Below are 72089 nucleotides of genomic sequence, written 5' to 3'. Positions count from 1 at the left end.
ATGTCCCCATAAAGGCATTTTCCATCAGGGGGGCCTCAAGCTTGTTGAGATTTATTAGCATGCGGAGGTGGGCAGCACCTTGAGCAGTGGAGAGGCAGCAGACACCAGATGACTGAAGTCCTCAGCAAGTCACTTCACATCTCATAGGCACTAACCACCTACTCTATGTGCTTGCTACAGTGAGGGATGGAAATGTTCCAGCCCTTGAGGATCAGGATTCAACCTATCTAAAACATCAACAGAAAATTTTCCCTTTCTTCCTCCACTCACCTTCCTTTCCTTATGAATTCACCGCAGTTCTCCCTCCCTACATCTCTTCATGTCTCATTTCAACAGTGATAAAAAACCTTTCTTGCCTTTTGCTTTAGGGTCTTCTTTTTTAATAAAAGTGTGCCCTTTCATTCAGATGTCTTCAGTTCTATCATTTGTTTGGCTATATCTCTTTTGTTGTCCTAATTACTGCTCCTTGCCACATAATTTTCCACTTCCCTTACATATATGTAATATTTTTGTTTCATAGCTTTCTGTCTCTGCAGTCTTTGTTCCATTTAGTGTTTTCATTTTCTTCTGTAGACCCACTCAAAGTTGTTTAGATAATAAACTCAGAAGAACATGTTACACTGTGGTGACACATTAGTCTGACTAGTCATAGCCACAATACACTTTGTCCTTTGAAGGAGTCCAAGGTTTCAAATAGTTTTGACCCCAAAGGGAACAAAAAGTCAACCATTTAAAATTACTTTCTGAGAATTACGTACTATATATCCACAGTTTTTATGGGAAGAAACATATGGTGACCTGGTTTGGAATCAGGAGATTCAAGAAGGTGTTCAGGAAATACTTGCTCAAGCAAGTACAAAATGAAACATCATAACAGTTTTAATGAAAATTTTAGATCTCATTTAAGGTGACATTTTGGAGGAAAACTCATACAGTGAATGTTACCACCTCCAATCGTGAGCTTTCTAGATGAGCTACTCAAACAGAAAAAGGTGCATATTGCCATTTTTATGGTCGTTGGGTAAATATAAATTGGCTAATGTCGAGTTTGACACCAGAAGAGAATGGCTTTATCTCGGTACACACATCTGTGAAGGTCATTAGTGCTAGACCTGAGATGCAAATGGCACCACGGACTCACCTCTGGCAGAGCCCTGCTGTGTCCCCTGCAGCACCCATGCTTCCAGCGGGCCCTGGGCTAGGCTCACCAGGGCTGTGCCACTTCAGGCCCCCATGGGAAGGCCAAACTGTCCCCACAGAGCACACATAAGGCAAAAGTCAGGGCTGTGTCCCCACAGTGGCTCAGGAAGAGGTGGCAGTGTTGAATGCTCAGTGGATTATATGGGCTAAGTAAGGTACCAGTGCTGATGCAAGCCCTGGGCAGGCACTGGGGACCTGCCCCCCATGCTGCCAGTGATCAGCTATTAGATCAGTTATTAACTCCAGATGCAGGATTTCATCTCTGACTTGCCTCCCTGGGCACCCACTGTTTGCCCTTCTACCTTTGTGCCTGAATAGACAGCGCAGTGAGTCTTCCACAACCTTAATGTGTTCGTATGCAACGGGGAATTCCTTGAGATAGGGCTCTTTTTATCTAGACATTTTTGGCTCTAGATACAAAGGAAAATATCCACCCAAGCATTAGAATTACTATTAAACAAATAAGCAACATCAAAACCTAGGCAATACGTAAGGTCTCACTATCCTACTTGTACCCCAAACTTCCCAGGAGTAGATGACAACAAAAGAAAAGTAATTCCTAGAAAAAGTTTAAGACAAAATTTTAAGTTTTGCGAGCCATTGGAACGGAACGGAACAAATGACAAATACGCAGCTAGAACCCGTTTGTATTTCTGTTTAGCCTTACTTTGTTGGAGCGTTAATTCTTACAGGCAAAAATCTTTCCTTGTAGTTTAAGACCAAACCCTTGAATTTTACAGAAGAGAAGTGTCATGAAGTAGATTCTTTCACACGGCTGTTCCTGAAACATCATCTTTGCTGCAAGATCTGCCTGAGCTTCAAACCTGAAGAAAGAGATACAAAGTAAAAAAGCCTACCAAAAATGTGCCTTTTTTTTTTACCTACACACATTTTTTAGGATAATGAAACAGTTTCAAAAATTGAACTATATCATTAGTTTTTTTCTAGTCAATATGCAAAGATTCAAGACCCGCACTATTAGTTGTAAAAAAATTGTAGATCACAAAATCTTCAATCGGGAGATCAGTTTCTGGTCCTACATATATTTTGTTGTGAAATATTAAATTCTTTTAGCTGTGGAAATTGCCACCAATTGTCCATTTGATTTTCTTAACCAGAAAAATCAGTTACTAACACCAAATTATTTAGTACAGAAAAAAGAAGCAACAAAGTCTTCTTTCAGTTCACTTGCTGAGTGAACAAGAATCTGCAATGAACTCTTACAATAAAATAAGAAGTGGCCTAAATTAAGCATAGAGCAAATGATGCTTTTTTCCTGGCAGGTTTTGCCAGATAACTGCGACAAACTTAGAAAGTTTTCAGACTGGCGTATCTCCACACTTCCCCACCCTTGTATGAAAAACAGAGGGTATGTGATAGTCAAAACCAGGTATAAATAAATAATTATATAAGGGCTGTTCCATCGTAAGTTATTCAGTATTTTTGAACATATTTCCCTTCACAATGAAATAAAAAGAGCCAGTACTTTCCTCAGCTTGATGCATTTTCATGCTAGATGAAGGTATTTAGGCCCTAGTCCCTCACTGATGCATGACTGCTGGGCACATTACATGAGAGGAGTCTCCTTTTCCCCTGTGCCCTGATCCCAAAGACCTCACTGTCCTTCTGCAGCTGTCACCTCTGTACTTTGTTGTTTTCTACTACACATGGGTACCAAGCCTATGGTACCTATGTGTAGTAGAGGGTTTTGGAGAGGACAGTGGAGATTATTGGCACTCACAAAACTGCCATCAAAACACTGGGATATTATTCTTGTCCAAACATTTAGAACCTGATGTGCCACAAACAACAATTTCTGCTGCCTATTCTGTAGGGAAGCTCTGCTCGGGTGTCCTGTGCTCCCTCTCCCGGATTGCCTTAGGCACTACTGTTTGCAAACAAGCATTAGCTGGCATTTTCTTGTTCAGAAAGAGACCACCAAATGCTCTCCGTGGCAATGAAAGACATTATTTGCTATGACACATCTCAAGCCTGTATTCAAAGTGTCACATTTAAATATGTGTAAGGTGCCAGAAGTGTCATTTGGTATAAGCCTATGATGCATCAATGTCTTATATATTTCATTTGCTCATTTTTGTTTATATCTCGGAGCAATGTAAGGCAGTAGCTTGATCCAAGTCTTACATTCCTCTGACGTTAGGAAGAACATGTTCAGAAGAGTTGAATGGTTCAGTGGTTTACTTGTCCCTTTCCCTCCTAGGAAATGAGATGCTACTATGGTTCCAGATATGGTTTTTTATTCAGTTCAGAGGTAATGGACACAAGCAGGTAAAAAGATTCTTTCCCCTCTCTGTAATCATCTGCACTAAACAAAACGCACCCAATTGTTCAGCTTCTGGGAAAAAAAGGTAAGAAGACATCAGCTGATTAACAGATGGAAAAAAAAAAAAAAAACCAACAAACTAAAACCAACTCCAAGCTGGTAGCTTGGAAGATCTGAAGATCACTTTTGCGGTTTTCTCACCAAACAGAATTACTACTTCTAAGATTCTGTCTCCCTTGTTAATATTCTGACTTTATTAAATCTGTTCATATCTACTAGATTTTACAAAACTTAGAAATGCAGAATGCTCAGAATCTTCAAATTTCTAACTGCAACAGTTTCTTTATCTATAATTTTAAAACTTACTGGCTGATGGCTGGGAAGGGGTGGCCCAAGACATGAGCTGTACCCTAGGCTCCAGTGAATAAGCTGTGTACTTGCAAATATACTGTTCCAGTAGGAAAAGATGCTATAATTTCTATGAAATGGATGTAGATGAGGGAGAAAACGCACAGACAGAGCAAAAATTAGTTACGTGCTAATAAAAAGCCTCACAAATGAGGGCTTCACTTAGAAATTGAATATGATCATATAAAAACATATTTTTGTATTAGTGACCTCTGGAACATCTCAGCACTAAGTGGTGCTGGTGTATAACAAAAGAGGGAGCCTTGTGCTTCTGTAAAAAAGGAAGCAAAGCTATGGTCCCTCTTCATACATCATCAGGCAATAACAGGATAGAAAGACATCTGAGACACAGATATCTGTGCAGGTCTAATAGTTCCTGTCAGAGCTCCCTTAAGGCAAACTTAAATTAACTAACTTGAGATTCTGAATGGTGCAACTTCATGCCCAATCTAACACTGAAAAAGAGGCCCTGAAGATGGAGCACTAGTCAGTGATGAGGAAACAAGATTAAATATAGTTAGTCCTCCCTAGCAGAGAGGGGCAGGTCAGGCTGACTGAGATCCAGAGGAACAAAAAGTGCATTTCATTTTAAGATGGTTTCTCAGGTGAACACAGCATGGTCTGCCTAGGAGCTGACAGCAACAGGACCGTCATAATCCACTCCCATGCACAACAAACCATGACAGTGTCAAGTGCATGCAGGTTGTGGAATGTTCCAAGCATGGACACGTAAAGCTGTCAGGTGAGGTTGTCACAAATCACTCAGCTCTCAGCTAGGAAGCTGAGGGGAGTTGGCGCTGGAAAGAGACCACTTTGGCAGTTGGCACTGGAAGAGGCGATCTGTGGCAGCTCAACATGCTTTTCTAAGCTGATACTGAAAGCAACTGCCATGGCAATAAGGATTAGGCAGGCAGATGATATATTTGGCATGCATATCTATGCATATCAAGGGTGCTAACGAGGCCCCTTCTTTGCCGGGATTGCTGAGGTTCAGAACAGACCATGTACAAACAAACCCTCTTCTCTATCAGCACCATTAGGAAGGGGAGTCAATAGTTAAAATATCTTGCTAGTGACAATCAAAATCCACATTAAAGTCTGCATTCAGAAAGCCACCAACAACTTGTCTAAGGAGAAGAAAAGAAAAAAAAAATGGCTTTGTATACAAATGGTTCATTTTCTTTTGCATCAGTAGATGGTGCTCTTCATATTCTCTCAGAGGTTATTTCTAAGCACAGTGTTTTTATGCCTGGGGCTGAAATCTCTAAGTGCTTTTTCCACACACCCTTCTTCATCTCCTTAAATTGCCAGATCTTCTTCCCTCTAAGGTGGCTGGACAATAATCATATTAGTGCTCAATGGGTTCAGTCAGGAGCTTTAGGAGTATCTGTCATGGTAAATAACCAAAGGAGGGAACATGTGGGATTTCTGTGCCTTTCTGGAAGGTTACCACTTGGTAAATACTAATGTGATCCTTCTTTTGTAAGTGCTTCTGAAGGCGCCTCACCATGCTTCTGTCCATGGCTGTCCTGAGCAGCACAGTGACACCACCTCTCACAAGTGCTTGTGGGTGCACAGTGTTTACAGCCAGCATACAAGTTTAACACATTGGAGGCACCTGAAAACCACCCTGCACACTTCTGTAACACCACTTACTCCTATCAGGCTTTCCAGAATCATAAACACTGCAAACAGTCACATTCAGATAAAATTTCCAAGTGCAGAATGAGGGAGGACACATCCTAAGAAAGGAGCACAAACACCATCCCATTTTCTGATACCCAAAACAGAGACCTGCATGATCTATCCAGCAGCAAAACCAGCTGTCCTCATCTCCACAGGCAGGCACAAATGCCCTTTCAATACTCTGGAAATGGAGCATCTGGGCATTTGTTTCACTGTATTCACTGTAATTCAGGCAGGTGATGGAATATCATGCGGGCTGTAAATAGGCTCAGAGGCATGACGAAAGAGAATCAAATTCTGGAATAGGAAGAAAATAACTTCAAATATACATACACATAAATCAAGGAAGATGGCACTCTTGCATGAAACTGCCATAAATGACACACTCTGAAAAAGAACTCTGTCGTTTCTCAGTTGCCTTTAAAGTCTGTAGACTTCTATTCTCTCTTCATGGTTTCCTTCTGAGTCTGGCTCTAGAAATTGCTCTAAAGACAATGTGTTGTATGAAGTGATGTAAAATTATCAAGAGTTTTGGAAAATGCAGCTAGTCCACAACAACAGTGGTAAGACCACAAACCACAAAAAGCAGCACCACTGCTGACACCACTGAGGTAGCAATAACACTGTGGTACTTGTCCATTAGTTTTCCCACAAGAATGGAAACTAACTAATAAACAACATGAGCCAAAATTTCACCCCCACCCAAAAAAAATGTCCAAATCTCAGGGTGGTATCTGTAATCTGTACTGCTGCCCTAATTCCATAGCAACATGGTCAGGAGGTGTTATTCCTCAGAGGCCTGAGATTGAGTCTTTAAATCTGTGGCACTGAAGGTGACTGACAGCAATTAACTCCTCCTCAGCTGCTCCCTTTTTAAACCCAGAAAAGCCCCTGGGATTATTTGTTTGTTTTGTTTTGTTTGATTGTTTTTTTGGTTGTTGGTTTTTGTTTGTTTGTTATTCCCTTTTGCCTTTGTTTAGAACCTGCTCTGTGTCCTTGGCAGGAGGCACAGTACTTCCTTAGAGTAGGTGAGGGGAAGAAGGATGTAGTGGCAAGATTCAACACTCCCTCAGACTGTCTTCACATAAATGGATAAGGTTGATATCTCCATTACCTATTGCCCCGGACCTGGCACAGTCCTTATGTAAGGGCTCAGTTTTGCTCTTGCAGCAGGGCTCCCAAAGATTTCCAGAAGTGTGCTGTCCAAGAGCTCCACCACAGAGCTTAGCATCATCATCTGAGGCTCAATACCTCTGGCTACTTTAATGAAGTGTGGCTCACATCATGAGACCTTTGTTATCTATCCTTTATTGAAATCATTAGAGTTCTGCTCTGTATTTTCCACCCACATATTTTTCTTTATTTTTTACCTCTTCCTCATCTTGAATCTTGCCCTTCTTTTCCCTGCAGTATTGCCCAGTTGTTCTTTCCAGTAGGACTCATGATGCAATTCAACCTTTGATGTAACAGTCATTGTTAAACTCAAGTATCCATAACCTGAGGAATTTCCTGGGAGCAAAGGAATTCAGCTTCAAAATATGCTGCTGAAAAGCATGCACAGAGACTTTAGAACTTGCTGTCTCAGTCTGCATTTTCATTATTTCTTTCTGTGCTAGAATATTTGCCTTGAGAAAGCGCTGAATATGGCATGTAGATAAATACAGCTTTGGCACTCAGTGCACTCTGCTTTTTCATTTCTTATTTTAATGAAGCAACACAAGCCCCAGTATTTTTTCCCAACAGAAGCCATGTATCTGATAGCCCAAAAAATCCTTTTCTGCATCTTAAATATCTCTCTCAGAAATGCCACCCTGCTGTGGTGAACTGAATTATGTATCTTGACCTGATGTTTACTGAACATATAAATTGGTTTGTTTTTGCTCCATGTTCTGCGCTCTCTAGATAAGACACACTTTGAACAGAGAAGGGAAGAGGAAATGGTAACAAAGAGTATGAGAATTTACTGGCACTGGGAGGATTCTAGCTCCTACTGAGGGCATGAGACAGGTTCTAAAAGGTAGAAAGATGAGTACGGAGCTGAGAACAGAGCTGACCTGAAAGAAAGGAGCTTGACAAGCTCTCCAAATTTAGACAGATGTCTGTTGGTAGGATCTGATGCTCTGGCTGCTCAGCTTATTATCATAAGAAAGTCTTTGCACAGGACAGATGGATGTATTTACCATTTTAAAATCCTCTAATTAAATCTTAGTTAGGGTTAAGCTAGCAGAAAAGTCATTATGCTTGCCAGAAATCACAGGCATTGGATATAAAGCAACACAGGTATTGATTTCACTCCAGGATAACAAACATCTTCATCTGAGCTGCAGCAAGGCAGCTGCCAATTAATCGGCAGCCTCAGTGTGCTGGTGAGGGAAGGGAAGGATATGGCCGATCTGTACAAAATAACCCTGAAGTGAGATAGGATCTCTTTGACCACTCAAGAAACTAGTTGGCTCTAAGAAATGCCAGTTTCACAGGTGACACCTCACAACCTGGTCAGCATTCTCAGAGTTTAAAATATTTGCTTGCAGTCCTCTCTGCTTTCTATTAGGAGACATCAGCGACAGGCTGCGAAAGGCTCATGCATGCAGCCAAGCCTCTGTTCCTTTCCCTATTAAGGTTGTCAGGTCTCTCATCTGAGGTAAGACAACCTCAGACAACCCAATTGTCTCCCATCACATGCTTCACTGTCATCAGAGCTCTCCTTTGGGCATCAGTGCAGGAGAGACACTCCAGCTCTGCTGTACAGCTAGGGAAGCAAGTCATGTCAGGAAAGACAGTGCTCAAAATGTACACTTCCCATAGCAAACTGCCAGCTGTTCAGCCCAGGGGGAGTCCCTCACCCACCACAGGACCAGGATGCTCAAAACAGCAGGTGTCCCAGCAGAAAAGCGGAGACATAAAAGAATGGTACTCTAAGTACTGTCAGCCACACATTAGCGAGATGCCTGATAGTGCTCTGCTCCCTCCTTTGCCTCTCCAAAGCTGAAATGTAACCATTTAAATCATCTATATGACATCTTTAAAAACACTAGCATCAAAGTGAGAAGTACAGATAGTATTTCATAATTACTTTGTCAGGCTCTCTACAGCCACAGGGAAACATTGCTGAGTTGATACAGTAAGTCATGTTATAAGACACAAGTCTGTTAGGTAGCGTAGGAACTGCCTCACTCCAGGAATTTAGAAATACTAGCACAATGCCCTTCCTGAAAACCTGCACACATTTGTCTATAAATGCGTTAAATCTTCAGATGTCTCTAGTGCTAAATTAGACATGAATTAATGCTCTCGGCAAATCACTGGAGACATGAACTTGCAAATACAGCGATGCTCAAAGGAAATGCCGAGCCAAGACTCTCCATATATACCATAGATCAGTTTGCAAAGAGAAAAAAGTTACTCCAGTGTGTGAAGGATACTGTAATTACCTGCACTCAGCAAATGCCAATCTGCATTCCTCACTGGGTATTACCCTTCCATCACGGCTGTGAACAACCTCACAGAGCTGCTGCTGGGTGAGCTGTGCATTCTAACTCAAGATTGGGTGAATGATCATGCTCTGTATGGTGCACAGTATTTATTGGTTTCACTTTATGAAGAGTTTTGATATGTTTCAAAGACAGACAGTCCTGTAATAATACCAGGTTTTTAAAAGAACCTCGGTACAGATTCTTTTTGGTATGGCTTGTCTCTGGGTTTCATTGCCTAAAATAAGCAGGCACATTAAAATACAGAACTCCATTATATAATAGCAGGGAAAATAATTAGCTTCAAGTCACAGCATTAGCCTAAGAATCATCCACCCAATTACACATTTAACCAGTGACAGAGAAAACTTAGTGAGGTCTCAGAGCTTTTCCCTCCCAGGTGAAAAAAAGAGAAGCTATCAACAGTTTCTTTAAAAGAACCTCCTTAGCCTCCAGTTATGGAGAAAGAAACTCTGGGTTTTGATGCCAAAATTGCATGTTTGTTCAGCAGTTTTATCAGTGCAAACTTTTGATGTATACTGGAAGTTTACAATGGTTAAAAGAAAACCAGTCATGTACATATGGAGAAGAATCCAGCTTTTCTTTTTGTGCCACAGTTTTGCTCTTGGTACTGAGCTGAGCACAACTCCAGGAAAACTAGTGCAAAGCACATCAGAACCTGACATCTCTGTGTGATCCAGTGACCCTCTGTAGACTGTCTGTCCCATGATGTAAAGACATGACGTGCATGGTTTCAAACACAGAATAAAAGCATTCAGTAGGAGAAAGCCACAAACCAGAATAGTCAGCCTTTACCACTTTTTTTTTCTCCCCAAGTAGCTAGAAAACCCAGCCTGTGACTGTTCATCTAAAATGGATGACTGTTTTCAAAACTGACAGAAAATAATTTACACTCCTCTCAATTTTAGTATGGTGCTCTAACTCCTAAAAATTTTTCACTTGAAGTAAAGGGCAGAGCAATGTTTGAAACCGATGCTTTATCCAGGATGCTTGAGTCACAGCAAAGATGAAGAGTTTTAAGCATGCATTTATTTATGTACTGAGAAGAAAATAAAGCTCAGTGCACAAAGAAAAAATACTAACACTAAGACTATTCTCTTGCTTGTTTCCCTTTGCTTTCAAGCTTCAGGCATGCTGGTACTTTTTTTGTTCCCTTACTGAGATGTGGGTACAGCATTTTTTCCATCTCTTTTTTCCTCTCTATCCCCCTATAGTACTTAAAACCATGCTACCTCTTTATTAGGGAGGTGTAGGAAAGGTTGGAAAATGGCTTGATCTACCTGCCTCCTCTGCTTGAAGGGATTGCCATCAAGTTCCCGAGCTCTACAGAGAAGAACCTTCCTTTTCAGCAGCTGCAGAGCATGGCCTAAGGAGTATTCTATGAACTACATAGCTGTGGCACACTTTCTGATAAATGACAGCCTGTTTTCAAGATGGAAATGCCATCTATTTCTGTAGTGCTAACACAGAGGGACAGCACTGCTGGCTGCTTTGAAGTCATTCAACTCCCATCTCAGCCACAATGTCTTTCTTCCCCTGGCCGTACCTGACATGAACAACTGAACCTACACACACAATAGCCAAAAACTGTTGCAAGGCATAAGGCATTAGACTTGCTTACGAAATCAATTACTAAAGTAGGAAAGGGCAAGGCCATACCGCAAGGCCATGAGACAATATTTCAAAATCAGGCTTTGCTTGCAAAATTGTAGTGTTGCTATAGCTTGCAAAAATCTTGTAATAAATAAACCATATATGGTGAGGTTATTACAAACTCAGCAAAAGTATGTTGTGTAACCAAAGGGTACCTAACCATATATAGTAAAGTCCAGCAGGTCAGCCAAGGATGAAGAAAGAAGCCTCTTGCAAGACGGCCACCGAAAAGCAGAACAAGACCACCGAAAAGCAGATCAAGACCACCGAAAAGCAAAACAAGACCACCGAAAAGCGGAACAAGACCCCATTGCAACAACAAGCGCAGAGTACACAGGAAAGACGACAAAGGAATAAAAGACTGATGGACTGACCAGCAAATTGTTGGTCACCGTGGTGGCCAACCCAGCGCTGTACTTGCTTGCTATCGGCTTGCTCAAATTAATAAATTTTATAATTGGCTTTCACTAATTGGCGTCTAGTGTTCCTGATTGGCTGGGGAGCCCAAACTTCCTCTCGCAATTTATAACATTTAGAGCCTATCAGTGTTTTGGCAATGCCAGACTTTTGAAAGAATATGGTCTTGTTAACCCAGAAGTTTAGTGAAATGAGCCATGACATCTCTCTTGGGAAAATTCTCTTGGAAAATTTTGTCATAGAATCATGGAATGGTTTGGTTTGGAAGGAACATTAAAGATCATCTGGCTCCAAACCAACATCCTCCCTTTGCAGCTGTAGCATTTGTGCATGACAGAGTAAGGTCACTCACAATACCTAAAGGGGCCCATGACTCCCCTTTTCATCTCTGACACAGAGACAGAAGTTCTGCCTATGCCTTGTCTCCTTCACACAGACACTTTAGTCCAAGATTCTCATGCTCAAAGAAAATTCCTGGAACAGCACCTACTTTGGCCTTTGAGAAACACCAAAATGTGCATGCCAATGTAGGACAGTCACTTCCTAGACTTTCAACATTTTGTGGGACAAGACAACCATTTTCCGCGCACCTGTGTTCTTATTTTCTGTAAATGCTAACAAGTGTCTGACAGTTTAAACTACAAGAGAAGCAGCACACGCTTTCCTGTGCCCAAATGTGCTGCTCAACAGGAAGTAGTAAGACAACAATGTTTTAACATCCGTGAATGTGGCAAGATGAGCACTTTGATCTGCTTACCAGAAACTTCTTTAAATAGAAATGCAACTACAACACTGTTAAGCTGAAAGGTTCAGTAGTTAGGTAATTCACTTCAAATTCATTACTCCAATGCATCACTGACCACTTTTTAAGGTTTAGCTTAGCTTCACTGTTTTTATTTCAAATCTTTCTCTTAACCTACACACACATTAATTAAATCTAAGCAGTCATTAAGCTGCACTGCAGAGATACCTTGGCTTACTGGTAAATATCTGCGATCACAGATTAAGTTGAGGCAGGCTCATACATTTTTTCATTTCCTTGTCACTGTTTCTGACTTGTCAGTCATGTGCATGACCAGCACTTCCACTTCAGTGGTTCTCCTACTGCCCCTGTGTCATGAGGGAAATAGTGTCCCTCTGGATAAAATTCAGGAAGTATTTCAGAGGAGATTTCAGAGAAATGTAGTTCAAATTCTTTCACCTGCAATGCCATGGTAAAGTGAGGTGGGAGCATTCACATATACACCAGAGTCTGACTTCTAACAAGAGCCCTCAACAAAACAGTCTAGACTAGGTCTCCATCAGATTTTAAAGAGCTCAGAGTTTTTCTTGTGCCCAGAAGAACAGGCCAACATGAACCATGCTGTGATATTACAGGCTTCAAAAAGTGGTGGAAGAGAGAGTATTGAAATGCAGAGACGGCATCCTGAGTTACAACAACCCATTACCTGCAATACCAGTCACTCAGTAGAGCACAGACTTGTTTTGCCCAAAGTAAGGGCTATTTTCATTCAGAATTGTGGCTGGGAACACTTCACTCAAGGTAGAACAAGTTTAACCCATTGGAAACAGAGGACAAGCTTCTGACATTCTCTTAGCCGTGATGAGAAAGTCCACTATGAAGGCTAAGCTGGTTGAGGACACATGAGGAGTCAGTTTCTCAGCTCAGGCCATAGCAAGGGACCTAGACTGTTCAGGGTGATTCTCCACGAGGCTTCAGGCCACGTGTACAGTCTGAGTTTTCTAACCGGGTCCAGCAGAGCCACAAGGACATGCCTGTGGTAGTCACAAGGAACTTTTAAAAGAACAAGATCAGTATTTTAGAGTCGCTATCTTGCTCACAAATTCTTCTTGCACTTTGGTCAAAGTTTATACAGTTGTAAGCTTGCTACCAAGCACAGAGTGGAGCCTGCTGGCTTCACAAGGATGTCTCACATGAGAAATAGATGCAGGGCCAGGCCTTTGGCTGCCCAGGGGAAAGTATTTGCCTATACTCTTGTATAAGTGTGTCAAGAGGGAACTAAAAAAAAACCCTAAAACTAGGTGAATGGATGATAGCACTTTAATAGAAAATTCATTCTTCTTGTGGCTATTGAAAGAAAAATCACTAGTGATTACAGCTCTCTCAGGATGTAGTGTCTATCTGAACAGAAAATAAAATCTAGTGAAGTCAAGGGAAAAGCCACATTTTATCTCTGCAGGCTTTGAATGAAGCGGCATCTGTTCTATTTTCTCTCTGCTAAGTACACAGGGACTGCTCTGCTATCTCAAAACGTGCAGCACAGAAAACCCCACCCAAAGCTGCACAAGTATGCGGTGTTAGATTTCAATGGAAATTTTTCAATGCAGAGTTATCAAGATAAGAAATTTTCTCTTTATAGTCCTTGATAATAAGGCTTTGTAGCATTCAGTAAAAAAACACCCAGTGGTTTCCACACAGGAAACCCAGGATACTGCTTTTAATAGGAGCCACAATTTCAGGGGCAGTTAATGAGTTAGCGTTCTGCTTAACACTGGTTTTAAGTAAAGCGGTGATTAAAGACAGGCTTGTCTACAATGCACAAAGGACCCTGATTAGGTTTTTAAATTTTATCATTAAGTTCAAAATTCACTGTGAGAGATAGAAGAGCTCTCTGCAGCATTTGAAGTGCACTTGTAAGCCCTGACTCTTTCTGGCAGCTATTTTAAACCAACCTCTCTCCTGTGGCACTGTTGCTCATTTGTGCTAACAGCAGAAGGAGCACCAGGTCTGCACCTGACATTGAAGCAGAACCACATGCTTAGCTTAAAAGAACAGTTCTATTTCTCCAATATGTTTGTGAGACTAGAACCAGAGCAGACTGCACTTCAGCATAAACCAAATTCAAAACATTTCTGCTGTAGTTACTTTGCCCAGAAAATTCTGAAATTTTATTATTAAAAATAGATTTCCATTTCAAACAGAAATATAACTTACATCTTGGAGGAATACCTATTCTTTTCAAGACTGCTACTGCAAAGAGTGTCTCTTACATTCTTTGCAAGGGAATTTCCACTGCAACACTTAGCATAGAAAATGATATGATTTTTCAAAGAAAGGTTGCAATTTGAGTAGTAATAGATAAAGTAGGCATTTGAGGCCTGATAGTGTTGTCAGTTGTGCAACTTATTTCACCTTCAGGAAGCCAGAATATACATGCATTCTGCAGTTTTAGGAAAGCACAACTTACTGGCAACTTGCAAACATTAAAAAATGTACTTTTGTACTGTTTGTTTGACTCCATTTCACCACAGGCTCACTCCTTCATGTACATCTGTGCACATCAGTATTTAAGCGTGCTCCGTTTACCTTCTCCAAGAACTTCAGTAGCAAGTGCTATTCCCAGCCAAGGCAGATGTCCACTTGAGACAGACTCTTTTCTTGAGATACCAGCATCATATGTTTACCGAAGATCACATAAGTAATTAAGCAGGCAGACGCTTTCCCGGAATATGCACCCAGGAATTTAAGTCCCCAGCTTGAGGACTTAAAACAGAGGAGGAAATGCCTTTGTATGCAATAGATGGGGATGAAGTAGCATTACCTTATGTCCTCTCTTTCTAAATATAGTCATGATTTGTCCTTGTCTCTATTGTCCTGAATAACAGTGCTTTAAGCAGACTACTGGCTCTCTTAAGTTTAACGTAGCACTGATACAAAGGAAAGGAGAAAAAAAAAACCCTCGTATTCCCAATGGATTTTACTGCCTGAAGCGAATATTTTCTTGCTATCTAACAGAGCCTTCTGTCTCTTGCAGGTTGCCCAAAATAGCATACCAAGTTCACATTTATTCCAATAGACTTTTCTTTTGCAGCCGTTCGAAGCTGATACAGTGCAGCAATGATTTGCTCTTGGAGAGCAGATTTATTAACACACCAGCAGGACTACAGCCTCAGAAATCCCGTGCTGCATTCTCAGTGTTCACCTTTCCATTATGCTCCTAATTATCTCCAAAGGAGTTTATTTCTTGTAAGCTTCTTGTTCAGGCTGATAAGCATTTTATTTGGAATCCTCTGCAGATCTCAGATTTACTCCACATGCTCCTAGCTGAGAAATGAAGCAACTGCCTTTGTTTTCACAATGTACATCTTCCACCCCCTCCAGTTCCTCTCTCAGTTTAGTATTCTTTGATAAGAATTGCCACCATTTTGAGTATTTTCAGATTAATTCCTCCTGCTCTATTCACTTCATTATGATAAAGTAGTTAAGAGTCTATACCACCCTTAGACTTGAATGGGATATATTATATTAATCAACACTAATCTGTTCCTTCACATTCAAATAAGATGCTAACCCAGTAAATTATTTCTTAAGCATTGATCCAAGGCAGTTAATACAAAAATCATAATCCAAAGTAATAGCATCCCAAGTAAACACAGATTGTAGAGGACATTTTCTCACATTAGAGAAAGAACAGAGCTTTACATTGCTCCTTAGACTACACTGAGAGCTATTTCAGTTTATGTATTCCAAAAAGACAAACGTAGTCATGTGATTCACATTCTTTTCACAAGAACCCCCTCCTACTTCTACATCATACTTTGTAGGAAATAAAACTGTTTGCTCTGAAGAAAAACCCCAAAACCCAAACTACACCTAAAACATCAGAAGCTAACAGAAGGTTTCTAGGACAGTGCTCAGCGTGCAAGTTTCCTCTGGAAGAAGCTACTCTGATTCTGAGAATAAAATGGCTTCTCTACCTAAACACAGACAAGTTTCATTAAATTCTAAAGACAAATACACACAGGAAGCCCCCTATTGGTTTATCCTTTCTTTCTACAACTGTACTGGATTGTGGCCCCAGATTCAAAAACTCTAAAGAATGGAGGCATGACACTGTTATTCTAACCTGACTTTCAAGAGCTGGCAGTGTTATAATTCCTTCATCATGCCTCTGAATTCTACTGCTAAACTGTAAGCTCTCAGCAATAATTTTCTGCCTTGGTTTAGAAACTTCAAGAGAGGAAGAGTCACATAGCACTCCTAGGTAAAATAGTTCTGTAATTTACTTTAAGAAGTATCTAAATACTTTTGTAGAATTCAATATAACATTAAACCCAAGAAGACTTAGAGTGTGAATATGAATATTACAATAGTAGGTTTGTATCATATAAATGAAACTTATAGTCCTGTACATGTTCTTCTGAGGCAAGACAGGTGGACAATAAATACAAGGGTACACATAAATACTTTAATTCTCTCTTGGAGGCAAACACTGAAGGAGAATGTGTGTTTGCTCGTAAAAGCTGAACCACATTTCCTGTTTGTAAGAAAGAAGGTGAGAAAAAAAGACTGGAGGGATTCGAGATTATCAGCAACTCTAAAGACAGGTTCATGCTGCCACGTTCAAAACAAGAGTATCCAACTTCTGCCATCATAACTTGATTTCCTGTTGGATAAAGGAGAGGGGAGTATTCCTAGAAGCAACAGGATCAGGTAATCCTCATCTTTTAAACTTGTAAGCATAGGAGCAGAAGAACCATGCTATGTAGATTCGCAGTCTTCTAAAAAGGTGGCTCAGGGTGCTAAACCTTCACTAATTAAGGCATTGATTTTATTCTGAAAATACTGTGCTGTGGGCCTTCTTATTTTACAGTGTGCTGTTTCCCTTCTGAAGTATGAAGCTGATATCTTACAAAGCAATTAGTTGTGCACTAATTAATTGCAGTTTAAGGAATCTTTTTCAGAGAATTAATCCTGTATTAAATGCTCACACAGGTGGAAGCATTTTTAATGCCAATTTAACATTCATCAGTCTCTTAATGAGTTTTTTTTCTAAGGGCCATTAGGACAAAATATTATTTATATCAATGCTTAGTTGGAAGGGGGAAGGAAAGACAGTTTTATGTAATCGTTAACAAAATTGTAGACAAAAACAAGAGGAAAGAAAGGAAAGAAACCATTCTGTTCTCCAGATCGTCACCATAAATCTGGTAGCAATTAATCTGCCTCTGTGGATAACACGTTGATACCACAGATGGCATGTCCAGCTAGATGGTATCTATGTTCCTCACCTCACGTTCTTTTCAGTACAAAAACCTGGTAGAAGTATCCTATCTCCCTGTTATCCCTTGTGATGGATTCTCTAAACAAAATATATTAGAGCAAGGAGGAACAAAGCATAGCACTTCTGCTACCTATTCGTATGCTGTTAATAGGAAAAATATCCAACACAAATTGTTAAATCTGACTCCACTCCCTACAGGTAAGTGAGTACAGGATTATATCCACTTCTTTGAGTTGCAATAAAAGGAAGAGCAGAAATTCACCCAGGAAAGATTAGAATGTTTTGGAGGCTTTTGGTTTTTTGGTTGGGTTTTATTTTTGCTTCTTTTCCCTCACAGCGCTCCAGTGACAATATAATGAACCCTGTAAAGAGAAAATCTATGAAAAAATTACCAAAACTATTTATTCCCATGCTTCTGTTGGTGGAGAAAGTTGTCAATAGACTTTTAAAGAGAAAAAGCACAATTAACTATGTATTTAGAAGGTCTTTTGTTTGTCTATATTTTGTGATGTGAATTTAGAACATTCAGTTTAAAACACTGGAAAATATACTAAGAGGTGATGAGTAACCCATCCCCGAAGTCAGAAAAGTAAAAACATTATCCAAATGAAGTAACTTACCTAAGACGGACATTCTACTTGGATGCTACTCCAAGTTTAACCTGGTTTTCAAAGATAAATGGAAGAACAGTGGCATAAGAATGTGTCATTAATACTAGAGAGAGTCTGATATTAGTTAATCAAAATACTGTCATCTTTATTAAATATATTTCTCTACTCACACATCCTGAAGTCTACTAACAATATAACAAATACTGCTGTCCCTCTCATGAAACCTTGGGTATGTAATGAACATCTTCCTTTCACAGAGGAGCACATTACTTTAAAAGACTTCAATATTATTTCTTGTAACAAACTACTACCACCCTGAAGTTTTCCTATCACAGATAGACTGTCACAGAAAACCCTGATGGAATTTGAGCTTATAGTTTTAGAATCATAGTGTCCTGTTCCCAAGCAGCCTAATTATTCCACATGACTTTTTTCAAAAGATACAAAATATTCTTTTTTTTTTTAATATTCAATTTGATGGCTTGAATGAGAATGCCCCTGAATACAGTGTCATGTGTTCTTCGGACTAATTATATGTTACATAAAAAAAGATTATTACAGTTTTGCTCCATTTGAGAACAGATGACTTGCATGAGAATTAAAATTAGAGAATAGAATAGAAGTCAACATTTCAAAATGGAATAGAATTACTCTAATAGACTTGCTGTTATTTCTCAGTCACCATCTACAGACTCCTTATCTTATTTTTGTCTTTAACACAACCTGTTAACTGTGAGAGGTTGCATCTGCTATTGTACATTTAGGGAGGGCAGTGCAGTTATCCATGGAGACAAACTGTTTTTCACACAGTTGCTCAGCTTTCCTTCTAATGCTGCTGTTGTCAAAGTAGTTAATATTGAAATAATGCAGTTATAAATGTAAGCAGCATATCAGAAACACCTATAAGAACAAGAAGACATAGGAAAGGTCTGGGAGTTGCATATCTGTAAAGCTAGGATATAAAATCGGATTTTCTCATGTTTTAAATCTGGGTATATGATTAGCTTGAAACTAATGTTAGAATGGCGTGGAGCTCTCAGAAGAGCGACAGTACGTCTCCGATCAAGACGTTTACTAACTATGTTTTACGGGCTAAGTAACAACTGCTGTTGTTTCTCCCATATAAGTAGTGTTGTCTGACAAACAAACACCTAGTATTGCAAAAACAAACAAAAAAATATACTGAAGTCACACATATGTTTGCATACATTCTACTGAAGCACAAACAGATGTTTAAGTTAGTGTTATGGAAAATAAATTTTAAAATAAACTGAGTAATGTTCATCCAGGAAGAAATTTAAATGTTCTTTTCTTAATCTACCCACATCCATGAAATTTCCTAAATCGTGCTGAAGAACTATAGATTGTGAGATTTAAAACATTGTTACATTTTATGAGAAATCCAAGTTTCATATCTTTTTTTTTTTCTAAAATGTTTTTTAAATTCTTGAGAAGTAGGATGGCTCAAATACTATAGAATTTAAACCTGAAAACTAAAAAGAAAATAATTTTATCCATCCTTTACTATTTTCCAGATAATAATTCCAATTTAAATCAAAAACTGAAACAGGAAAATAATACTTGTCAAGAAAAAGTGGGCCAGTTAAGGACTAGAAATAGTCAAATTGAAACTAAGTTTTCCTTCTCTGGAAACACCAGGCAAAAATTGGATTCCTGAATCAGAGAGATAAATGACAACATTCTACAAGAGGAAAAAGGAACAATGTTAGATCATGACTGTAACTTCGCTACCTGCTCACTCTTTTTGTTCTAATGAACCTCAGAGTTGTGGCTTGTGGAATGAGCTGCCCAGGGAGCTGGTGGAGTCCCTGTCCCTGAGGTGTTTCAGGAAAGAATGACCGTGGCACTGAGTGCCATGGTGCAGTTGGCAAGGTGTGGTTTAGTCACAGGCTGGACTCGATGATCTCAGAGGACTTTTCCAATATGCTTGATTCTGAGATTCTATCACATTGACATGTGCTTCCCTTCTTATAGGCCATAATACTGCTTCTGCTCCCTGGGAAAAGTGTTTGTAGGAAAAGAAATATGAAATGAACATGAGAAGAATGGAAACCAATCACATCAGAAAAGAAAAAAGGAGAAGAATGAGAGGATTCTGATTATTTAGGTACAACAGTGAAACTTGAAATTTCTTGTCCTGGACAGACTTATCATTTTGGACAGGTTGCATGGGATGCAATATTAAGTGACTAATTGCACAGCAACTAGGTTCCAAAGACTGAAGATTCTTGATGCATCCTGATAATATCTTCTCAGTGTAGGATCTCCCATTCTTTTAATTCCTTCCCTGAAAAATTGGAATGATGTATAGCTGCTCCATGAGGATCTCGTCTCTCCTCATAAATGTCTGTATCTCATTGCATAAAAGTGCCTTTCAACATAAAAAGGAGTATTGCAGTAATAAAGAACTCTCAAACACTTTTGGGAGAACTCAAGTAGTAGAAAGGAAGGGAAAGAGGATGTTTAGTTTAAAAAGAAGAATAAATGGTCACTGAAAGTACCATGTGCAAAAAAAAAAAAAGATAAAAGCCTGTCAGAAAATTACAGCTTATTTGCTTTGTGTTGTTCCTTTTAAAAGAGCGTTCTGATCAGGAAGGAAACCTGCATCCCAGAAGCCCAGGTAATTTGTGATTTTTTTTCTACCAGGGCTTATCTTCTCTTATTTTGTCATTATAAGAACACCTGGGGGTTGGAGTACAACAAAACAAAAAGAGCTTTGGCAACACCAGCACAATGAGGGGGCAAAACCTGTAAGAAGGTTTTGAGCCGGAGCCCAGTCAGGCAAGGAACAAAGCTCTGTTTTCTCAGCAGGAGCAAATGCATTGCCACCCTCCCCTGGCCAGCAACATGGAAAAGTGCATTCCTGTACTCCTTTAACTTGGCTTTACTTAGGAAACAAACAAAATGTGGGATTCCTGAGGTAATCCAGGTATGTCAAAAAACAACAAAGTGCACTAAGGAACAGTATTGTCCATTCCAGCCCCTTGACTGCTCTGCTCCAACTACACGTTTCTTTTTATGCACTATTAGAGGCCATTAGTTTTGGGCACCAGATTTTATTTCAAACACTCCAAATCTCAGAGGACATGAAATATGCCTCTGGGGAAAGTTAAGAATAAAGCTGCAAGCCCCTTTCTCTCATTTATTTGGCCCAGTGTTTCCTCTGTCACAGTAGGCTTTTGCAGGCCAGTCGCAGCAACGCCGATAATTTTGGCCACTCGACAGCCACAGATAGGCTATTTTCTTCAGCACAGTTTGTGATGGAAAATTTGTATAAGTTAGGTTAATCAAATAATTAATTAAATGAAAAAACAGATTTTGTGCAGGGGTGTTCTTTCCTGTCTTTCTTATTGCAAGGAGTGGCAAGTTTAGAGCAAAAGAAGACTTTGTTCAGATAAGTAGACCCACCTTTTACCAAGTGATTTTCCAGGAGCTGTTTGAACTTTTCCTTGGGGCTTCACTGGTTCCCAGCTGATGCTTATCCTTTACCATCACTTTCTCTGGTATCTCAGGCAAGAAATTAAGAACAAGTAAAACAAGTAAGTAGTTTTAATAGCCGGAAAACAATGGAAGAAAACATAACCAAATTTTCACTTTTTTTCAGGGATTGTTAAAATGTTACAGTCTTAGCTATTATTCTGAGACACATCCAGCAAATTTGTTCTGGCTAAATTCAGAACTCTAGAACTCTAGAGTTCTGAATGAACTCTAGAATTTATGAACTCTAGAATTTAGCCAAGAATTTACTTAATTTACTGCAAATACTAACTTAAAGACAACTGCAAAAATAATTTCAAAGCTATCCAGTAAAATGATATTTTTCTTTATTAATTTCTGATTTTTACTGCATCTTACAGGCAAACCAATAGCTTAATCTTTGGCTGAATTCCTATGAAACAGTATTTCTGCTAACAGTTTATTAAAGTTGCTTTCTTAATATTTAGCATCTGATTTTGATATTAATTATTTAGCTTGTATAGCAATAGCTGTCAGAGAGTAAACAACAAAATAGCAGCTTTGATTACAGAAACCAAAAACTAGCCAAGCACACAGAGAATACAGTAATATTGTTAGACAACACATAAAGTAAATTTTCTTTCAGTTACAGGAATGGACTGCCATTTTTCTGTCTGGGGAGTTTTGGCCTTTCTGAGTTTGTCTCTGCTTGTTTCAGTGACACTGAATATTGTACACTGTATGAAAAAGAAGCAAGGTAAGTAATGTCTCTTTGTAAGAAATCGAATTTCAATGTTCAAAGCCATCCCTGCTCAGAGCTATCAAGTCGACAAATTGATTCTTCTGAATCTTAAAGTTATATTTTGGCAAGAATGATTTTACTAGAGAAGATTTGTCTTTTGAAAATTTTTAAGAGAGTCAGGTATGTTTGCAGAACAATTGCTAACTGCCCAATCCACTGCTAAAAACAAGTACCCAAATCCATTCTCTGAAGGCAAATCAGCAAAACAGGAAGAATTTAGTTCTGACTAAGTTTTTATTTTTAAAATCTGTTTTTAATACCTGCAATTTCCTTTCCTAGGAAGTATACTTTTCCTATAACTGATTATAATGTATATTTCCATTTAAAAATTATTTTAAGTAGATGCATAGATAGAAAATACATTTGATAAAATTTTCTCCTCCCCAAATTCCTGAATGCTCGTTTGAATTTCAGATTTCAGAAAGATTTTATGCCTTATCAGTGTATTTTGGAAGAACATTATAATTGCTTTTCATAATAGGATTCTTATGTATTTCTTAAACCAGTGTGTCTCTCATATGGCTGCAGTCATGCTCTGGTTTTGGTTGAAATTAACTTTTACTTTTTGACAGATTGTGCCAGTGCAACCTGTCTTATGCATGTGATTCTATGTTTAGGAAGTTGTACAATTCTCACCCTTCCCTTTACACAGGGAAAACTGCCCCAGTGCTGTCCATGTAGGGGTGGCCAGGCAAACACTGGTGACTTCAACAAGGCTAAATACACCTGTGTATATAATCTACATAAACAGAAGGCCTGTGCTTATAAACTGAGCTCACCAAGTATTAGAGTCAGATATTCACAGGATATTAAGAGAGTTGCTGGAGTCTTTTGGGATGGGTGTCAGCTGAGCTTTTTGGTTTGTGTTCTAGGGCTACTAGGCAGATATCTCTATGAGGAAGAATCACAATCATTTACAAAACTAACCTGACCAAGATTGAGGTCAGAGTGTCTGATGCTGCATTAGTCATCGAGTTGGAGCTTACTGTGGTAAATTCTGGAGTCCTGGAGCACAGTTTAGAAAGTCAGGCATTCCTGAATTATTCATCAAGCTCTAGCATGAAATCTCTTTGTAGCCATTGCCTCTCTGCTTCAGTTTCTTCATCTGTGTGGATCACAGGATCTCTTTTTCAGCCATACCAGAACTAGTGAAATAAGTAAACCCATCACTTTGTAATATTAACACGATTCACCTCCCCAGAGAAAATCTGTGAGAAAAAGAATGAGGGCGAAGGAGAATGTGGAGAAAATAAAGAATTAATCACATGTGTTACAGTATGTTTTTTGGGTACTGTAAACTAATGTAGACTTTGTAGACACAGCACAGGGCCATAACACAAGCATTTTTTGTATTTGACAAAATATTTGAGAAAAATAGAGGGACAAATGAAGATCCTGAGAGACAGACCTTTCAACTGTATTCTCTAAAACAAAACCAAAACCATGCCTGTGAGACTGAAGTGTTCTAAAATTACATGTTTCATTTTCTCTTTAAAAAAAAAAAATCCAGCTAAAATGCATAAAGACTATGAAGAGAACGATCCAAGGTAAGTTGTATAAAAAAGTTTTTTTCTGGCAAGGGTAAAATATGCAATAAATAATGACAGATGGCTTTGGAGGGATGGCATAGAGGAAAATTCAATATCTCATGCAGTCTGCCCGGAAATGTTGGTAGTGGAAAAAAAAAATCAAAAAACCTAGGGAAAAAATATTCACATCTGAGATACATCCTCCAGTCATTTTATCAGCAATGAAATAATTGCGTGCTAATACTATTTTATCTGAAAGTGCAAGGTATTGAGATAAACCACCTTTACCTTTACTTATAGTGAATAATTCCATAATAATTTAAAAGAACTCTCAGCTCTCACAAAGCAGTAACAAAATACAGTCTGATAGTTAGTACTAGTGGAGCGATACGTGTATTTACATTTCATAACCATATTTTACACATAGCATCCAAAAGCAATAAAAAAGTCTGTTTACAGCTGTAGGATATCTCATGATCTGTTACACAAATCTGTTTCAAGTCTCTCTCTCTTATGCCACACAGAAGAAAACCCCAAACCAAGCCCAACTTTAGAGAACAGCGATGCATAGAGTCTCATCTCAACCCAAATATAAAAGGCTCTTGAAATAAAAATACAAAAGCCTGCACCTGTTACCCAAAACCTATTCTCAGTTACAAATTTTCTTGAAATTAGAAAATCTATACTTGTCTTTTACTGCCTGTTCAGATGAAAAATACCACTGAATGTGGTGTTAGAGGACAACTTCACCCCCTTGACGACACGCAATATAGGGGTGCAGTAGGAAGGTTACAAAGTGCTTCCCACTAACAATTCCCATTTTACAAATCCACTTAAAAACATTTTCAAGTAACATCAGGTAATGAAACACAACATACAATTAAAAATGCAAAGCTGATGGTCTTCTGTGTTTGTGTTGGCTGAAGTATTTTAGTTGACTCAAGAGCGGACTTTTTAAGAACATCGTCCCAAAAGACACATATAGTGCTTTAGTTTGTATTGCAGAGTGGTCTCAGAGAACATGAATTGGGTTCCTTTCAGTGACCATCAATATTTCTTACCCTACCTCAAACTGTAGTTTAACAGTCTTGAGATTAGCTTTGTGCTTAATGAAGTTCCAGGAAAGGAGAGTTCAATTCTGGGCCAGGCAACAAATCTCTCCTGAGAATACCCATACTGCCATTTCTGCCCCCTCTGATATTTTTGATCTTGTTTATAAGATAACAAACAATCTGCTATATATAGATATACACATGCAATCTGCATATGTGCATAAAACATTTACTAAAATATAGTATTGGGGTGCTAAATGAAGCATATTCTGTGAATTAAAAGTATTTTTTCATTCCCCTTGTAGCTATGATGGCTATCACACAGAAGATTATCCAGTTTATGGCAATCTCAATCAAGATATTTTAGGTAAGCTTCATCTTAGGAACATGTGTCTCTTCAGTGGCTATAAAAATGTATGATTAAAAATGACTGGCTGACATATTTTGCATTTCTCAAACGGCAAACTTGAGAATCTACATATTTTCAACTATTGATATAATTGAAATTATTAAAAGATACTTGGGACAGAAATGCAAACCTTCATACTGCACTACTATTTATAAGAACAGATCTCATGCTGAATTGGATTTTTTACAGTCCATATGTTCCTATTCAGCCAAGTATCTCAAAATAAAGGGCTTGTCTAAATGTAAAGCTACACTAACTGAAACAGCAGCTGTATCCATGGCTATTAAAGCAATCTAAATCACGTATTACTCACGGTCCAAGGTCAGTGCTCCCACAGAAGGAGGCAGAAACAAACGCATACCAGCTCTCTGCTGTGGCGATCCACATATCACCAGCGACACTGACAAATGTGCTGAAGCCCAGCAGCTGAATGGTGGGCAGACTGCTTGGCTCTGCTTTACTGTGCTCAAGTTAACAATCCTTGGCAGACACACATTAAAGGCTGTAACATCATGTAACTGCAGCGAGAGCTGGATGTGCAGAGGGTTTTGAAGCCCTTATAGAGTTAAAGCAGTATTTAAGTAACGAGAATAACTTTTTCTGCACGCCTTAACTGGAGCTAAGCAAAACTAAAGCACTTCAACTACAGGGAAAAAAAAAAGCCCAAACAAACCCAGCTTTTTCATACACAGTTTGCATAAATTGAATCAAGTCAATGCTCAAATGCAGTGATATTGTAAAAGTCTGAAAACTGTAAGGAAGTAATTTGTTTTACTGGTGGCTAAAATGAGATATAACATGAGAAAATAACTAGAACTGAATTTACAGAAAACTGAAGTAGACTCAGGAACAAAATTTAATCACCAGCTGCTGCAACTCACAACCTCTTTCTCAGTCAAAGAAAAGGCTGCCTGTGCTGAAAAATTAATCAGTACGTGGCTACCTCTTAATTGCAAGAAATCCTCCTACCACTCTAAAATGACACTCATCTAAGTAAATAATGAGAAACCTGTCCTTCATATGAACACGATTATTTCCATTTTCACAGTATGTGTCTGAATTTTACCTCTCTATAATTAGAGGGAGAGAACTGTGTGTGATTTCAAAACAAACACAAACATCCTACCAATGCAAACTGGGGGGAGTTTAGAGCATTAATTTAATTTAATGTTAGAGCATTCTCTAACAGAGAAAAATCTGTTGGTCTGATCATTTAAGACTCAGTAGGCATGTCTTAATAAAAAGATCTCTCTACTTTGATAAATTACAGAAGAATGTTGTTACGAGCAGATGAAGTCCCAGCCTCAAAGACCAGTTAACCAGCTACAGGTATCTTTAATTTTAGTTACAGATTTCTGAATTAGAGTAATATGGTCTGTCTCAGAGTTCCTTTATTTATTCTATAAGAGTATATAACAAAAATTTTCACAGTCTCACAAAAATTACCATGCATTAGTATCTCAGTTCATCAAAGTATTTCAGTACAAACTTGACCCTCCATTCAATCTGAGTCATTAATAAGGAAGCATAATTACAGATGGTTCAGATCCATGCAATACAGCATAATAAAGCTCAGCCACAGGCATGAAGATCACGTGGAATTAAATTTGCATCCATGGCTAATGTAAAGAATTAATTTTATTTGGTTTAGTCATCAACCAAGTGAAAACACAAGCTGTCCAGTGCAAAATCTATATGCCTTAACCAGGGAAAGATTATTTTCTATTGGTTTGTACTTTGTTGAGATACCTGTATGCCTAAAAGCATGAAAGCTTCAAATGAAATTTGCCTGTGATTGAAGCATTCCTAGCATCAATTTCCTGAGTTAATTGCCACATATTTCATAGAGATGGATTTTCAGACTCTCTCACAGGGTATTTCCAGCAGGAAAAGAACAACTTTTTAAATCTAGACATTCCAATGTCAACAGTCATTGATGGTCTGGCTTGAAAAGCACAAAAATCAGGGGAAACACACAAAAAGCACACATTTTGCACTGGAAATCAGATCATATATACAGACAAGAATCGTCCATCTTTGAATTTCTGCACAAGCAAAGCCTGTTAATAACGGGATTCCAGCTAAGAAATAAAAAGGTGAGACGAAAACCAGATCAAATAATGTCTTGCATCCCAAAGAATCTGGATTTATTACATGAGCTTCCCTCTTTCCCACAGAGACTCTTTCTAGTCATACCTTGATGAATCTTTCCATATTGCCACTATCAGTCATTTACCATTAGCTTATATTGAGCTGTTTTCCATTCTCCCACAGTTTAATAATTTGTACTTTTAATGAGCTGTTTTACAGCTGTTTTTAGGCAAATTGCAGGCAGGATTATGATTAGAGCGTAGACATAGTTGAAGACTTAGGTATTAATTTAAAGCAAGGATAACTACTAAACATAAAGTGAATTTTCTTTCAGGTGGAGTCTGCCAGTCAGATGTGTTATGCCTCACTTGATCACAGTGTCAAGGGAAAATGCAGAAAACCAAGGAGAAAGAAAGATCCTTCATTAGAGGAAGATGAAGGAGAAAGATCATCTAACCCCATGGTGGCTTCCAAAGTTAGCATTTACCTCAACAGTGAGCAGCTGGCTGCCGAAAACACGGCAAAAGTAGAAGCCATTCACGATGATCCCATCAGATTAATGGGCTTGATTCATAATACAAAAGGGGAGAACTGAATATGTAATGAACCAAATACGTAACAATAAAGTGAGATTTGCTTTTTCATTCTGGAGGACCAGAGAAAATATTACGGAAAGCCGACATACTAAACAGTGGTATGAAATGGGCAAGTTAAGTGTTCCAAACTGTCTGCCAAACATATTTATAGACTAAGCAAGACATAGGTCCAGACTGCCACTGAGATGGATCTGCCCTTCTGAAGACAATTTGAAAGAGTTGCAAAGCTGGTAGCTCAGTGTTCACATGGCAGTGATTCCAGTAAGAATTGATCCTGTTTTAAACAATCATCAGCTTTCAAGCAGTCCTAAAAGACCCCCTTGTTGTCTATACAGCTCTAGCAGAGTATGACTATTCCATATTTACTTCAATACTATTGAAATGAGATTGTGTTTCGTACTTGCACACTTGGTGATTAGTTGTTTTACCAAATAAGAACTAATCTGCTGTTCCACGCTGCGAACTTTCTGACTGTGACTCGTCTATGGCAATGACTGGAGAATAATTTAACAGCTGATTTAAAGCAGAAACTGTACATTTCATGAGACTTAGCAGTATCTTTGTGTATCTTTAGTTTCCTCTAACAATCCTAGAATACATCTGAAATCTCAACTGCTCTACTAGTGTAATATTGTATACAGCTGTATTCAAGGGTTCACAAAGATTATCACACCATCTGTAAGAATAAAACTAGGAAGGATTTCTTCCAATACCCATCTTATGTTTGCATTCCTATTGGATTTTCCATTGCCATCCTTAACTATTTTACAAAAACAAGAGCTTTTGATTTCCCCAAACCCTTCACTTACTGTATGCACATTTATTTGAAGACTAAACTCTTTAAATGGTAAGTTTTATAGAGTGGGTATCTGTTTTATATTGTATTTTATATTCTGGGAGTCATTAAGTTGTTGCAGCAGGAAACAATAACGCAAGTTGGTGTCATGTGTCTGCCTCTAGGTGTCAGACACTTCTGCCTTCTCAAAAAACCAGGATATTGGAGCCTTTAAAATCCACAGATCAGTGCCCAGGAGCTTAAAACTCAGAAGTGCACAGAGCCCTAAAACTGTGTCAGGTCCTGAGAGGTAAACCTGGAAACAAAGGGCCCAGAGTACAGAGAGCCAACACCTTCTAACAGTAGAAATGGATGGACACATCAAGGGATGAGATAAATTTATGAAAAAACAAAACAAAACAGAAAAAAATGAACAAACAAACAAAAAACCCCAACAAAAACAAGCAATGGTTAAATTAAATCTGGTAACTAATTTAATGGAAATGAGGTACCCGTTTCTCTCATTGAGTGTACATGTAACATAGGGCTCACTTCATGGTATTTAACTACATTTAGTTTCCTTTCTATTCTCGGTCTTCGTTGTTTAGCCCAGCTATATGTTTACGCTAATTTTCATCAGCTGCTTTCCCTTGCAACATAGTGTGTTCAAAGAGCAGTTTTGTAAATATTCTCCATATATATCTACACACACTTCCTTTCCACATTTAGTCACTGCAGCCAATAAATTATTGATTGTGGCTCTCAGGATGATCTTTAACAGCCTATCAACTATTTCCAAGGCATTTGTAATGCTGCCACATTCAAATTTAGCTTTATTCTTTCGGCTCTTTACCTTTCATCTGCTTAAATAAGCAATCAAACAACCTAATTTTATTTTAAACAAGTTTTGGGGTAGTTTTCAAATGACTACTGAATCCTTACATAAAAAAGCATGTTCAATATTGTTCCATCTTCAAGACATTAGAGAAAGACCTACATAAACTATCATATTGTCCTAGGCTTTCTATATGATGCTTTTATCCCCAATCGTCTTGTTCTGTTTATGTTGAATAATAAGTCTTGCACCTTTAAGACTTGTTGCAGAGAGTGAAGGGGGGAGAGAAGAAGCACAGTTTGTTTTCAGACACTGCACTCAGTCCTCCACATTCCTGCTCCTGGACTGTGTTTTCTGCAGATGGACAGACAGTGGGACAGAGCTCTCCTTTGCTTTTAGTTAGTTTAGCTAGCTGAAGCAAAGAAATTCGCTGGACTGTGGGGGCTTTTTTCCCTTTTCTTTGGACCTGTTTAAACCTGCTCTGCACTGGACACCCAGGGGAGCACCAGCAGCTGTACCCGTGGCCCCCAGGCTGGGCGTGGCCCGTGACACTTCCAGCACCGGAGGGACTGATAAGAGCCTGAGTGAGCTGAACTGCAACCCGGGGAGGGGACTTTCTGAGCTTGTCATCTCTTTTGGAGCAACAAGGGGTTTTATTGATTAATATTGTTTAGGTTTTATTGTTTAATAAAAGGTTTTTTCCACTTCTCTCCAAGGAGGTATTTTCTCCCGGACTGGTTGGGGGGAGGGGCCGATTGAATCTGCTTTCCTAGAGGAGACCCTTTGGGGGTTCTCTCCAAAATTTGCCCTGAACCAGTTAAAATCTTTACATATAGAGCAAGTTACAACTAATTACAACATAAGAAGAGGGGCTAGGTTCTAGGTTTACACTGTCTCACTAACCCTATCTGTTTTTCCACTGTTCCTTAAAAAAGTTTTTATAGCAAAGAGAAGCAGCGTAAAGCTTTTGTTTATGAACAGTAAGCTTAGCATTCAAGTACCAGTTCAATGGAACAGTGAAGAATGAGTAAACAAGAGGAAATATGGTGGAAAAAGCAATACTGTTTGGAAGGTTAGAAGAATGGAACTCAAAACACAAGCAATCAGGTAGCACCATTGACATCTTTATAAGTTGAGGCAGATGCATTCCAGCAGTAATTATAGGATTTGATAAATCACTGCAGATGTACCTGGTCTAGCAGTTAGTATCGTTAGGAGAAACAACAGACTTTTGCTTGTATCACACTTCTAGGAGTCTGCTGGCTCACATGGTGTATGAGGATCAACTCTAAAACTAGCATCCAAAACATGGCATTGGTATGATCTTCCAACACTAAAAAGGTTTTCCAAGAATGACCTCTTTAAATTATTTCAAAGTAATCTTCACAATTTTGCTATACTGAATAAACCAACTTACCTTCCCTTACCTGTCTGAGCTGCATTGAAGTTGCTGTTTAGCAGCCATACCTAGATTCAGAACAGGTCCAAACCACAACTCCAGTTGACTTCTAAATTATTTTAGAATGGAAAACAGTAAATTATGCAATCTCTCAATACTAGTGTACCAAGAAATACTGGGAAATAATTACCTCAACAAATCCAAGAGGAAGATAGCTCATAAAATATATTCCCTACAGCGCATCCACGTCTGGAAAAGGAAGAAAAAAGAGCCCCAAGAGCATTTCTAGAAGACAGTACTTTGCTACCGTCATGGAAAGACATGCAATATCCAAATTATGAAGGATGGAATGTGTGGGCAGAAGTTCGTATTGCAGAGAAAACTTCACTAGAGATGGCTTCTTGTCCTAAGAACAGTAAGATAACAAAATTCTGGTTCTAAGAGCTAAAATAAAACCCTCCTGTGTGTCTGCAAATAAAGTAAAGCCAAAGAAAACCAATTTCTTCCTTTTCTGAAGCTCAGAAAGCTAACAAGGGGCAGTGCTGATAAAACAGCAAGTACCTCATCTGACACCACTAACACAATCCCCTTGCCAAGGACACAGCAGTGAAAGCCTGCGGGACCCTCACACCTCATTCTCACGGATTTCCTTGTGCAGATATACAAACTCCTTCTGAGAATTCACATGGGTGAAATAAAATGTTGAAGGCAGGTATTTGTTCAGAACAGTTTTTTATTTAGAACATATACTGTGTCATGTACAATTTTGTCAAAACACAGAATGCAATTATCAAACCTATTAAACAGTATAAAATTTTATTGAACAACCAACTCTGGAAAATTTTAACATAAACATTGCATAGCAGACTCAAGTCGTAGTATATAGCAATGATTTTTGGGTCTGTACTGATGCATTCAAAAAGCAGGAATAGGCAGCAATTTAGGTAAGTAAGCTTATTCCTTATTATTAACACAGTAAGAATCAAAGCTTATTATATCAACTTTGGTGATCTACTTAGAAAATGTTAACATTAACATAGCACATAGCAGTGAATTTGGATCTGTACTGAGACACTCAAAAAACATGAATAACCAGCAATTCAGGTAAATCAGCTTGTTCCTTATTATTAATACAGTAAGAATCAAAGCTTATCAGCAAATAAAAAGAATACAGATCGCACTCTGTTATTACAAATACTGTCAAATATAAAAATCCAACTTAGCCGTAAATTGAGTAAGAAGTGCCCTGTTAAAAGGGACAAACCCTTTCCCCCAAAGATTTGAACTACAATGAAGTATAAATCAGAACTATTTGTATATTGCTTACATATAATTATACAACCTTAATTCTTGGAAGAAGAAACAACACTGAATAAAACCCAACCTATATAAAACTTTTTTAACTGTAACAGTGCATTAATGCTTCTCGGTGAGCTCTAACCAGAGAGTCATCCAAGGGATTCCTACAATTGGTCTTTCCCATCAGTGTAGCTTAGTTTTCTGTATACTCTAAGGAAAAAAAAACCCAAAACCTTTGTTTAGATGATGGAGTAAATTACACAAAAATACTGTATATTTGCTGAAACTCCAGTGAACCGGATGAAATTGAAACAAATTGTCAAAGCAAGGTATCTGAACATTTTGACTGTCAACAGCAGCAGGGCTCCTTGTCTGCTTTTCTATGTGCTTTCACATGGAGAGGAAGCTTTTCATGCTATGTCATTTGAATCCCTCAGTAGTGCTACTAGGTCAATCTAAGTTATGTGTATCTATTAAACTTTGAGATGCAATCTTGGAATGTATTCAGAACTAGATAAAAGGTAAAGATACAAGTGAGAACACCTTGCATATTACTTAAGAAATTGCATAGATTTTTCTCTCCTATTTTGAACTAACTTCGTTTACATCTGACAATTAAGTATAGCAGTAAAGCTGTAGGACAGCGTTCACACCGAGCTGTTATGAACATTAGTTATGAACATTTATGTTATGTTATTAGTTATGAACATTTCCTTTTCAGAAATCTCTTTCATAATCATCTTCTAGATAAAGGCAATCTGGTTCCAGATAGAAAAACATTATTCCTTTTCTTTTCACAACCATTCATTAGAAAATAGAGCATTTTTCCACATGGCTTAGGCATTGAACATCTGAGGGATCTGAAGCCATTAAAAAGCTTCACTGCTGGGAACCATAGAAAGCTAAAAATATCACACCACAGGCCTCAGGAAGCTTTCCAGCTGACAGTCTGTTTTGGCTACAAATCAGCAAACATGTCTTTGTGTAATTAAAGAAGAAATAGATTTTATTCCAGATGATTTGGAAGAAAACTCTGAAATCTTGATTTCTCTACTTATAGGCATTAAACAAAGAAAACCCATTTCCTTTAAAACAATAACTAATCTAACAGGAATGCCTGTTTCGTATGGGGAGACAGGATAACGCAGTGACAAAGGGAATCAAAGAACTGAGAAGAACTTTGCTCAGTTAAGTGGGCATACTCAACATCACAGAAACATCCTTGCATACTCATCAGCTTGTCTCCAATCTTTCATTATATACGAAATAATCAAAATATAATCTTTATCAATATTGTATGTATTTGTAAGCCTCTAAATTTCAATTCCATCTTTGCTTAAACTGAAACTTGATTTCTTTACATCATGAAACTTCTTTTCTAGTTAAATTCTCCACACAAGTAGTTTAAAAAATGCTTTCAGCCTTCCTTTGACCTTCCAATTCAAACATTGTCAGTTAATGCTGATACCAGCCATATGATGATCTCAAGCATAGTGAAAATATTTCTTGACTGAGCTTGGGAAGCCAGCATAATGTCTGGTGACAAATTACACTTATGGCAAAAAAGCATGTAAAATGTTTTGGTAAATAAAATCAGGAATTTTTTAGAGAGCTTTTAATGATTTAAAAATCCTTAGAATATTAAATGTTTGTAATTAAAAACTGAAGAGGTCTGAAGCTTGATAATCCTTTAAAAGTTACTTATTTTCTATGAAAACCAGACATTTTAGGCCAGTATTCAGGGAACTGGAAAGAGTGTCCTGCTTCCAGAAATCTAAGTACACTGCCAGTAGTGATAATAGCAGGAGGAGAGGATCTCTGATATGTTCCAAATAGAGCCATCGCTTGTTCACACAAAGCCAAAATGCAGCTAATGATGCCCATCTGCACAGAGGCCAGCTTTTGCAAGTTCTTTTAAACAACAATATGCTGCACTCCTCTCTGAGAGGACTCGTCAGCTTAAACACAGAGCCACAATCAAAACAATTCCACAGCATATCTAAAATAATAAATGCCTCTATAATGAACACCAGATAGGAATTACAGTAGATATTCAGTCAGGTCATCCTACTGTCTTGTGCTCAGCAGCTCTCCTTGCTGGAGTCTGGCTAGTTTTGACCACAGACACTTGCCTCTCAGTGTTCAAGTCTGCAGCTGTGATTAACTTGGGCTCTATCACACTCATTTTCATTCTACAAAAGAATGCATGTCACCTCCATATCTTTAATGCAGGCGTAGAGGAGTAAGAATTAATTTTGAAATCTCTTTTAAAAAGAGGCTATTATTACCTTGGGTGATGCTTGCTCACATTTCTGAGAGAGCTGCAATTCTCCATTGCCCCAGGCCAACGAGAGTGTGCACCTGCAGTCCCAGATTCTGGTGATTAGAAACAGTGGATGAAAAGGGCAGGAACAATGCTGAGTAGCATGAACATTACAGAATGTTGTTTAAGTATTAGCCTATTTAAACACTGGAAGTACTTCAATGGGCAAATTTCCTTAAGAAAATACTCTTGCATGAATTAATAAAGTGTCTGAAACTAACCTTGCAGGGAAGTGCCAGAGATACCAATAAAACTTTGTTGTGAAGAATCATGAGATCCAGAGCCCTGAAAATAAAGCAGCAACATATAACATTCATTAAAAGATATTTCCAGGTTCACAGTAATTTCTTCTGAGGCAGGCTGTGAAATAGTATAAGTGACTGATTTAAATCAAAAAGTTTAATGATTCCTGTGAAACCCTATAAAGATTAATTTGTTTTACCTTGTCCATCTATATAATTAATGTCATTATTTCAAAAGGACAACACCATAACTGAGTCAATATTTGAGACCATTTTTTCCAGTGACATTGTCTATTAAAATGGAGTAAAAACTTTCATTTAGAACCATTTCAAATTTGTTAAATATAGAGAGCTTCACCACATGGATCCAGGAGACCTGACATCCCCAAGCCCCCAGAGCTGTAAAACATCCCTACTGACTAAAAAGCACTGTAAGTATGCTATCCTTAGTTAAAACAGCTTGTAGCTCTAATCCATTCTTAAGCCCTTCTCCAAATATCTATAGGTGCACAGATTTTTTCCCCCAAGCTCCTTAAATACCTGACAATGACAGTTGCGATCAACAAAAAAGCTGGGCTTGCTACAGTTGTACGTGCTCAAAAAATCCATGTCACCTGTCTGAAGATTACCCTCTTTACTGTGGGAAATCTCCTGACATTTGCTTGAAGAAAAACAATATTCCGGTATAAATTTCAGTCGCTTTACTGGTGAACAAAGAGGATGGTTTTGAAAATTTCCTGCTCTTTTAGCACTAGAAATTGCAGAATAAGTTCTGACAGGAGAATTAACAAGAGCATTTACAGTTTCAGGCATCTGTATTTCTTCATATTTCCTGAAATTTGAAGCTCTCTGAAGCCCAGGAGATTTTGGAACAGACTTCCCACACAGTTTCTCGAATTCTATATCACACTGTTTAAGGGACCTCTCAGAATCACTTAGATTACTCTTCACTAATGTTCCTTTCTCTTCATGGTCCTGCGAGTTTAAAAGAGGTCTTGTCAATGTCAAAGGCTTAAAGTATTCTCCAGAAATCACTCTGTAGTAAAGTTCATCAAATGCAGCATCTATTTCTTCGTCCCTCTTTGAAGAACTCTGCTTCCAGGAGGAAAATGACTCTTTGTGCTGGAAAGAAGTTATTTTTTGAGGATATATGAACATAGCATTTGATGATCTTGCAGGAGAACAATTTGTGGTAGGTATAGAATTGTTTCTATTGCCATGGGAACTGCAAGCAGATGAACACAACTCTGAGGTACCAACACAGAAGTCCATCTTCTGAGTCTTACTCTCTTTTACAAGATTAAACGCTCTTGAATCTGAACTGGCAGTAGATGTTATAAAACTGGGTTCTGAGAAACGTTTGTAACGAAATTTTTCACCTTCTGTGTATTCTGAATTCTTTGGTGAGGCAATAGTCTGTAATTTATCTTCAACTAGAAATGTCTCTCCCATTCTATCCATAACATCAGGAAAAGCAGTGTGTTTGCAGACTTCTTGACTTTTTCCAGATGCCAAATGTTGTTCTAAACTTGAGTCAGAGTAGTGCATTTTGATTTCATTTGTATCAGCACAAGCATAAGGCACCAGACCAGATGAATTACTAACGGGACAACTGTCATAACAGAATTCTCTGCTCTCATTTCCAAAAGTTGGCTTTTGGTTGTCTTCACTTCTACAGCTACACATGCTGTGGAATGCTTTCTTTGGTTTACATTTACAGGGCCCGAACTCCCTCATTTTGTCTACAGTGACACTGAGCTTTGGTCTTCTAGAATGCCGTCTCTTGGACTTTAAGTGTCCAAACATGTACTTCAATACTTTTCTCTGAGAATGCTTTCTCATAAGCTTTGTAAATATCGCTACCATTGCTGGATACAAGCCTGAAAGAGTTGTACTGCTCAAGGAGCATTCCTCATCTGCAGACTGGTATTCTCCAAGGATACTATCACATGAAGTCATGCTCAGTTCTGGACAAAGTCGATGTCTGGGTGAGGCTACTGTAGTATTTGATGAAATGGGAACAGCAGAATGTTGTAACTGTGGATATTTGGATGAAGAACATTCACTTGAAAACTCTAGCTTCTTTCTGCAAACAGCAGCTTGATTGCCTATTCCAAAAAAAAAAAAACCAAAAACCAAACAAAAAAACAACGAGTCAAAAAAAACAAAAACAAAGACAGAAAAAAGTCCAAACCTATTAAGGCCCTTAGAATAATATATTGTATAACTTAAAAATAACTTCATATGATTCAGATAACCTTACTGATTATTACAAAAAATTAATACACTCCTAACCATATGGACTTCACATATTAAAGAGGAAAGAAATGTTGGAAAAACTGCATTATTCAAATAGCATAATATGCAGATATGCACTGCAGAGGAAGACTTCTTTGCAATTTTATGACTCCTGGTCAGAAGTAACAGCCTTATCCAAAAGGTTTTGTTACTTATTTGCTGTGTTCCTTGAAAGCTTTGTACTTGGCTAGTAAAAGTGCAGCTTTTCTTTTCATATACCATGCTGAAAATATTCCTTTCAGTAGTTGTTAAGCCTAAAATATTTATACTAAAACTCTTAGGCTTGCAATGAGTCTGGAAAGCTTCTGACCAAAGCTCGCTAACAAAGTACCACTCTGACTACCAGTTGCCAGCAGACCCCAAGCCACAGCATTACATTCCTTAAGTTTAAAATAAGCAGAACTAAAACCCACTGCTTACAGTGAGCTAAATGCTGCTGAATTTTTTAACCAAGCATATTGGTTCCTAAGGCTGCATGAGAAAAGCTGGATTTATATAGACAATTTATCTGCTTTCTGTTTTCAAAATACATTTCGCCATAAGACAAATCATGTCTGACTTTCCCTTGAAATCGAGCCTATTGAAATTTTAAGCTGGATAAATAATGCCTTTGTTTACAAGAAATGAAATATTTCTCCTAATGAATTTCAATAAAACCACATTTTAAAACAAATACATTTGACCAACAGACAAAAGACTTAATTCTACCAAGCGGCTCTCGCCCAGGCAAAGTTGAATGACGACTTTTTGACGAACTTGGAGTTGTTATCTGAAAAACACAGAAAGAACAATCTAATGTTCTGAGCTTTTTGCATGTTAAAGATATAATCAAAACTAAAATTGTGACTTCCTTGCCTCTTTGCTGTTCAGGGTCATGTACAGTTATGGTCTTTAAGGGCTCAGCCAAGTTCAGACAAAGTGGGAAACATCTAGTCTAAGGCTTCAGTAGGAAGTTTTAGGAGTTACTAGTTTATTCTTGGAAAAATATTCATATTTTTTCAACTTATACATTACACGTCATGGATTAATGCCTACCCCAAATATAAGAATTTATATATGGATATATATCTACACACACGCACACACTTGAGTAATCTACACATCTCTGGCAGACCCAGCAGAAAAGAGAAGCTGTATCCTGACATGTCACGTCTGACATACCTTGCCTCCCAAATCAAACTAAACCTAATTTTTTTTCTTTGAGCCTCTACAAAGCTCACATTTAGACTTTTAGGAAAATTGACAGCTCAAAGATCAACCTGCACATCAGGGCTCCAAGAACAACATATAAAAGTAAAAAAAAAAAGCGAAAATACATTTATAAAACATTTTCTCCTTTTCCTACATATCATAGCTCTCAAAACGCCAAGATCTTACAATATCTACACAGACATCAAGTAGAAGAACAATGGCAGAACCACAGAGAAGTTGTGTGAGAACGCATTTAACTGCTACCCAGTTAAAGAGCTTTTATTTTATTCTAACTAGCTAATAACTCAGACTAGGAGAAATATCTTACCGTTATCCATTTGGGAATATTTCTCTCATCACCTTGTAATATCACATCCACTGGAACTCTTTTTTTCTTTACGATTTGTCCATCATCTACTTTCAGATTCTTAGAGGAAAACAAAATTATTAAACACATAAAAATTATTGGCACAGGCAACTCCAAACTGATTATTCTGATTTACTGCACACCAGGATTCTTTAGACCAGGATATATGCAACCTGCAGAAACTTATTTTTAATGTACACGTTTAAGATAAAAATTTGCCTCCCCACCTTCCCCCAAAAAAAAAATCCTGCCACAAATCCCAAGAAGGAACTACCTGTGAAGATAAATAAAAAGGGATAATAAACAAGAATATTCAGGGAACAGCACACACTGCCTAAAAGATCCTCTGATAAAAACCAACAAACCAACTAACAACCCACACAAATAAAGAAAAGAAAAAGACACAATAACAGTTACAAAGCTCTGACAAGTAAAGCTGCAAATCTCTACTTGTAATCCCAACATCCCGTGAGAAGTCATATACAAATGAAGGTGTACTTTGCAACGACCCTCAATGTAAAACCTAAGAGAATTTTGTAAGAAAAGGCAATTCATCAGTCAAACTGGCACTTTCTGAGTCAGACTGTATTAGCTGTTGTCAGAGAGTGGACACCAGCACAGTGCTAGACAAGTAAGGAAAGTAAATCCCATTTTTGGCAACGCTATTGGAGCAAGCAGAACACAGGATTAAAATGGCTGCACACACAAAGGGCGTGTTGTATTTCTCCTCAACACTGTAAATAGTCTGGCTAGTCCTGACCATAGGCTGGTTTGGGAAGCAACAGCAGAAGATTCCAGCCTGCTTTTGTTATGGCACCCATTATTGCTCATTTACCATTTGCTTCAAATCACGTTATGTATTTATGCTAGACTCTCAGGTGAACAACCATTCTTTTTCAATAAGCGTTTTCACCTTATGATCCATCTGCTTTCTCTTTTTTCTTACCTATAAAAGCCTTTCTCAGGGCCACCTGTTGATGCAGTACATTGTAGGGCTTTCTCTGGCCCACTGGTATTAGCAAGACAATAACATCACTTGTCATTGGTCTCTGTGACGCTATTTATTGAAACCCTCACTTGCCAGAAATGTGCATTAAGATGCAGACGATATCAAGTCTTCCGCTGACTGCATCAGCTCATCAGGCAGGTGTAAACTATTCAAACAGTAACTAGCTTCTATTGAATCATTACATTCTATTAGACACCCAAAAGTTTTACCCTGAGACGAATTCCTTCAAATTTTCTTCCGACTGAGGCTACGTCACCGCCTTCTTCACCTGCAATTTGAAGGTAAATATTAAATCAAACATGGCTGAACTCAAAACAGAAATGTTTTTAAACACACACTGTGCAAGTTATTGACTACACTGCATTCATTCTAGAAAACAGTTTTCTACACTATAACTTTTAACTGTATTACATTTCCATTGGAGTTCCAATTGAAAAGCATGGGTTGTGACTCCATAAATGACTTCGCAGAGCAAAGAAGGGTAAAGAAATATAGATTGCCATCAGTTCTTTACGACTTCTATTAAAGATCTCGGAGAGTAAAACATTTTTAAAGCTTTTTCTTTTGTGGCTCTCTAAGATTCATTAATCATTAATGCACAATCCCCGCTACATTCCTAAATATCCCAACAAAGACAGCCAGGACTTTCTCTCACGCTTCCTCTTAGTAGCTTCCTGTTGTCAAGACCACCTCAGGACTCACAAAGTCAGAAATAAGGCAGACTTGAGAATATGAAAAAACAAGACAGAATCTTGTAACTCAGTTTTAGGTATTCTGTGGGTGTTTTTTTTTAATTAAAATGCAACAAAATATTGTTTTCCTCCAGCAGAATTGGGCACAAACCTGTCAGATTGCTTCCTAAATGTTCATCCAGATGAACAGACTGGGCTGCTACAAAAATGGGCGGTTCTTGAGATAAAGGGAACAACTCTTCTGTCACGGAATGCTTGACCCCATCACATCAATTATAAATTATTAACAAATAGCTTGCATCAGAGCATGAGTTGATTTGGACACAAGTGGAAAATTCTTCTAAGTGTGAGTCCTCAAAAATCTAATTTTAGTATATCTTCAATGTGCTGGCAATCATACATTTAAAATCACTGGAACTTCAGTAATCAGCAGTGGGCCGTGGCACAGAATGGAAAAATAAAAGTATTCTCTCCAGGGAATCTGAAAGTGGTCTTAAAGGCCAAAAGGGAAATTCAGTAACACCTTTGCACCTCAAAGGCAGAACAGAGAGGAAGAAAGACAACTTCCACCTTCCTCTCTCAAATATATGACCTTTATTACAGAAAGCTATTTCACAAGAGGTGCATCCTAAACACTATCATTCCCGAAATTATAACTTATCTATGCCTTTCTCCAAATTAATTCAGTCCTCTGTGATAGGATCCTGCTAGATACAAGTAATTGTTAGATATACTCTGCCATGCTACTTCCTGAGAAAGCAAGAAATGGTAATCCTAATAACTTTCCCTATTAAACTCAGACTTGCAGGCCCAGGTGAGAGCTGCTCCACTTGACTTTGACCTGCTGCAAACAAGCTTTGCACACTTTCAACACAAAAATAGTGGATAATACCTGGAAGAAATTCTGCCGTCCCTGAGAAGTGTGTTCTATATGAATACTAAAAATGGAAAACACCTGCCAGCACTAAAATTATAGCTAAAACAGCTAAAGACTGATTTCTTTCCTTAAGTGAGTGTGCCCTATTGGTAAGTTTTTATATATCAAAATGCCACCAAAATCCAAGAAAAAACTGACCCTGAAAACATCCAACCAAAACTACCAACAGCCACAACATCACACGTACCAAACACCACAGGGCATTTAATTTTTCATGTGAGGAATCCAATCCCTTATCCCTATGAATCTAATTTCTACATCTTACACGATTTGGAGATAGCTGGAACTCACACAGCTTTCTACAAATCCTCACCAGGCTCTCCGCAGACCATTCGTAAGAGGAGGAGGAGAAGCGCATAATCATTTTATTGGATGCTGCTATGAAAATACCAGACTCTGAAGCACTTCACTCATTTATCCCACAAGTGCAAAAGGCAAAGGAACTTACAGAAGCCAAGCTACAGGTGCCTCTGAAATATTTCTCCTAGCTTTCATTGAGCAGGTCGAGAAAAATGGCATTCTTTCTAAATTGGCAGAAATCATTTTATCATTCAAAAGCTTATTTGAAGCTATCCTCTCAAATGACAGTAGGAAACATTTACCTTAACAGGGATGAAATTGCAAGCCTTAGAGGAAGCTATGTAAATGAACAAGTTTATTAATTACCGGAATATTTAAACCCCAAGCTAACCATACTCTAGTACAACTTCCCTTTCAGCCATTAACTGCTGGCTACTTCCTAGCCATAGCTGAAACTATGAAAAGCACTACAAGTTTTCATTTGCTCCAGAATCAAACTGTTGAATAATACCACTGATAAATATTAAAAACAAGTCAAAGGCAGTTCCCACTGATCAACGCAATCAAATAAGTATTTGGAAATACAAGGTCAAAACCTCACTATCTTCAGTTTTCTCAACAAAGTTAAATAAAGGTTAGATAAGCAGTAAATGAAAAAACCCACCTGTATCAGATGTATCTGCACCAGAGTTCTCAGAAGATTCCTTAAAAGCACATGAAAGGAATTTTAATAATGGTAGCTTAACCTATATTAATTACCCCATAGAATGATCTGGGCTAATTTTTAACACCTGGGCCCACATAAGAGGCTAAGACAGAGAATTTCCCTCACAGTCTTTTATGGATTTGCCTGGGAAACTTGGGTGGCAAGGCTTAGTAGACTGTGCAGAAGGCATTAGCAGGAGTGGAAAGGGAACCCGAAATACAGCCTCTTTAGGGTCTCCATTAAATCCACTCATGTTGCCTCAGACTGAATTTCATTCCCCACGCCCTCACTCTGTGGGGCTCAGAACAGCTTCTGTGTTACTGCCAAGGCACACCATACAGACCATGGGCTTACCTGACACACTGACTGGTGAGACTGCAAAGATTCTTTAATTAATCTGGCAATATTTCACAAGAGAAAAAAACCAGAAACTAAAGATGAAACCAGAAAGCCCTGCTGAATCGAAGAGCTGACTAGCTGAACAAAGATAAACACATATCCTATCTATCTATACATCCACAAAGACATATTGCTGCATTTTGGCTGCACGGTAGGACTGTACTATTAAATACCGTAAATCCTTTCTTCCCTTTTTGACCATTCTTCTTTGAAACTGGTCCTTTTGGTCCTAGAAAACACCAAAACGTAATAATATTACCACTTATCATAATATCATCTATACTGAGTTCATCAGTCTAACGAACATTTAGGAACAACATACTCCAGAGCAACAAAGCGTTAGCAAATCTGAACTGTCTACCACCACATGTGCTGAAATAAAACTTTAAAGGAAAACAAACCAGGAGAATATGGCAATTCAAGTTGAGAAGTCAGGCAAGACAAAAAAGATCATCACATGCTGAGTCTAACAAGACTGAGCCAAAATCCACAGAGCATTACAGCCCCATATTCTACCAAGAGGAGAAAAGAGGCAAAAGATTTTAGGTTCTAGATTTGAGTTGATGAATGCAGACTCCATGGTATCTGAGGTCAGTTAAAGCCATAATTAAGGCTCTACTGGACTGAGATCCATACTCCTTCCATTTTGAACAGACATCACTAGCCCAAAAGCATAACCAATCCTTTACCCATGCAAAGCTGTCTACTACAGTACTCCATGAATGCTTCCTCCCTCTCCCATGGGATAATGTACATGAAATGCAAGCCTGCCAGTCTGTGAAAACCTTTGGTGCACAACTGGTACTTCCCCGATCTCTCCAGTAAGTTATAAAAACTGACACGGCAATTCATGAATGTGGTAGTTTTGACAGGGCTTCATATTAGGTGAAGAGGGAGAAGGCCAGGCACAGAAGTGATTTCCTGGGAAGAGCTGCTGAAACCTTCTCCTGTGCCTGGCAAAACTAATCGCTGGCTGGCTCTGAGAAGAGGCATGCTGCTAAGCCAATTAGAGAAGCTGGTAATGCCTCTAGGACAAGGTACTTAAGAAGCAGAAAAACTGCGAGAAGCTCTCTATCTCTGTGGTCCCCGAGGAGTGGAGCCGCTCCCTGTCCTGGCGGAGCCTGCAGGGCCGTGCTGCGGGCCCGTCCGGCACGGCGAGGAACCACGCGGCCGACACCAGCGCCGGCAGCGGCCACGTGGCCGGGAACGCGCGGCTGGAATTGGCGACCGGCGCCGCTGCTGTCTTGGCAGGGCTCGCAATGAACTCGGTTCCCTTGGCCGCTTCTAGGCAGCCGTGCTGCAGACAGAGGGGCCAGGGCGGCGGCGCCTTTTCCTTTCCGGCGCCCACGTGAAGAAAAGGCGCGAAATGGAGCCAGAGGGGACCTCGCCTTCACAAGGAGCAACTCTCTCGCACAGACCCCAGACGGGATCCACCTTTCAACATTGCAGAACTCTGCAAAATCTCCTCAACTGATAGGACTTGAGAACAGATGGACCTACAAACACCAACTCTCTCCCAAATCTAAAAAAAGGGAATGGTGAAGACACGTGGAAAACACAACAGTGACACTAAAGCCGGTGCAAAGGAGGGATGGGGAGGAAGAGGAGCCCCAGGCCTCAGAGCTGAAATTCTTCTACAAGCTGTGGTGAAGATTACAATACTACAAATTATTTCCCTGTAATTTATGTAGTACCTAGAAGGATGGAGAATGCACCTGAATCCCATGAAAAAAAAGCGCTCAAGCTAAAACGTGGACGTGTTGAGAAGCTGTGATCTGTGAGAGGCTTGAGCAGAGAGGGAGAGAGGGAGAAGCCTTGCTTTCAGAGACAGAGGAAGAGGACACTCGCTTTTATACTACAACAGCTCATCCTTAAAAATTGCAGCCCATGAAACTAATGGCCCAGGGGGAAAAGGCAGTTGTGAGAAGACTACTCTGCCCGTTGACACACGTCAAAGCAGGTTTCAGGCAGGACTGCAACCTGTAAAAATTAAAACCACGTTAAAAAGTTCACAGAAAACTCCTGCCCATAGAAAGGACCCCATGGCATAGCAAAAGAGACTCCTCTCCCTAAGTGAACTGAAACAACAGCTTTACAAGCAACACACTCACCAAAACCCCCATGCTTTTGTCTTCCTATGCTCTCAGTGAGAAATACAAAAAGGCAAGGGATGGGAGGCGAAGGAAGGGAAAACTATTCTAAAGGTTTTAGTTCTCATTATCATCTTTTTGATTCCGTAAATAAATTTTCCTTCATACCTTTTAAAGTGCTTTTCTCCCATTCCTTATCTCACACCATGACCTTTTTCATTCTTCTTTCCTCCTCCTCTGCTCAACTACAGCAGAGCAGAAGGAATGATTTTTTGTAGATGCACTGGCTTTTAGCCAGCACCAAGCCATGACGTATCATAATCCTCATTTCAATGATAATGAAACCTGCCAGAAACATTTAATTTCCCAAAAAAGCCACCAAGATACGAAGTTACAAGTCCCACTCAAACCCATCTTTATATAGAATCTATTTTGAAACAATAGCTTTTTTTCCCCTCAAGACGCTTTCCATGAGCATTATTGCCCTATAATGCATCAACCATTACAATGAAAAACTGGATAAATATTGTCATGGGCCCACAGGGTTTGGATTCATGCTAGCCACATAGGAACATTCAATGAAAGTAAATTGTCTACCTACTCCGCCCTGGTGCTTGGCATAGCAGTAATTCATCAGAGCAGTATTCAGAATACTAAGTGGAGATGAAAATACACAATCCATTCATGCCAACCAATGCCTTTGCTTCCTCTAAGTTTTCTCCATTTTGATTCTTCTTCTAACATGTCACCCAAAGAGTACCCATTTTTTATCCTGAACCTTGCTAATCACCATTATCTTGTCTAAAATGGGATATGCAATAGACTTAAAAGCGCACACAGGAATAAACTTTTGTTATTATACTGAAGTCTACATATGAAATGTGATACCTTTGTGAACCTTAGTAAAATTCAGTATCCGTCGCACTTAAATATTCTGCAGCTGCCAACACTTGCGTGCCTTACTAAGCCTACACATACAGTATGTAAACATTGGAGCGTTAAGGAGTTCTTACTGTCAGGTGTATCATAAGAGGAGGAGGAGAAGCGCATAATCATTTTATTGGATGCTGCTATGAAAATACCAGACTCTGAAGCACTTCACTCATTTATCCCACAAGTGCAAAAGGCAAAGGAACTTACAGAAGCCAAGCTACAGGTGCCTCTGAAATATTTCTCCTAGCTTTCATTGAGCAGGTCGAGAAAAATGGCATTCTTTCTAAATTGGCAGAAATTATTTTATCATTCAAAAGCTTATTTGAAGCTATCCTCTCAAATGACAGTAGGAAACATTTCCCTCAACAGGGAAGTAATTGCCAGCCTTAGAGGCAGCTATGTAGATGAACAAGCTTATTTAATACCACACTACTTAAAACTCAAGCTAACCATACTCTAGTACAACTTCCCTTTCAGCCATTAACTGCTGGCTACTGCCCAGCCATAGCTGAATCTATGAAAAGCACTACAAGTTTTCATTTGCTCCAGAATCAAACTGTTGAATAATACCACTGATAAATATTAAAAACAAGTCAAAGGCAGTTCCCACTGATTAACGCAATCAAATAAGTACTTGGGAATACAAGGTCAAAACCTCACTATCTTCAATTTTCTCAACAAAGTTATATAAAGGTTAGATAAGCAGTAAATGAAAAAACCCACCTGTATCAGATGTATCTGTACCAGAGTTCTCAGAAGATTCCTTAAAAGCACATGAAAGGAATTTTAATAACTGGTAGCTTAAGCTATATTAATTAGCCCATAGAATGTTCTGCTTTCACTACTTCCTCAGTTTTTGGGGGGTGGTGGTAGCGAAACAAACGCAGTTGTATTCCACAAATCCTGACCAAATCACACCATCTTTGTTAACAAGTCTATACACAAACTTACTTTGAGTCAAAAGAAGCTATTCTAGACAACACAGATTTTACAAATAGTAATTTATAAAGTTAGACCCACATATTGCCTAACTAAAAAGGCACTTGATGGTGAAGAGCCCATATCCAACTGCTCTCTCTCCTCCTTCAAGAAAACCCTAATAATACAGCTGAAAACCAGTACAGATATCATGGCACAGGACCAAGTGCTCCTAAATGATTTCTTAGCTTTTGACTCCACAAATACCTTTTCCCAAAGAGGACAACATAAGACGGCTGGGGTTGGAAGGGACCTTAAAAATCATCTAGAACCAAGCCCTCTGTGATGGCCAGACTGCTCAAAGCCTCACCCAGCCTGGCCTGGAACGCTCCATCCAAACAGATGCAACGTAGCACCCATACCTGGTGTACTGCTGAGTTCCCATCTTCAAAATCACGGCTCTGCTTCTCTGATATTTCATAGCATGAATGGGAGAGGGAAAAAAAAGTTCAATTACTTTCATAGTATTTAGCCTCCCTTGCTAGCTTTGTTTTCAATTTCTTTTATTTTTCCCTCTATTTACATCCTACCACCAGTGGCTCTAGTAATTGGTTTCTCATTTCTGACTCCCTCTGGCCAATCACACTATAATGAAACACAAACCAAAGTACTCCAGCACACTTTTTATCACTGTTGAACAGTGCAGAAATTTTTTTTTTGTGTGTGCTTCATGCTCAAGGCACTTGTGCATATCTTCTAGCATGGTGTGTGCTGATTTTACAGCACAGTGCAACATCCTTGCTTGGCTCAAGCAGCTTTCAAAATTGTCTCTTCAGCATTGGATTATTCCAAAGTAAGTCTATTACTTTGAACTTCTTTGCATGAAATTGAAGAAATTTCAGTTCTAGCCCTAATTTGTCAGACACCTTTCTCAGTGGTCAACCCTACCTGCTATCACCTTAGAGTTAATTAAGGGTATTCCCTCTTCTGTTATTTACTTAAATAAAGTATACAACCAATAAAATGCGCAGGACAAGTCCTGTAGAAAAACCGCCATGCTTCCCTCAAGTTTGGACACAGACCACTGATAATTATTCAAAGCACCATTTTCCAACCGGTGCCTATAAAACAATTCTCTCATAAAATTCAACAAGCATATAACTAGAAGGCTCTGGCTTAAGGTTGTAGCCTTCTCTGGAAATTAGTCCTCATGATTTTGCAAAACACTACTGTAATACTTTCTTAACAACATATTCTTTTAGAAGCCAAAGTGTGCCTCTTCCAAACATATCTGGAATGGGAACAGAGGGCATTAGGAAAACAAAGTAGTGTCCAGTTGAAATCCATTACTGAGCAAGGTCTATGAGACACCACAAAGCCCATTTTGATCCCAAAAAACTCTCAAGGAAAAATAGCCAATTTATGCCGCTAATATATGACAAAAATATCACTTCTCTGAGAGGTTGAAATTTCACATACCTGGTCCTCCTTCACTCAGAGCTGCCATTTATGAAAAAAAAAAAGCCCCACTCAAAGGACTGTCACATTTGAATAGGTAAAACTTGATGAGGGTGTTGGACATGCCATCCAAACAGTAAAACTCAAATCTAGCAAAATGCAGAATTGCAAGTTGGAAAAAAACAACACTAGTTATATTCTAAGGGCAGGGGTCCATTGATAGGTATTTGTTTACTGTCTAGATTTAATACCACAAACCTTTATGTATCCGAATAATTAAAACACTTAGGTCTACTTAAGAGTAAGTGAGTAAGTAAACTCCGTACATTAGCATTAGTAATCCATAGTCGGACGTATCTTTTTTGGGCTGAGGGTTTAAGGTGTATGAACTGGTTTGATTTCTGCGTTTTTTTCAGGCTAACAGCAACCAAAACCACACAGTTCAAATGCTTTCATGTGTCTTTGTGTTTCAATTAAATGAAGCCAAGCAAAGAATGGTTTCCTTAAGCTGGAAAAAACCTGCAAGATTCTAGTTTTTATGGAATATATAAATCTATGCAGGAAAATACAAATCTATGCAGGCTTACTTTGTTCATAAGAAAGCTGTTCAACCAACTTTAAGACTTAGTCAGAAATTTCTTCCCTAGGATGACTTGAAATAAAGTAATACTTTTCTCAAGTAACATCAGAAGCTGCAAAACCACACATTACCCATTTTTCTGCCTTTCTAGGTCATCTGAAATGGAGTACACTAAACTTAAGATTAGTAAGATCAAGACTTTCTAGCATTTAAGACAACCACGTAAACTCCTTTTTGTAAGAGCTTTGAGGATATTCAGACCATGAAGTAGATTGGCAAAGATTAGCAAAATATTTATTCTAAGTAACTTTAAATACAGTATCTTTGGAAAAAATCTAACTTTCTTTCCATGTTTTATCAGAGACTAGAGCCAAATTTTTTAATGACTTTGCCCCATTAGCCAAATGGAACAAGAGGTATAGGTCAGGACCATCTGAAACTTTTTGTACCAGACCCTTCTTTTCCAGCTCTACATTTAGATTTCTTAGGCTGATTCAAAACCTGTATCTGACCACCGTATGGACCGATTCTTAGGCAGTGCTGTGGAGGAAGACCGGTGCTAGGCAGTGCTTTCTTCTCTTATGGTCCAAATAAACTTTTTAAGGTGAATGTCATAAATCGATTGTAATTGATCTTTTTTTTATAAAAACACTACCTGTGTTCCTTGGCCTTCGACTAATACGCTGCAAGAGGAAAAAAAAGACAGAATAATCAAAGAAGAGCAAAATCATATTAACCATTGTCTTAATTCACTTTGGTGTAGTCCACAACTACAAATCCATTCCATTTTCTCAGGTTTTCCCTGACCTAACCAGAAAAGCCACAAGTATCTAGTAAAACTTACCTGATCATTCACTTTTTCCCTTCCTGTTGCTGCTAAAGTCACTGCAAGAACATACCTGGACCCACATAAGAGGCTAAGACAGAGAATTTCCCTCACAGTCTTTTATGGATTTGCTTGGGAAACTTGGGTGGCAAGGCTTAGTAGACTGTGCACGAGGCATTAGCAGGAGTGGAAAGGGAACCCGAAATACAGCCTCTTTTGGGTCTCCATTAAATCCACTCATGTTGCCTCAGACTGAATTTCATTCCCCACGCCCTCACTCTGTGGGGCTCAGAACAGCTTCTGTGTTACTGCCAAGGCACACCATACAGACCATGGGCTTACCTGACACACTGACTGGTGAGACTGCAAAGATTCTTTAATTAATCTGGCAATATTTCACAGGGGAAAAAAACCAGAAACTAAAGATGAAACCAGAAAGCCCTGCTGAATCGAAGAGCTGACTAGCTGAACAAAGATAAACATATACCCTATCTATCTATACATCCACAAAGACATATTGCTGCATTTTGGCTGCACGGTAGGACTGTACTATTAAATACCGTAAATCCTTTCTTCCCTTTTTGACCATTCTTCTTTGAAACTGGTCCTTTTGGTCCTAGAAAACAACAAAACGTAATAATATTACCACTTATCATAATATCATCTATACTGAATATCACTCTGACGAACATTTAGGAACAACATACTACAGAATAACAAAGCGTTAGCAAATCTGAACTGTCTACCACCACATGTGCTGAAATAAAACTTTAAAGGAAAACAAACCAGGAGAATATGGCAATTCAAGTTGAGAAGTCAGGCAAGACAAAAAAGATCATCACATGCTGAGTCTAACAAGACTGAGCCAAAATCCACAGAGCATTACAGCCCCATATTCTACCAAGAGGAGAAAAGAGGCAAAAGATTTTAGGTTCTAGATTTGAGTTGATGAATGCAGACTCCATGGTATCTGAGGTCAGTTAAACAGAAACATTTAATTTCCCAAAAAAGCCACCAAGATACGAAGTTACAAGTCCCACTCAAACCCATCTTTATATAGAATCTATTTTAAAACAATAGCTTTTTTCCCCTCAAGACGCTTTCCATGAGCATTATTGCCCTATAATGCATCAACCATTACAATGAAAAACTGGATAAATATTGTCATGGGCCCACAGGGTTTGGATTCATGCTAGCCACATAGGAACATTCAATGAAAAGTTAAGTAAACTGTCTACCTACTCCGCCCTGGTGCTTGGCATAGCAGTAATTCATCAGAGCAGTATTCAGAATACTAAGTGGAGATGAAAATACACAATCCATTCATGCCAACCAATGCCTTTGCTTCCTCTCAGTCTTCTCCGTTTTGATTCTTCTTCTAACATGTCACCCAAAGAGTACCCATTTTTTATCCTGAACCTTGCTAATCACCATTGTCTTGTCTAAAATAAGGCATTGCAATAGACTAAAAGTGCACACAGAAATAAATTCTTGGTATTATACTGAAGTCTCCATAGGAAATCTCATACCTTAGTGAACCTTAGTAAAATTCAGTATCCGTCGCACTTAAATATTCTGCAGCTGCCAACACTTGCTTGCCTTACTAAGCCTACACATACAGTATGTAAACATTGTAGCTTTAAGCAGTTCTCCCTGTCAGGTGTATCGTAAGAGGAGGAGAAGAAGCGCATAATCATTTTATTGGATGCTGCTATGAAAATACCAGACTCTGAAGCACTTCACTCATTTATCCCACAAGTGCAAAAGGCAAAGGAACTTACAGAAGCCAAGCTACAGGTGCCTCTGAAATATTTCTCCTAGCTTTCACTGAGCAGGCCAAGAAAAATGGCGTGCTTTCTAAATTGGCAGAAATTATTTTATCATTCAAATGCTTATTTGGAGCTATCCTCTCAAATGACAGTAGGAAACATTTCCCTCAACAGGGAAGTAACTACCAGCCTTAGAGGCAGTTAAGTAGGTGAACAAGCTAATTTAACACCAGAATACATAAACCCCAAGCTAACCATATACTTTACTGCAACTTCTCTTTCCGCCACTAATCGTGGCTACTTCCAAGCCATAGCTTAATCTAAGAAAAACACTGGAAGTTTTCATTTGCTCATAAATCAAAAATGTTGAATAATACCAGTTGAAAACATTACAAAAAGCCAGTCAAAATCACTGGCCTCTAATTAAAGCAATAAGTAATTTTATGGGGATACAAAGGCACAACCTCCCCAAAAATGAAATACTTTTCCTAACAAAATTTAATAAATCCACATTTTTAAAGAAATACATTTGACAAACAGACAAAAGAGTTAATGGTACCAAGCAGTTCTCGCCCTGGCAAAGTTGAATGACGACTTTTTGACGGACTTGGAGTTGTTATCTGAAAAACACAGAAAGAACAATACAATCTAATGTTCTGAGCTTTCTGCAGGTGAAAGATATCATCAAAACCTAACTTGTGACTTCCTTGCCACTTGCTGTTCAGGGTCATGTACAGTTATGGTCTTTAAGGGCTCAGCCAAGTTCAGACAAAGTGGGAAACATCTAGTCTAAGGCTTCAGTAGGAAGTTTTAGGAGTTACTAGTTTATTCTTCGAAAGCTATTCATAATTTTCTGAACTGATACGTTACATGTCATGGATTAATGCCTACCCCAAATATAAGAATTTATATATGGATATATATCTACACACACGCACACACTTGAGTAATCTACACATCTCTGACAGACCCAGCAGAAAAGAGAAGCTGTATCCTGACACTTCACGTCTGACATACCTTGCCTCCCAAATCAAAATAAACATAATTCTTTTTCTTTAAGCCTCTACAAAGCTCACATTTAGACTTTTAGGAAAATTGACAGCTCAAAGATCAACCTGCACATCAGGGTTCCAAGAACAACATATAAAAGTAAAAAAAAAGTGAAAATACATTTATAAAACATTTTCTCCATTTCTTACAGATCACAGTTCTCAAAACGCCAAGATCTTACAATATCTACACAGACATCAAGCAGAAGAACAATGGCAGAACCACAGAGAAGTTGTGTGAGAACGCATTTAACTGCTACCCAGTTAAAGAGCTTTTATTTTATTCTAACTAGCTAATAACTCAGACTAGGAGAAATATCTTACCGTTATCCATTTGGGAATATTTCTCTCATCACCTTGTAATATCACATCCACTGGAACTCTTTTTTTCTTTACGATTTGTCCATCATCTACTTTCAGATTCTTAGAGGAAAACAAAATTATTAAACACATAAAAATTATTGGCACAGGCAACTCCAAACTGATTATTCTGATTTACTGCACACCAGGATTCTTTAGACCAGGATATATGCAACCTGCAGAAACTTATTTTTAATGTACACGTTTTAAGCAAAATTCTGCCTCTCCACCTCCCCCCCCGCAAAAAAAAAAAAAACATAATTACATAGAAGGAACTACCTGTGAAGATAAATAAAAAGGGATAATAAACAAGAATATTCAGGGAACAGCACACACTGCCTAAAAGATCCTCTGATAAAAACCAACAAACCAACTAACAACCCACACAAATAAAGAAAAGAAAAGGACACAATAACAGTTACAAAGCTCTGACAAGTAAAGCTGCAAATCTCTACTTGTAATCCCAACATCCCGTGAGAAGTCATATACAAATGAAGGTGTACTTTGCAACGACCCTCAATGTAAAACCTAAGAGAATTTTGTAAGAAAAGGCAATTCATCAGTCAAACCGGCACTTTCTGAGTCAGACTGTATTAGCTGTTGTCAGAGAGTGGACACCAGCACAGTGCTAGACAAGTAAGGAAAGTAAATCCCATTTTTGGCAACGCTATTGGAGCAAGCAGAACACAGGATTAAAATGGCTGCACACACAAAGGGCGTGTTGTATTTCTCCTCAACACTGTAAATAGTCTGGCTAGTCCTGACCATAGGCTGGTTTGGGAAGCAACAGCAGAAGATTCCAGCCTGCTTTTGTTATGGCACCCATTATTGCTCATTTACCATTTGCTTCAAATCACGTTATGTATTTATGCTAGACTCTCAGGTGAACAACCATTTTTTTTAATAAGCGTTTCCACCTTATAATCCATCTGCTTTCTCTTTTTTCTTACCTATAAAAGCCTTTCTCAGGGCCACCTGTTGATGCAGTACATTGTAGGGCTTTCTCTGGCCCACTGGTATTAGCAAGACAATAACATCACTTGTCATTGGTCTCTGTGACGCTATTTATTGAAACCCTCACTTGCCAGAAATGTGCATTAAGATGCAGACGATATCAAGTCTTCCGCTGACTGCATCAGCTCATCAGGCAGGTGTAAACTATTCAAACAGTAACTAGCTTCTATTGAATCATTACATTCTATTAGACACCCAAAAGTTTTACCCTGAGACGAATTCCTTCAAATTTTCTTCCGACTGAGGCTACGTCACCGCCTTCTTCACCTGCAATTTGAAGGTAAATATTAAATCAAACATGGCTGAACTCAAAACAGAAATGTTTTTAAACACACACTGTGCAAGTTATGGACTCCACTGTTTTCATTCGAGAAAACAGTTTTCTACACTATAACTTTTAACTGTATTATATTTCCATTGGAGTTCCAATTGAAAAGCATGGGTTGTGACTCCATAAATGACTTCGCAGAGCAAAGAAGGGTAAAGAAATATAGATTGCCATCAGTTCTTTACGACTTCTATTAAAGATCTCGGAGAGTAAAACATTTTTAAAGCTTTTTCTTTTGTGGCTCTCTAAGATTCATTAATCATTAATGCACAATCCCCGCTACATTCCTAAATATCCCAACAAAGACAGCCAGGACTTTCTCTCACGCTTCCTCTTAGTAGCTTCCTGTTGTCAAGACCACCTCAGGACTCACAAAGTCAGAAATAAGGCAGACTTGAGAATATGAAAAAACAAGACAGAATCTTGTAACTCAGGAATTCTGTGGGTGGTTTTGTGAATGAAACGAAACAAAATATTGTTTTCCTCGATGTAGGCAGACCTTCCAATTCATCATTAGCTAAAATCAGTCATCCATGAGCATCATATATATGACTGTATTTTGAGCCCTGATTTCTGAACTTCCCTGCAATCACCAGAGGGAAGGAAAAAGGAGAGGAGAAAAGCCCTGGCAATCATGAGTGAAAGAAATCTTGGTTATGATACTATCACATCACTGCCTCTTCATACTACTCTTAAATTGCTATTTCTCTTTCTGCCACACAATCTTCTTCCTCCAGCAGAATTGGCCACAAACCTGTCAGACTGCTTCCCAAATGTTCATCCAGATGAACAGACTGGGCTGCTACAAAAATGGGCGGTTCTTGAGATAAAGGGAACAACTCTTCTGTCATGGAATGCTTGACCCCATCACATCAATTATAAATTATTAACAAATACCTTGCATCAGAGCATGAGTTGATGTGGACACAAGTGGAAAATTCTTCTAAGTGTGAGTCCTCAAAAATCTAATTTTAGTATATCTTCAATGTGCTGGCAATCATACATTTAAAATCACTGGAACTTCAGTAATTAGCAGAAGTATTCTCTCCAGGGAATCTGAAAGTGGTCTTAAAGGCCAAAAGGGAAACTCAGTAACACCTTTGCACCTCAAAGGCAGAACAGAGAGGAAGAAAGACAACTTCCACCTTCCTCTCTCAAATATATGACCTTTATTACAGAAAGCTATTTCACAAGAGGTGCATCCTAAACACTATCATTCCCGAAATTATAACTTATCTATGCCTTTCTCCAAATTAATTCAGTCCTCTGTGATAGGATCCTGCTAGATACAAGTAATTGTTAGATATACTCTGCCATGCTACTTCCTGAGAAAGCAAGAAATGGTAATCCTAATAACTTTCCCTATTAAACACAGACTTGCAGGCCCAGGTGAGAGCTGCTCCACTTGACTTTGACCTGCTGCAGACAAGCTTTGCACACTTTTAACACAAAAATAGTGGATAATACTTGGAAGAAACTCTGCCTTCCCTGAGAAGTGTGAAGGATTCTGTATGAATACTAAAAATGGAAAACACCTGCCAAAACTAAAACCTTACCTAAAACAGCTAAAGACTGATTTCTCCACTTAAGTAAATGTGCGCTATTAATAAGCTTTTATATATCAAAACGCCACCAAAACCCAAGCAAGAAAAAATGACCCTGAAAACAACCAACCCAAACTACCAACAGCCACAACATCACACGTACCAAACACCACAGGGCATTTAATTTTTCATGTGAGGAATCCAATCCCTTATCCCCATGAATCTAATTTCTACATCTTACACGATTTGGAGATAGCTGGAACTCACAGAGATTTCTACAATCCTCACCAGACTCTTTGCAGACCATTCGTAAGAGGAGGAGGAGGAGAAGCGCATAATCATTTTATTGGATGCTGCTATGAAAATACCAGAGCCTGAAGCACTTCACTCATTTATCCCACAAGTGGCAAAAGGCAAAGGAACTTACAGAAGCCAAGCTACAGGTGCCTCTGAAATATTTCTCCTAGCTTTCATTGAGCAGGTCGAGAAAAATTGCGTGCTTTCCTAATTGGCAGAAATCATTTTATCATTCAAAAGCTTATTTGAAGCTATCCTCTCAAATGACAGTAGGAAACATTTACCTTAACAGGGATGAAACTGCCAGCCTTAGAGGCAGCTATATAGATGAACAAGCTTATTAATTACCGGAATATTTAAACCCCAAGCTAACCATACTCTAGTACAACTTCCCTTTCAGCCATTAACTGCTGGCTACTGCCCAGCCATAGCTGAATCTATGAAAAGCACTACAAGTTTTCATTTGCTCAAGAATCAAACTGTTGAATAATACCACTGATAAATATTAAAAACAAGTCAAAGGCAGTTCCCACTAATTAATGCAATCAAATAAGTATTTGGGAATACAAGGTCAAAACCTCACTATCTTCAATTTTCTCAACAAAGTTAAATAAAGGTTAGATAAGCAGTAAATGAAAAAACCCACCTGTATCAGATGTATCTGTACCAGAGTTCTCAGAAGATTCCTTAAAAGCACATGAAAGGAATTTTAATAACTGGTAGCTTAAGCTATATTAATTAGCCCATAGAATGTTCTGCTTTCACTACTTCCTCAGTTTTTGGGGGGTGGTGGTAGCGAAACAAACGCAGTTGTATTCCCCAAATTCTGACTAAATCACACCATCTTTGTTAACAAGTCTATACACAAACTTACTTTGTGTCAAAAGAAGCTATTCTAGACAACACAGATTTTACAAATAGTAATTTATAAAGTTAGACCCACATATTGCCTAACTAAAAAGGCACTTGATGGTGAAGAGCCCATATCCAACTGCTCTCTCTCCTCCTTCAAGAAAACCCTAATAATACAGCTGAAAACCAGTACAGATATCATGGCACAGGACCAAGTGCTCCTAAATGATTTCTTAGCTTTTGACTCCACAAATACCTTTTCCCAAAGAGGACAACATAAGACGGCTGGGGTTGGAAGGGACCTTAAAAATCATCTAGAACCAAGCCCTCTGTGATGGCCAGACTGCTCAAAGCCTCACCCAGCCTGGCCTGGAACGCTCCATCCAAACAGATGCAACGTAGCACCCATACCTGGTGTACTGCTGAGTTCCCATCTTCAAAATCACGGCTCTGCTTCTCTGATATTTCATAGCATGAATGGGAGAGGGAAAAAAAAGTTCAATTACTTTCATAGTATTTAGCCTCCCTTGCTAGTTTTGTTTCCAATTTCTTTTATTTTTCCCTCTATTTACATCCTATCACCAGTGGCTCTAGTAATTGGTTTCTCTTTCTGACTCCCTCTGGCCAATCACACTATAATGAAACACAAACCAAAGTACGCCAGCACACTTTTTATCACTGTTGAACAGTGCAGAAATTTTTTTTGTGTGTGCTTCATGTTCAAGGCACTTGTGCATATCTTCTAGCATGGTGTGTGCTGTTTTTACAGCACAGTACAACATCCTTGCTTGGCTCAAGCAGCTTTCAAAATTGTCTCTTCAGCATTGGATTATTCCAAAGTAAGTCTATTACTTTGAACTTCTTTGCATGAAATTGAAGAAATTTCAGTTCTAGCCCTAATTTGTCAGACATCTTTCTCAGTGGTCAACCCTACCTGCTATCACCTTAGAGTTAATTAAGGGTATTCCCTCTTCTGTTATTTACTTAAATAAAGTATACAACCAATAAAATGTGCAGGACAAGTCCTGTAGAAAAACCGCCATGCTTCCCTCAAGTTTGGACACAGACCACTGATAATTATTCAAAGCACCATTTTCCAACCGGTGCCTATAAAACAATTCTCTCATAAAATTCAATATGTAACTAGAAGACTCTGGCTTACGGTTGTAACCTTCTCTGGAAATTAATCCTCATGATTTTGCAAAACACTACTGTAACACTTCTTTAACAACATATTCATTTAGAAGACAAAGAGTGCCTCTTCCAAACATATCTGGATTGGGAACAGAGGGCATTAGCAGAACAAAGTAGTGTCCAGTTGAAATCCATTACTGAGCAAGGTCTATGAGACACCACAAAGCCCATTTTGTTCCCAAAAAACTCTCAAGGAAAAATAGCCAATTTATGCCGCTAATATATGACAAAAATATCACTTCTCTGGGAGGTTGAAATTTCACATACCTGGTCCTCCTCTAGTCTGAGCTGCCATATATGAAAAAAAAAAAGCCCACCACTCAAAGGACTGTCACATTTGAATCAGAAAAACTTGATGAAGGTGCTGGATATGCCACCCAAATAGTAAAACTCAAATCTAGCAAAATGCAGAATTGCGAGTTGGAAAAAAACAACACTAGTTATATTCTAAGGGGAGGGATCCATTGATAGGTATTTGTTTACTGTCTAGACTTAATACCACAAACCTTTATTTATCCGAATATTTGAAACACTTAGGTCTACTTAAGAGTAAGCGAGTAAGTAAACTCCGTACATTAGCATTAGTAATCCATAGTCGGACGTATCTTTTTTGGGCTGAGGGTTTTTAAGGTGTATGGGCTGGTTTGATTTCTGGGTTTTTTCAGGCTAACAGCAACCAAAACCACACAGTTCAAATGCTTTCATGTGTCTTTGTGTTTCAATTAAATGAAGCCAAGCAAAGAATGGTTTCCTTAAGCTGGAAAAAACCTGCAAGATTCTAGTTTTTATGGAATATATAAATCTACGCAGGAAAATACAAATCTATGCAGGCTTACTTTGTTCATAAGAAAGCTGTTCAACCAACTTTAAGACTTAGTCAGAAATTTCTTCCCTAGGATGACTTGAAATAAAGTAATACTTTTCTCAAGTAACATCAGAAGCTGCAAAACCACACATTACCCATTTTTCTGCCTTTCTAGGTCATCTGAAATGGAGTACACTAAACTTAAGATTAGTAAGATCAAGACTTTCTAGCATTTAAAACAACCACGTAAACTCCTTTTTGTAAGAGCTTTGAGGATATTCAGACCATGAAGTAGACTGGCAAAGATTAGCAAAATACTTATTCTAAGTAACTTTAAATACAGTATCTTTGAAAAAAATCTAACTTGCTTTCCATGTTTTATCAGAGACTAGAGCCAAATTTTTGAATAACTTTGCCTCATTAGCCAAATGGAACAAGAGGTAAAGGTCAGGACCATCTGAAACTTTTTGTACCAGACCCTTCTTTTCCAGCTCTACATTTAGATTTCTTGGGCTGATTCAAATTCTATATCTGACCAACGGTATGGGCAAATTTTTGGCAGTGCATTGCAGGAAAACTGGGGCTAGGCAGTGCTTTGTCCTCTGGTGCTCCAAATAAAAGTTTCTCAGACAAATGTCATAAAATAACAGCAAAAGAACCCAAGTACGCAAGCTTGAGAGAATAGAGCCCAAGATACCTTCATCTTGTGAAGGTGGCATGGTGGCATTTTGGCCACAATAACGCCCTGCAAGGCTACGGGCTGGGGACAGAGTGGCTGGACACTGTCCAGGCAGAAAGGGACCTGGGGGTACTGGAGAACATGAACGTGAGCCAGCAGCGTGCCCTCGTGGCCAAGAAGCCCAAAGGCATCCTTGCCTGTATCAGGAATGGCGTGGCCAGCAGGAGCAGGGAGGTCATCCTTCCCCTGGACTTGGCACTGGTGGGGCCACACCTTGAGTGCTGTGCCCAGTTCTGGCCCCTCAGTTTGGGAAGGACCTTGAGACACTTGAGCACATCCAGGAGGCAACAAGGCTGGTGAGGGGCTTGGAACACAAGCCCTGTGACTGAGGGAGCTGGGGTTGTTCAGCCTGGAGAAAAGGAGACTCAGAGGTGACCTTATCACTCTCCTCAACTCCTGAAAGGCGGCTGCAGCCACGTGGGGGTTGGTCTCTCTCTCCAGGCAGCAATGGACAGAGCCAGAGGAGCCAGTCTCAAGCTACATCAAGGGAAATCCAGGTTGGATATCAGGAAAAAGGTTTTTACTGGAAAAGTGATAAAGTACTGGAATGGTCTGCGCAGGGAGGTGGTGGAGTCAGCATCCCTCGACGGTGTTTAAAAAAGACTGGATGTGGCAGACGGTGTCACGGGTGAGTTGAGGTGTTGGGGCATGGGCTGGACTCAATGATCTCAAAGGTCTCTCCCAATCTATAGTGATTCTGTGTGATTCACTCTACTACACTGGAAAATTTTCTCCCCCATCATTTATCCCAGTAGGGATATGTATTTTATTGGAACACATAGCTCCTTTTCAGAAAAATGTTCAGATGTCACACATCCCGTCCAAGTAGTATCATATCTACGCTCGGGTGTACAGACATGTCTTGGTTTCTATTCCAAAACTTGATTCCCAATAAAGTAACTGTATGCTACTTTTTCCTGGAGACATCCTGATTCACTGACTACACGGAATAACCTGCTAAATTATGGACAGCCCATTATGCAACTTCATGAAATTATTTTAGTACATATTTTTTAATATCCCCACTTACCTAGTAATTTTCAAAAAGCTAAAAACATTAATATTTCACCACCATGTGCATGCAAGTCAGGTTTTAATTTTTAAAGATTCAATGATTATCTGACAAATACAACAAAAAACTCTTGGATTAATTAATAAGGGGTGCATATCAGTTAATCAAGTTTTTTTGATAGCAACACGAATTATAATGTACTTAATCTTAAACACTTTAAATGACATTTCTGAATCCTTATGAACATAAGTATTGATGATTTATTAGACGGTTTCTAACACAAAACCTAATGAGTATCCTAAAGGGTTAAGCATGAACCTGAGTATCTTCCTTTAAGTCAAGACTCTTGGCTTAAGATATTTTGCAATAGATTAAAAAAAAAAAACAAACACTACCTGTGTTCCTTGGCCTTCGACTAATACGCTGCAAGAGAAAAAAAAAAGTCAGAATAATCAAAGAAGTGCAAAATCATTTTAACCATCATCTTTATTTACTTTGGTATAGCCCACAACTACAAATCCATTCCATTTTCTCAGGTTTTCCCTGACCTAACCAGAAAAGCCACAAGTATCTAGTAAAACTTACCTGATCATTCACTTTTTCCTTTCCTGTTGCTGCTAAAGTCACTGCAAGAACATACCTGGACCCACATAAGAGGCTAAGACAGAGAATTTCCCTCACAGTCTTTTATGGATTTGCTTGGGAAACTTGGGTAGACTGTGCACGAGGCATTAGCAGGAGTGGAAAGGGAACCCGAAATACAGCCTCTTTTGGGTCTCCATTAAATCCACTCATGTTGCCTCAGACTGAATTTCATTCCTCATGCCCTCACTCTGTGGGGCTCAGAACAGCTTCTGTGTTACTGCCAAGGCACGCCATAAGACCATGGGGCTTACCTGACACACTGACTGGTGAGACTGCAAAGATTCTTTAATTAATCTGGCAATATTTCACAGGGGAAAAAAAACAGAAACTAAAGATGAAACCAGAAAGCCCTGCTGAATCGAAGAGCTGACTGGCTGAACAAAAGATAAATTGATTCAATGCATTAACTGCACGGAATACATTCTGATGAGTTCCAAAAATACACATTCCCAACAGACAGCAATTGAAAAAAATAAATTTCTCCAGGTTTACAAGTGGTGCTAACCACTGATAAATAGTCATCTATTTTAGCCTGATGCGTAGGAAACATCTTAAACTATCTGAAAACTCGACTGTAAAGCAGATGAATACCTCCTCAATACCTCTGAAAATATTATACAGCATGGCAAGATAAGAATATAATCCTATCTATCTTACATCCACAAAGACATATTGCTGCATTTTGGCTGCAGGGTAGGACTGTACTAATAAATACCATAAATCCTTTCTTCCAGGTTTTAATGTCTTTCCTTGACATACGGTCCCACTGTTTAGGTCCTAGAAAAAAAACAAAAAGTAATAGTATTACTACTTACCATAATATCATCTATACTGAATATCACTCTGACGAACATTTAGGAACAACATATTACAGAATAACAAAGCGTTAGCAAATCTGAACTGTCTACCACCACATGTGCTGAAATAAAACTTTAAAGGAAAACAAACCAGGAGAATATGGCAATTCAAGTTGAGAAGTCAGGCAAGACAAAAAAGATCATCACATGCTGAGTCTAACAAGACTGAGCTAAAATCCAAAGAGCATTACAGCCTCATATTCTACCAAGAAAAGAGGCAAAAGATTTTAGGTTCTAGATTTGAGTTGATGAATGCAGACTCCATGGTATCTGAGGTCAGTTAAAGCCATAATTAAGGCTCTACTGGACTGAGATCCATACTCCTTCCATTTTGAACAGACATCACTAGCCCAAAAGCATAACCAATCCTTTACCCATGCAAAGCTGTCTACTACAGTACTCCATGAATGCTTCTTCTCTCTCCCATGGGATAATGTACATGAAATGCAAGCCTGCCAGTCTGTGAAAACCTTTGGTGCACAACTGGTACTTCCCCGATCTCTCCAGTAAGTTATAAAAACTGACACGGCAATTCATGAATGTGGTAGTTTTGACAGGGCTTCATATTAGGTGAAGAGGGAGAAGGCCAGGCACGGAAGTGATTTCCTGGGAAGAGCTGCTGAAACCTTCTCCTGTGCCTGGCAAAACTAATCGCTGGCTGGCTCTGAGAAGAGGCATGCTGCTAAGCCAATTAGAGAAGCTGGTAATGCCTCTAGGACAAGGTACTTAAGAAGCAGAAAAACTGCGAGAAGCTCTCTATCTCTGTGGTCCCCGAGGAGTGGAGCCGCTCCCTGTCCTGGCGGAGCCTGCAGGGCCGTGCTGCGGGCCCGTCCGGCACGGCGAGGAACCACGCGGCCGACACCAGCGCCGGCAGCAGCCACGTGGCCGGGAACGCGCGGCTGGAATTGGCGACCGGCGCCGCTGCTGTCTTGGCAGGGCTCGCAATGAACTCGGTTCCCTTGGCCGCTTCTAGGCAGCCGTGCTGCAGACAGAGGGGCCAGGGCGGCGGCGCCTTTTCCTTTCCGGCGCCCACGTGAAGAAAAGGCGCGAAATGGAGCCAGAGGGGACCTCGCCTTCACAAGGAGCAACTCTCTCGCGCAGAGCCCAGTCGGGATCCACCTTTCAACATTGCAGAATTTTGATCAATCATTGCAATAAAAACCGGGATAAATATTGTCATGGGCCCACATGGTTTAGATTTATGCTGAGAGGAATAGTGGATTTGTCTTTACGAACAAGCTTGGGTCTGTTGGTAGATAAAATTTAAAAACACTGTCTACCTACTCCACCCTGAGGTTTGGCATAGCAGTAATTTAGCAGAGCATTCTTCAGAATACTAAGTTGAGATGAAAATACATAATCCATTCATGCATATAAACTCCTGCTAATGGCCGCATTCCTTTTCTTCCTGTCAGTCTTTTCTTTTTTGATCCTTCTTCCTTCAAGTCATCTAAACATTACCCATTTATACCATGAACTTTGCTAATAACCATTGTCTTATCTGGAACGGAGCACACGATAGACTAAGAATGCACATAGGAGTAAACTCTTGGTACTATACCAAAGTCTACATATGATTTATCATACCTTGGTGAAGAAAACTCAGTATCCGTCACACTTAAATATTCTGCAGCTGCCTACACTTGCATGCTTTACTAAGCCTACACATACAGTATGTAAACATTATCGCTTTAAGGAGTTCTTACCCTCAGGTGTATCGTACGTCAAAGAGTCGATGGAAATCAGTATGTCATCCCTGAAGGGATGACTATACTAAAGAAAAAGAACAATTAAATATTAGAACAAACTATCAAAGTTATATCTTTAATGTCTGTTTTATGTATTGTTATTAGAACAAATTTTTCTTTTACCCGAAACATAAAGTTATGATTATGTTGTTGCGCTGGCTAAAGCTATAAGTCAGCAATCTGGAAATATTAACTCCTAGAGGAAATCGGTGTATTTTAAGCATATGTGCAAGCCATTTAACCTAAGGCATAAGCCATGCCAAAACAGGGCTCCAGAGAGGTTTAAAATGCAGTTAAGTCGCTCTGACAGTTTCACCCAAATTTCTGTTGTGGAAACTAAAAGCAGCCCCCAGCTAAGACCAACAGCTCATGACATGTAAAAATATCCGATGTGCCACTAGCCGAGAAAATCCCTCTAGAGCCAGATTTAGCCCGTCGGCGGCACAGAACATCTCCCGAACGAGAAAGGGCGCATGCCGAGATAAACGGGGATGCACGGAGGAGGACCATGCCCACACCTTAAACACAGAACGGCTCCCAAGGCAGAGGGATTCACGGAGTTCCCCACTTTCTGCAGTTTCATTGGAAAGCCCCCGTCTAACGCAAGCTAGTCGGGGTTAAGGACACTGTAAAGTCAGCTCGCACTTGTGACTATGTCGCGTATCCAGCACGGGCAATCCCAGGTGTCCGTTTTGCGGCTGCATCCCGGGACCTGGCTCTTGCCAGCCCTCCCCTGCCAAGGCACAGGAGTGCGCGGCCCAGCACAGACGGCACGGCTGCTCTCAGTCCCCGCTTCCCCGCCCGCCGCAGGACGGCGCCCGGAACCCGCGGCCAGCCCGGTCCCATAGCTCACCTCTTCCATTATGCGGGCCATGGATGCCATGAAACGCGCATTGCTGCGCCGCAGCCCCTCCTGCATCGTGGGATCAAACTCCATAACGAAAAATCGTTCCCGCCGCCGACCGCCTTCCACTCTGCACACCGCGGCCGGCCGCTCCCGCCCCAATTCAAACCGCCGCCCTTTCGCCCTGTCCGATTGGTTGTTGCTAAAATCAGTTCTGGCACTGTACCCAATAAGAATCCGCGGTGGGCGGGCTTTATAGTCTGATTGGTTACTGGCACTGCTGAGAGCCCGATCACCCCGCCTCCAAGTCCTGGCTTTGGGCGCCAAGTCAGGCGCGACGCGGGGCGTTGTTCCACCTGCAACGTCGGCTGGCCGCGGGCTCCCATTGGCTGCGGCGCACGGCGCTGCCGGGCGCCAGGCCCGCCTCCCGCCGGCAGGACAGGGGGCTGCCGGGCGTCTCGGGGCGCTCTCCGGCCTGAGCAGCTCCAGACAGAGATGCACAGGATGTTGTGTTTCTGTCGGATTCGGCACAGACGGCCAGAGGAGTCGGGGCTGGGGAAGTTGGCGTTCAGTGGCCGGCGGTCACGCCCTCCCCAGTCGCTCTGTAGCTGGTCCGCGAAGGCTGCCGGCCTTTGGGGAGGAGCAAAGCCAAAGCGTTACCTGCCTACTGGCACCGGTACTTTGGATACCATTCTGTTCCTTCCCAATATTCTTCAAGTAACCATTGGTTTTCTATAAATAAATTTTTTTTTTTTTTAGTAAAATATCATCAAGCACAGCAATTTCCCCGGAACTTCCCGTTAAAAAAAACATTTTCCATTTTGGTAATGTAAAGATGTGACTTACTGTTTAAAGCTGATCTGCATTTACTTACTTATTATAAAGTTGTATTAAATTTTATTTTTTAGACGGTGGGACTTCAGAAAAATACATCTTTGATCCACATTTAAGCATTCTTACTAGTATGATCGTGAAGTTTTCGCAGCTGACAAGATCTATAGTAAGGCCTTACTTACCCTGTTTGTGGCAGGTCTTACCCTTTTTCTGGTTCTTCATTAAGGCCTTACCATTTTTCAGGGCATGATTTTCTGTCAGCGCTGCATTGAAATACTGCTCTCAGTGGTTAAATCATGTGTGTGTTGAGCGGGCCAGCCAGAAGAGTACTGAAGTGTTGATTTCAGCATGCAGGAAAAGATGAGTGTGGCAATTCCAAGGTGACACAACAGGTCCCACTCCTATATTTTTCACTGTGTTTCCACCAGGATGACTGCAGGACAAATCATCTTTAAAAACCCAGAATCTCGCTGAGGAGCACCTAATTCTATGTTTTTTATCTTCTTGATACATACCCAGGAATAGATTTGCACAAGCTCTCAATACTTTGTCTTTACATTCACTTTGATGGAAGCCGTGCTTTGAATATATCAAAGCTTACATAAACTTCCTAAGATTTAAAAATAGGGGGGAGAAAGTGAAACTACCCTAAATAAATTAGAATCTCGGTATTGCAGATTGACAAAACTGATGAGCACTCAGTAGTTTGAAGCAAGTGCCTATAATCTTTCCTTTCCCATTGGTAAAATATACTACTAATTTCACTCCCTTGAATAGATGAAATATAATTTCTGTGATACTTCCAACATGGTAAAATATCAGGTTAGTTTGGAATAGTAGTAGAAATTTTTTTAGTAGACAAGTAAATCTATACATACTCAGGGCCAGCTTTACATAATATGCAGAGAATGAGACCTGGAGCCCACATTTAGAGAAGGATAAAAGGAAATAACAGGTAATTAACTATTCAATACTTCCAACTTTCAAAGTGCTAATCATATGGAAAAAAAACGCATCATTAAGTCACTTGTGGGGACAAAAGAAGCACTGGACTATCTCTGTTTTTTCACCAGCAGGTTTAGGGTTGCCATGGCCTTCATGGTGGTGTTCTGTGGTCACCTTGTAGTGCTTTGATGACTTAAGGTTGAAATACACCGCACACACAGGATGAGATTAATTACTTTTCTCTGACATTTCTTAGCTTAGGACTCACTGACTTCACAGCCTAAATAATAGATGTAGCCCCTGACTTATTTAATATTTGAGGTAATCATCAACCTAGAAAAACAAGGGTGTGATCCAGTTATTTCAATTTTTTCCAGAAGTTACTTTTGTCTATTTTGAATTCATGGTACACTTCAGTAGAGTGACAGGAGCACTCAAGTGCAAAAAGTTTTTTCTGTCACCCATATGAGAAAATGAGATTGACATTCAGCAGCTGTGCATGGAAACTGTCCTAAGCCAGCAGTAACTGTATATTTGATAAGGTGTAACCAAAAAATTTTAAACTGCATGACCTTAAGAACCACAAAGTCAACAAAGATAAGTTAATGCTTGGGTGAATTTATGTTGACTGCAAAGCAAGACTGTGGATCAAACTGTTGACAAACTAAAGAAAGTGGCACAATGTTCACTGTTTACATAGTAATAAGTAAACAGTAAACATTGTGCCATTTTTTGTTAGAAAAGAGAATGTATTAATATGATACAGAAACAGACATTTCAAGAAGTAAACTTCTTTGGTGCCTTTGTAACATCAGAACCTCATCCTCTATTCTGTTCAAGCTCTACATCTTCTGCCTTTCTGTTGAGTAGATCTGTTCAGAAGTATATCACAGAAGATTTAACTTCAACTATCCTTTGATTAGTTTGACTTGTAGAAGAATAAGTTGTGGCTCTGAGTTGAGTGTGTCATTGTTTACCCTGTGGTTTACTGCTGTGTGTTACTGTTTTATTCATGATGTTTATTCATATTTGGAGAGGCCTGTGTCCTCCCCAGCTGATCATTTAGTCCAGCCTCAAGCTGTATTTTATCCCTTTAATCCATTTATCACTTTTTTTTTTTTAATAAGTCAAAACATCTGCATTGAGTGATCATTTTTACTATTCTGCTCTGAACTCTTTCCAGTCAGTCAGTATCCTTGACTACTTAGGCATCTGGAATAATAAATAATTTCCTGAAAGCAACTCCTGAAGAACTATATAAAAGGCAATTTACGCATCTATTTTCTGTAAATGTTGATCTTCAGATACAGCCAAAACGTCACGTTGACTATTGAAATTACAAACTCCTCTCTCTTCAGTATATTTCTTCGGGATTGCATGCTGCTCTCTCTCTTTGTACAAGGGAATAAGAAAGCATGAAATAACTGCTCTTTTCCAGAAAACCTTGCACAGCTCAGCTTGTGTCAAGGCAGTGAATATAAGAAGAAATTCAGAGACTGTAAAAAAAAAAAAACACTGAGGAGAGTGGAGAGGGGAGTAGTTGTAGGTGTGCAGGAGAGCTGTGGAGAAGGGAAGTGTGAGCATCCCAGGAAAACTCCTCAGTAAAAGAGTCAGCACAGGCCAGGTTCTGCAGCAGGCACTTTGAATCATTCCCTCTGCAAAGGAGCCTTGCCTTCCCAGCTCTCTGAGAGGTGGGAGGGAAAGTGCTGTTTTATGCCTCCTTACTTACAACTCATCCCAAAGTCGTAAATTAGTTTCTTCACATAAGGCAGTGCCTGCATGAGTGTCTGTTACACAGAGAAATGTTCCCAAACCTTATCATAATTAAACACACCCAAGCACTCCATAACTCTGCTTATATAAAGCATGAAAGAAAAGAAAACAAAAAAACCCCCACCACACTTGGCCATCAGGAAGGCATCAAAAGATCTTGCTTGCCAAGTCAAAAATGTTACTGAGCTTCCAAACACAGTCTTGGAATTAATAACATTATTTCTATGATTTTCCTATTTCTGAAAAATGTGTGCAGTCCTGCTGGAAGCACATTTGGAGCAGGCTCTAAGGCTGTGCTTACTGGAGCCCTTGTTTTCTGAAGGCTTTGTACTGCCCCCAGTTGTCAAGAGCATGTGTAATTTTGTTTGGGAGTAATTTTATTAGTTCCAGTCTAATCATTCCTCTGCCAGAATGGGACTTCACCATTTTCATTTTTTGGTTCTGATTTACTGGATCTGGCTGGGATGAAGCTAGCTCTTCATAGCAGCCCTTTGGTGCTAAGTCCTGGTTTTGTGGCTAAAGAAGGTGATGTTGGTAAGACAGTAATTGTGTAGCTATTGCTGAGCCGTGATTGCAAACACAGGGCTGCTCCTCCCCCACTCCAGTGAGTATGAGTAGGTTGGACCTATGCAAGAAGTCAGAAGGAGACCAAATAAGACATCTAAACCTGAATTGAGCAAAGGGATGTTCCATGTTGTACAACCTTATGCTCAGCAATAAAACCTGGGGTAGAGGAAGAAGAAGATGAGAGGTTTTTTTTCTTTCAGGTTGGCCATTACTTGGAGACTCCTCTTATGGGAAATAATGAGTCATTGCTTTTGCATCACTTAGTTCTCATAGGACTCTTTTGCATCACTAAGTTCTCACTTAGTGTGGCATTTGTTCTCACTTAGTTCTCAAAGAGGGATGCTTTCCCCCTTCTGTCACTTACTCAAGTGTCTTTACCTTGACTTCTCTGTTTTCTTACATTTTCTCTTCCTGTTTTCTCCTCTGTCCCGGGATGCATGTGGATGCTTGGCTTCTGCAGGACTTAGGCTACAGCAGGTTATTTCTGCTGTATAACCTGGTTATTTCTGAAGCCTTCTGATCACTGGAATATGTTTGACTGACGGCTCATTTATAAGGACAGGTCCCAAGTTCAACCACTCTGTCTGTGGATAGAGGAATAAGCAATTACTAGGACAACAATAACCAAGAAATGGTCAATCCTTTTTCCAACACATGTGGGAATGCAGAAGAGAGAACAAAAGTAATTTTTAATCATTTAGGACTCAGGGTACAAAGCACAGAAATCTGATCTAATAGAAATGTATTACCATTGAAGCAAAGGATGAGAGTTTCCTTGAAAAGGAATGAGTGATTCTTGTCCCTTTTACTACTCACCACTGTTCTCAGTTTTCAGCATCTGTTGAAACTGTCTGGATTGAGTTTTGCTCCAAACTCTTCACTCTCTCAGGCATTTTGTAGAAGTAGCTCTCTAGCTCCTGCTTGGGTTGGCAAAGAACTGTGTGTCACCAATGTGCTGAACAAATGCCACAACTCAACAGTCACATCATGCCTCTCTTGCATAGATATCAAACTGCTTTACAAAACAAGACAAGAATTATTAACCTTGGCCTTGCTAGACAGAAAACCCAAGGCACAGAGTGAAGTGATTTGCCCAGGGTTGTGCACATGCTGTTGGCACATGGCGAGCAGGCTGTAAGCGCACCCTAATTTCTGGTCTAGCATCCCCCTTCTTGACAGTATTAACATTTAACTAATCATAGCCAATTCCCCTAGGTGCTCCCACACATGTCAGTATGAAAGGGTCAGGATCTCCCCCCAGGATGCTGGTCCTCCCGTGGCACGCATGGCTACTTGTGGTGTCCCTTTCAATCTGCCTTTGAAGGAAAGGAAGCAACCGCTGCGTATGACCCCATTCATTCCTGCCAGCTTGCACAAGTAGATGATTGCAGTCGGGTACATTGAAGGTAATATAAAAGCACATTCATCTGTAACAGAGACCACTAAAAGATGTGCTGTAATCATCACTGCTACCTAACCTCTGTCCTGCATGAGCCGATTAAATTGTTTTAAAATATTTGAGCACGGTACTCATTGTGATCAATGTCATTCTGCTGCTCAGATCAATGGGAATGAAGAATAAAACCCCATTTACTGAACAACAAATATTGGCTGTGTTTCCAGAGCAGGCTAAGGGCTTATTGAAGAGAATATTGATTGTGCCAAGAAAACATTGAGCAGTTAAAAAAGTTTAATCATATTCTCGTTCAAGCATGCCTTCAGTGCCAGGAACTAAAATTCTCCCATCTCCTGAGGATGGAACATACATTTCCATAATGTTCTATAAGCTTCCAATGCTTAGCATCTGTACTGAATGGTGGAATTATCCATTGCAAGTGATTTAGCTGAGATTTATACACAATGCTTTCTGCACCAAGTGTACAAATTACACACAAACGAGCTGTGAATGTTTCTCATTTGCAATTGTTTAACAATGGCTGGGCAAGCCAGTGTTAGCCCACAAGATACTTTTGAAGTGATCAGAATAAATATTTGGTCTTCATGATTGAACAACATATGCCTGGTCCCTCAAATCAGATGAAACTCCAATGATTCCTCAGCTAGAAAAGATCGGTTTCATTATAAGGATGTGTCTATGTCTTAATTAGAAAACTGCTCATAAACATTTACAGTTGGCTGGGCGAACTACTGTGTGCAGGGAGTGAAAGGTCGTGTTCAGAATGGCACAAGTGCTGTGGTAGTGTCTGGTTATAGAAGCTCTATGGGGTTAAAGAGCAGAAGAGTTTGCCAGGAGAAAACAGGAAATTGTCATTCTGAGCTCTGGTTGTGAAGACTTACACTTTTCTAAGCTAAGCTCACTGCTGTGGAGAACAAAAACTAAATAAGAGCTATGTCTGAGCTACTATTTCCCTTCCCCTTTCAAGAAGCAATCCTCAGCTTCTCTTATATCTGTGGCAATCTTTATGGAATTCAGTTGTTGCTGGATCTGTCCTGCAAAGGGAGATGTGAATGTAGTCAGGGCAGAGGTATCTCAGTGGTTTCCAAATAACCGAGACTGCAGCATTAAGAAGGATAGTAGGGTTACACAGGGCATGGGCACCTTCTCTACACACCAGGAAGTGCTGTGGTGTTCCCAGGTATTCTTCTATAGCAGGCTAAGTCAGAGTTACATGGTATGTACACCTATGTGTTGTAAAATTGACTTATATCCTACACAGAAAAGGGTGTGCTGTGAATCCTTCCCCCCTTTGCAAAGCTTGTAGGAATTTATGGCTAAAGGGTCAGTGGGTGGCATCAAGACATGTCCTGATTGTCTTGGCTCTCTGACTCCTGATGACTGTGAACTGCAAAATGAGGAGTTAAACGTGTCATAGACTTCCAAGTTTCTTTGTCTGGCCTGTCACTTCTGAGATGCAAAGGACAGTTGCCTTGGTGCCTGGAGTTCTGAATTTCTCTCCTTTCTATTTCTGCCCCCACTCTTCAGTTGCCTTCTGTGAGATCTTTTCAAGGAAGTGGAGGAAATGTCATATAGGAAGAATACTTTAAAATTAAGATAGTGTCTATGTGAGGGTGGCTGAAAAATTGGAGTGTAAAAAAAAATCATAAGGGATAAAAGACCTGGAAGCAAGTGCTAGTTAGCAAATAAAAATGTGTTATGCATTGTTTGGGTGTAGGTAGATAGAATTAGGAGCAAGGTCAAGAAGAACAGGGAAAGCCCTAAAAATCTTGAACCATCAACAGATGCACACAGTGTGGAGGCATGTAGGCTCTTTTCTCAAGGCAAGAAGAAGGAACAGCATCTTCCTACTTGAGAAAAAAACCAATGAGCAACACAAAACCAACAACAAGATGTAAACTAATTCTTCTTGTGGTCTATTTGGGAAGGAAAATGTCAAAGTAGCAAGTCCAGAGCACAGGGTTCTGCAGAGCTGTGGCGTCCTGAGGCACCTTGCCTACATTCACTTACCCAATCCTGCATCTCACACTAATGAATTCATGGTACAGCTCCCCTAGCTCCAGCTGTACACCCTCTACAGAAGCCAGTACAGTGCTTCCTAATAGAACCTGTGCTTGGAAATGCCCCATTTGAGGACATATTCCCAGTCTACACTGTTCCACCATGGTCCTTCCCATCATGCAGCCC

General features: G+C 39.4%; 2 protein-coding genes across 6 annotated transcripts; one reads left to right on the top strand and one right to left on the bottom strand.

The window, feature by feature from the left end:
- Positions 1 to 21904: 21904 nt before the first annotated feature.
- On the top strand, positions 21905 to 27731 carry LOC115906878 (T-cell receptor-associated transmembrane adapter 1). Its single transcript, XM_030954412.1, has 5 exons — positions 21905 to 22010; positions 23566 to 23602; positions 24942 to 25003; positions 26316 to 26374; positions 27471 to 27731. Exons 1-5 carry the CDS (start codon positions 21908 to 21910, stop codon positions 27729 to 27731), a joined length of 522 nt encoding a protein of 173 aa, XP_030810272.1. The 5' UTR covers positions 21905 to 21907.
- A 2639-nt stretch (positions 27732 to 30370) lies between these two features.
- LOC115900870 lies at positions 30371 to 64519 on the bottom strand. 5 transcript variants are annotated; one of them, XM_030943053.1, is made up of 22 exons: positions 64376 to 64519; positions 63481 to 63547; positions 61633 to 61694; positions 60668 to 60695; positions 56934 to 56980; positions 56317 to 56356; positions 53710 to 53768; positions 52452 to 52550; positions 51638 to 51698; positions 49870 to 49925; positions 49139 to 49166; positions 46868 to 46914; positions 46251 to 46290; positions 42678 to 42733; positions 42064 to 42103; positions 39680 to 39738; positions 38423 to 38521; positions 37612 to 37672; positions 35146 to 36713; positions 34585 to 34648; positions 34329 to 34416; positions 30371 to 32250 (listed from the first exon to the last, which is right to left on the bottom strand). In XM_030943053.1, exons 1-22 carry the CDS (start codon positions 64457 to 64459, stop codon positions 32205 to 32207), a joined length of 2799 nt encoding a protein of 932 aa, XP_030798913.1. In that variant the 5' UTR covers positions 64460 to 64519; the 3' UTR covers positions 30371 to 32204. The 5 variants fall into 5 exon arrangements, with proteins under 5 accessions (XP_030798913.1, XP_030798933.1, XP_030798905.1 ...); XM_030943045.1 differs by lacking the exon at positions 30371 to 32250 and adding an exon at positions 32269 to 34232 and having other exon boundaries at positions 34329 to 34401; XM_030943037.1 differs by lacking the exon at positions 30371 to 32250 and adding an exon at positions 32270 to 34232.
- Positions 64520 to 72089: the final 7570 nt, after the last annotated feature.

The sequence above is a fragment of the Camarhynchus parvulus genome, chromosome 1 (genome assembly GCF_901933205.1).
Source record: "Camarhynchus parvulus chromosome 1, STF_HiC, whole genome shotgun sequence".
In the NCBI taxonomy this organism is placed as follows: domain Eukaryota; kingdom Metazoa; phylum Chordata; class Aves; order Passeriformes; family Thraupidae; genus Camarhynchus; species Camarhynchus parvulus.
The sequence above is the reverse complement of the archived record's forward strand: the minus strand, read 5'-3'. Positions and strand labels throughout refer to the sequence as shown.

Excerpts from the sequence above, each read along its gene's own strand:
- LOC115900870 (XM_030943037.1), bottom strand. The coding sequence starts at position 64,459 with ATGGAGTTTGATCCCACGATGCAGGAGGGGCTGCGGCGCAGCAATGCG. Across the intron at positions 53,769-56,316 it reads TACAGATACATCTGATACAG|GTGAAGAAGGCGGTGACGTA; the intron begins GTGGGTTTTTTC and ends TTCAAATTGCAG. Across the intron at positions 37,673-38,422 it reads ATATTCCCAAATGGATAACG|ATAACAACTCCAAGTTCGTC; the intron begins GTAAGATATTTC and ends TGTGTTTTTCAG.
- LOC115906878 (XM_030954412.1), top strand. The coding sequence starts at position 21,908 with ATGGACTGCCATTTTTCTGTCTGGGGAGTTTTGGCCTTTCTGAGTTTG. Across the intron at positions 22,011-23,565 it reads CTGTATGAAAAAGAAGCAAG|CTAAAATGCATAAAGACTAT; the intron begins GTAAGTAATGTC and ends AAAAAAATCCAG. Across the intron at positions 25,004-26,315 it reads TCTCAATCAAGATATTTTAG|AAGAATGTTGTTACGAGCAG; the intron begins GTAAGCTTCATC and ends GATAAATTACAG.